General features: G+C 36.1%; 2 protein-coding genes and 1 long non-coding RNA gene across 3 annotated transcripts in view; all 3 read left to right on the top strand.

The window, feature by feature from the left end:
• Positions 1 to 5021: 5021 nt before the first annotated feature.
• On the top strand, positions 5022 to 32758 carry LOC115929685 (COP9 signalosome complex subunit 3-like). Its single transcript, XM_030999499.1, has 13 exons — positions 5022 to 5135; positions 10039 to 10168; positions 10854 to 10975; positions 12172 to 12314; positions 13105 to 13179; positions 13741 to 13845; positions 14543 to 14683; positions 26582 to 26683; positions 27085 to 27156; positions 29288 to 29374; positions 29953 to 30066; positions 32122 to 32202; positions 32529 to 32758. Exons 1-13 carry the CDS (start codon positions 5081 to 5083, stop codon positions 32580 to 32582), a joined length of 1281 nt encoding a protein of 426 aa, XP_030855359.1. The 5' UTR covers positions 5022 to 5080; the 3' UTR covers positions 32583 to 32758.
• Positions 32759 to 33074: 316 nt separating this feature from the next.
• On the top strand, positions 33075 to 49949 carry LOC583570 (COP9 signalosome complex subunit 3). Its single transcript, XM_031000238.1, has 8 exons — positions 33075 to 33089; positions 36537 to 36668; positions 43837 to 43938; positions 44668 to 44739; positions 45757 to 45843; positions 46363 to 46476; positions 47399 to 47479; positions 48413 to 49949. Exons 1-8 carry the CDS (start codon positions 33075 to 33077, stop codon positions 48464 to 48466), a joined length of 657 nt encoding a protein of 218 aa, XP_030856098.1. The 3' UTR covers positions 48467 to 49949.
• A 14071-nt stretch (positions 49950 to 64020) lies between these two features.
• LOC115929687 overlaps positions 64021 to 65733 on the top strand; it is a 2780-nt gene continuing 1067 nt past the window's right edge. Inside the window, exons 1-2 of the long non-coding RNA XR_004066673.1 lie at positions 64021 to 64080; positions 64895 to 65733. The exon at positions 64895 to 65733 is cut by the window's right edge and continues 1067 nt beyond it. This is a non-coding gene — a long non-coding RNA (uncharacterized LOC115929687). The remainder of the gene's footprint in view (positions 64081 to 64894) is intronic.

Raw genomic sequence — 65733 nt, 5'->3', positions numbered from 1 at the left:
GGAAATCTCCGCATAGTCGACTTGTGAAGCACAAGTCTCTACGAGGAAGGTTCTTCAGATTAATTTACACCCAATGTATACCTGTTTCGGGGGTCAGACACAATGCTCCTGCGAAAATTGTTACGGGCTTTATTTCGTCAAAAGTATATGGTTCGGGTCGGGTAGTAATAACTGGGTTTTAGGCTAGCTATAGGTTTGGGGTAGGATCATCGCTATGGTAGGGTTCAACGGTTCAAGTAAAATATGGTTAGTGTAGGAAAATATCAGCGGAACAATAGGTGTCGCCATGGAGCCTTTAGAACAGATATCCCCTCCTCACAAATGTCTGGTGTTCCAGGTGCCCCCCCCCCATAACAATTGAAAATGATTAGGAAAATATCAATTATTATCCAACAGAACTGTTAGTAACAGTTGTTAAGCTTAAAAATGTCCAGTTTTTATACTTCAAAATTGTACTCGATTTTTCGTCTGGTCATGTATTGCCGGTTTCAAGAGTGGCAATAAATATTGCCAAAGGACGTTAAAACTTGATTGACAAACATTGACAATGTCATACTTACTTCCCCAATAATCCGGTTTACATGGTCTCCTTGGCGACAAGACCTTAACTTTGACCTTCTTCCATCCAGCCTTCTCGGCCTCGGGTTGGTCCTCCAACTCTCCTCCCATCAGGGATCGCATCATCTTTATATCACCATCTCCGCTCTCCATAGTTATCAATCCACTAAGCTGGTCTAAATTTCCATCAGAATGTCACTTATCGAAGAATTCTGTCTGGCGTTAGGCTTTTAGTAAGATTTGTCATTAGAAACTACGGGTTCTGTGAATAATCTTACTGCAATGTTGTTATTCAACAATTTTAATACCCGTCGATATTCCTCCCTATATGTGTTCATTCTGCGTAAGAACAGTTCGTTGGGACTATGTAATTCTGTTAAAACCTTACCGCTTTATCGCTATCAAACGATGATTATATTATTAACTATGGTTTGGTTATATTTCTTCGTTGTGTTTTGATTCACTCCTTTCTTACCGCAAAGCCGATCGAAGGAAGATTAATTTCATGCATTAAAGATATACCTGATGTTATCTGCGGTGTTTAGATTAAACAACGACGAAGTGGTTCTGATAATTCAGTTCTGTGAGTCACCAAGGCTGATTGTCATTTCGAAAATCTTATGCAGATATCATAAGCATGATAACGTTTCCTTATCTTTATAATAAGTCCGATCGCTCTTTTAGATGAGGGATTCGTTTAGGATCCGCCTCTCATACAAAATAAAAGTCAGGTATCCACAATATGCCAACGCTTTAAGGGGAGACCTGTCAATTAAAAGTTATGTTGAAACAAATGAATAGCCGAGACACGTTGAGTCTGCTCGAAGGTTCCCTATCACCAAGACAATCGCTATAAATATTGTTTAATGATGATGATGATTGAAAGGTCTTGATGACGATATTGTGGTGTTGAACGTGTACACGAATATGCAAAGGAATCTAGAAAGGGGTTTGAATTATGAAAAATTCCACACCTGCATGGTATCCTGGCAATTCATTTTATAGCAATCATGCGATGGTGCAAATGTAAAGGGTTTGGAATGCCCGATTGGATGAAGGTGAGCTGCTCTCCGTCGTTGTTAAAATTGATGAGACGGTTGATGGCGACTAAAGCAAAAGTACCACGAGGATGTACACACACTATGATGATGAATACGAACAGACAGAAAGAGCGCAATCATGATGATCTAAAACTATCTCGATGATTATGATGTTGGCACTGATGTTGATCGCTGTGTAACTATCATGAAGTTAACTAGACAAATCTCTCAGCAAATCGTCATGATGTACGCTTTTTTTATACGTAGTCAATTAAACTCTAATTCATTTCGTTGCCATAGTGATTTGATAGTCAATATCTATAGCTTGAGATATTATTCTATAGATGTTCCTAAATGAAATGAACAATCAATCCAAGTGGAGTTAGAAGACTAAAGAGGAAATAGCTGCTGCGATTACTGACTCAATAGTCGAGTGAGGCTTTCTGGGGTCTTTGTGAATGATACAACGAGGTTTCCATGGAAACAACCCATCAAAATGAATATTCATCTCGCACCAGTAAGCGAAACAAGAAATGCGCTGTCAACCTTCAGAGATATTAAATGATGAAATAAACCAATTATGAAATTACTTCACTGGAAGATGGATCGAGTATTGTTATCGAGCTATTAAAAGCAGATGTCTATTGTTGTCAATCTCCCACGAGCTGCCTCAGCGATGCTTTCATAATTATGCAATATTTTCCACCGTAAGCACAAAAAGCGACACTGCAATTTCTCCACGTTCAGAGCGAGAAAGAAATTCCTTTAGATGTCCAGAGGCAGTGTCATTTCTATGCCATATCAAACAGATTAACATACTATTGAGTGGCTACCTTGGGGTATTCATGTGGGGGCGTTTAATTATCTTTTCGAGCCATGGAGGGCCTTGACTTTCAAATCAATTACAGGTGTCAATTTCTGTTTTGTACCACTTGATGACAGTTGTATAATTATATTAAACTGCCACTTCCATTAATTAGCAATTTAGCTCTGCCATTGAAATAAAAGCTTACATTAACAAGCCCTTCAATTAATTCATTCGAATGCTTTTAATAATTGAATAATTTATTTAAACTGACTTCAATTCGTTCGGCACCTCCCCCTCTCTCTCTCTCTCTCTCTCTCTCTCTCTCTCTCTCTCTCTGTTTCTTTATGTCCGACATAACCCCTGCATGATCATATAATGCCCCTTTTCTCTTTACTTCATCTCTTCTCGCCCCCTTCTCCCCCCCCTCTCTCTCTCTCTCTCTCTCTCTCTCTCTCTCTCTCTCTCTCGCCAGTCTTTATATTTCTCAGTCACAATCAATTTGATTTCAAAAAGTCAAAATAAATGTTATATCACAAATGTTTTGTGGGATTTCGCTGCTCATGATTTATGAGAGTAATGTTAAAGTATAATAATAATGATATAATGATAGGCCTACATGTATATAGGGCTCACTAATTCGTAGGAATGTATCTATTCTTCTCAGGCGCGTACACAGGGGGGGGGGGGGGGTTTCGGGGGTTAACCCCCCCCTTTGGGGGGGGGTTATTAAATGATGAGATATTAAATGATGAAATAAACCAATTATGAAATTACTTCACTGGAAGATGGATCGAGTATTGTTATCGAGCTATTAAAAGCAGATGTCTATTGTTGTCAATCTCCCACGAGCTGCCTCAGCGATGCTTTCATAATTATGCAATATTTTCCACCGTAAGCACAAAAAGCGACACTGCAATTTCTCCACGTTCAGAGCGAGAAAGAAATTCCTTTAGATGTCCAGAGGCAGTGTCATTTCTATGCCATATCAAACAGATTAACATACTATTGAGTGGCTACCTTGGGGTATTCATGTGGGGGCGTTTAATTATCTTTTCGAGCCATGGAGGGCCTTGACTTTCAAATCAATTACAGGTGTCAATTTCTGTTTTGTACCACTTGATGACAGTTGTATAATTATATTAAACTGCCACTTCCATTAATTAGCAATTTAGCTCTGCCATTGAAATAAAAGCTTACATTAACAAGCCCTTCAATTAATTCATTCGAATGCTTTTAATAATTGAATAATTTATTTAAACTGACTTCAATTCGTTCGGCACCTCCCCCTCTCTCTCTCTCTCTCTCTCTCTCTCTCTCTCTCTCTCTCTGTTTCTTTATGTCCGACATAACCCCTGCATGATCATATAATGCCCCTTTTCTCTTTACTTCATCTCTTCTCGCCCCCTTCTCCCCCCCCCCCCCCTCTCTCTCTCTCTCTCTCTCTCTCTCTCTCTCTCTCTCTCTCTCTCTCGCCAGTCTTTATATTTCTCAGTCACAATCAATTTGATTTCAAAAAGTCAAAATAAATGTTATATCACAAATGTTTTGTGGGATTTCGCTGCTCATGATTTATGAGAGTAATGTTAAAGTATAATAATAATGATATAATGATAGGCCTACATGTATATAGGGCTCACTAATTCGTAGGAATGTATCTATTCTTCTCAGGCGCGTACACAGGGGGGGGGGGGGGGGGGGGGGGGGGGGGGGGGGGGGGTTTCGGGGGTTAACCCCCCCCTTTGGTAATTTTTTGTGTGTAAACCCCCCCTAAATTTCTCTAAACCCCCCCCCCCCCCTTTTGGATTTTTTTTATTTAAAAAAAAAAAAAAAAAAAAAAAAATTCCCATGGTTGACCTAAAAAAGCTAACCTTACCCCCCCCCCCAACGGAGCAAAATGTCAAATTTTCAAATTTCGAGACCCCCCCAAAAAGAAAAAAAAGTGTCCTCCCCCCCCCCCCCCCCCCCCCCCCCCCCCCGCTTATTTAGCGTGGGACCCCCCCCCCCAAAAAAAAGTGACCTTTTACCCCCCCCCCCCGCTTATTCAGCGGCTGGCTGAGTCGTTGCGAAATTTTCGGCCCGATTTATAAATGTTAAACCCCCCCCCCCCTTGAAAAAATCTTGCGTACGCGCCTGATTCTTCTTCTTTTTCTTTATTCTTCTTCTTCTTCTCCTCCTCCTCCTCCTCCTCCACCCCCTTTTTTTCTTCTTCTTCTTCTTCTTCTTCTTCTTCTTCTTCTTCTTCTTCTTCTTGAATACCTTGAATACCTTGAATACCAAAGCTTCTGGAAGAAAGCCGTCTCCAGCTGCCAAGCTTCCAGGTCTAACTTCAAGGGGGGGGGGGGGGGGATGTCCGAGCTTCCGGGTCTTGCACCATAGTCATTTTACATCAGTATCTTGCTTGCTGGGACATATCAGGATTGTCATAACTGGAGTGTCTTCTTCTTCTTCTTCTTCTTCTTCTTGGCTTTCTACTCCTTTCCTTTGCATATTGCTTGTTTTTTCACTGAATTAATAAGTATAAGTATAAGACTAAACTGAACTTCATGGATGAAAGAGGGGAAACCCGGATGAAACCCATCTCACCCAAAATGCAAGCAAAATTGTGATATGTAATTACGAGAGAGGGCGCTATGTCAGAAATAAAAATAGAATTATTTCATTTTCAGTGTCAAACATGGCATCCCAGTTGGAAGGATTTGTGAATTCTGTGGTTTCCCTGTCAACTGACGGTAAGTTATAAGTGTATTACGAAAAATAGGTCTTTTATCGCTAGTGTTAATACATTTGATGTTTTTTCTCAATCTCTGGAAGCTTCGAAGAATATGATATTGGATTAGAATGATTGCATTGTCCCATACACTGAAATCGGTGTTGGATAGGAGCAAATGCTTGGGTTTCACATGAAGTTCCATTCTCTTAGCTTTGCGCCGGTTCCGGCTAATCGCAACCATACCTAGGTAATAATCTAATATGATATTGATATCACCTAACCTTAACTAGCATCCATATAGATTTTGCATGAAGAGGCGGGTAAACAAAACCTAAAATGCCGCCGAAACTAGAGTAAAGGAGCCGGTAATCGGCCAGCTCCCGTTTTCGGCCGATTGGTTGGATGCAAGGTAAAATCACTCTAAAATACATCGCATAATAGCATAACACATATCCCACACATACCATACCATGCCAGTGTCACTGAAGAACCACATTTGCAATGGAAAATATATCCTAAAATATCACATTTTAGCGATGTAATCGCCGGTCCCGCTACCCAAATCTGAAAAATCGAGTATCTTACGCGTGTCTGTAAGAAATATGGGTACCATAAAATGAGCTTTATTTCAAGTATTTTTCAGATTTAGAGCCCGATTTTGTGCTAGTCGCAAGCTCAAAAGTATCTCATCGCATGTATTAAATCGATGCAGCCGCACACCGCGACGCACACACGATATCTCTGTCTAATTCAGATTCCAACTTCCGATCACCGCTGTGCCTGTCTTCGGCCAGGCGAGCACCAGGGAGCTCCGGCGTGGGATACCTGCTCCGCCCGCTTGTGCTGTACATCAGCGCGGAAACGCACGGCGCGCGCGAGCGCTTCCTATTGACTTTGTACATGCGGCCGTAAACTGAAACGCTCGGCCGATAACTGGCTCCAAAACAGTGAAAATTGAAAAGAATATTGTCATGGCAATTCGTGATTTTTTTCTGGGATTCTTTTTTTGTTTAAATAATAATAATATTTGCTTCATGATTTGAACAAGAAATGACAATAAATAGGAAGTAAAGAGTCCTAAAAATAGGATTTTGTCTTAAGTGGCCGAAAACGGGCTCCTTTACTCTACCCCTTCCCGCACCTGTCGAACATTGCACAGTCGGCTTTAGCCAGTGGTTTCGGAGTTTGCTAGCACTCCAGCAAAGCATAGAGAGTCAATGCTAAAGCGTATTGACCTCTAGCACTGCATACATGCTGTGAGGCAGGGACCTAGAAGTCTATACACAAATATACACACCACACAATATCGCATAGACTGTACACGATCACGTCGATGCAGCTGTAAGCAAAGTTTGACACTAGACTTACAATTTGATTTTTTAAATTATTCTTTTTAACATCAGTAAGTTTAAAAAAATATTTTTTACTGCTATTTAGGTGTCATCAATTGTCACTAAAGTACCGATTTTTAGTGAAATCAGTTGAGTTTTGTACAGTGGTGTTTGAAATGTTGAGAAGAATCAAAAGCACAGCTTTTACTACACAGCCAGGATAGTGATGCTTCTATGTGTGTTTGCTAGTGGACTCTTCTTTCTTCTCATAAAAAGTACTTAGACTTCGGTCAGGAAAAAATGTAAACTGTGAGATTTTGCTACCGGAGTGATGGCAATTTGCTAACCTTCCATCATTTTACATTACAAAAAAACACTCCAGCAAAGCATAGAGAGTCATAGACAGAAATAACCGTCTGATTTGGTCATTTCTTTTATAAAACTGACATTTGTTGACATTCCCAAATACAGACGGTAACCCAGGGATCTCGTACCGTGGGGGTGGCTAGAGACACCGATGTACATCTTTTCGTTCAAAACATTTTCTCCCTGATTTTCTTTATTTAGATCTTATTTTCTGATTTCTAAATCAGATGTAAATTAGGTCGGTATATATACCTCCTAATTACAGTTTTCAAAATTTGCTAACCTATTATAGAATGTGAAATTTACGGACTTACTTATTATGAGTTATCCAATTTTATCTCAGAACCGCGAAGCAGTACGTTCATGCATTCAAACTATTACCCGGCGACCGATAAATTTCCGGTTCAACCTACCAAAACATAGCCAATGGCCAATCAGAGCACTCGTTTCGTGGGAGTTCGTTGGTCAAGCCGGGCTGACTCGTACGTAGCTACGGTAGCTATTGGACGTTCGAAAAGAAAAAATGAATATTCATCAACTAAAACCAAGACGGATAATGTTGACGACGAGACTTTCTCGGATTAATCATTAATTTAGGATCTAAATGAGCAAGCTATCGTAAGTCAAATAAGCTATATACAGTCAAACCTGTCTATAGCGACCACCCAAGGGAAACACAAAAAATGGCCTTTGTAGACAGGTGGTCTTTATAGACAAGTTCCTATAGTACATGATTCAATGAGAAACTATTTTTAAGGGAAACAACAAATGTGGCCTTTGTAGACAGGTGGTCTTTGTAGACAGTAAGGCTGTGCACAACAGTGTAATGGGGTACCTGAGTACACTCCCATGCTTACAGGCGAATACTCGAGTATTCGGACGCCATGTTTTTTTTTTTTTTTTTTTTTTTTTGTTGATTTTTTTTGCCACCACCATACATACCACTGGAACAGTAAAACATAGTCTAATACCATATTATAAATATGTTAAATTACACTCAGTACATTAAAAATATAATAACATAATGTATTAAGAAAATAAATAAGAAAAAGTAACAGCAATGATAAAAGGTATGATAAGATTACTGAATATCTAAAAGCTTGTGTAGGTGCTATCTTATATACATATTTATGTATGGTGTGTATGTGATATAACAAATAATCTGCACGTACTGTTAAGAAACACTAACAAAGCCCATGAATGTTTTGCTTACGATATTATTTTACGATACTATCTTAAAAGATAGATAAATATAAAACGAAATAAATATATTTTTAAAAAATCCAAAATTGAGAGATATAACACGTGCCGTAAAGTATTTTGGCGACAATAGTCAAATCACTGACTAATCGCCAATAACTCAAAACACAACAACAACAACTGGAGCAGTATCCCAGTTCTGTCGCCGAAAACGCATGCAATTTTACTTTGAGTTGCAGTTGAAGGTGCCGATTTAATAATAATAATAACAGTGAACAATGCTGTTTTAAAAACCAAAGATGGCAGAATAATCCATTTTCCTCCAAGTCCAAGCAGAAATCCAGACATTTGGTCCCAGTTTCTGAGTGGTGAGTTTGACAGTGCTTGAGTTGGGAAACATTTTTACCGACGGCACCATGCCAGCGGCCGCCGCTCACCCAGGCACGGGTAAGCGTCGGCCTGGACATTAAAAAAAATTTTGCGGCCGAATATTCGGGTACGAGAAATCGTACCCGAGTAGTTGTCAACCGTGCGGGTACTCGAGCATTCGACTACCCTTCACAGCCTTAGTAGACAGGTGGTCACTAAAGCAGGTTTGACTGTATATGTTATTTTTAATTTTTATTATAATTGCAGCAGTTATGAGGATGTAAAGAGTGAAAATCTCATTGCATATCTCATTCATCGCGGTCCGGTCGAACCGAACCATTTGTTCCGTACAGTCCCGTACAGTCCCGATAGGCCATACTTCAGTCTCTATAATCGGTGGTCTAGTGGAGCCAGACGTAGTCTCAGTGGAACAACCGACGATTAGAGAGACTGAAGTTTTCGGTCTAAGAGAGTCAATGCTAATGCTAGTTTTACGACAGTTTACAATGTTAAATTGACTCGGTAACATTGTTGAAGGTTGATGAAAAAACTTTGTAATTTTTGTATAAATGGGACACTTATTATATTCCTTCTACTGTCAAGCCTTAAATTAAGCAGCCAGGAGCAAGGGGCAAGTTATTTTTAAAAGTCGCCCCTTGCCCGTGGGGATTTACCAAAGCAAGGGGCAATTTCTTAAGAACCAGGGGCAATTTTCCAAAAAACAGATGATGACAACTAATTACACAATTTAAATAAGTGCAAAGTAGTTAATTTCATAATGTGAATAGGGTCTACAATCAACTTAATAACTTTTTAATCTTAACAAGATCAACAGGAAAGATTGATTAAGAACATCAACTAAAAATATTGATGAGCAAATGAATAGACACACAAACCTTCTGCCACACTCTCGGCAGTAGGAGCAAATTTGAAGAAATTGTCTTTTTAATTGTTGTATAACCAAAGAAATAAGAAGAAAAATGAACAAGTATTTGTACTAAAAAGTTGCGTAACGTGCGTTCTCGAAACCAAAATTGTACCTCGCACACACACTCTCACCATACCACGAATGGTCCGTCGTGCGAAGCTAGCGGCCTAGGAGTTTGCCAACAAAACCAACGCACCTTCGTAAGTGCGCACGCCAGCGCCACAGCATCTAGCGATCGCATGATCTGAACGTACGTACGTGCGCTAGCCTATAGTAACAAAGGGCGCATTTTCACGGAAACACTTGCGCCTTATTAACGCACTAAATACGAAGCTAGTAGAGAGCTTGTTGTTGCGAGATGCGTATGAGCGCTACGTCATTGACGTTCTGGTTGAATATTCACAGCCGTTTTTCCATGAAAATAAGAAATAGGCTTTTAAAAATATTTCAACACTTAAATATTTGAAATGGTATATTGAGCCAATTCATTGCTTTGTGACGACTTACAATCACCTACAATTTAATTCCATTAGTTTTCCCCAATTTTTATCAGTAATAATGGTCTGTTTTCACTAAAACTTTCAGATTATCTTTAATTGGACATCTAGTATTGAAGTCACTACCTTAGCACCATTTTCTCACATCTGAACAATGTTACAAAGTCCCTTTAAGTCTCTTCTTTCGTCCCAGCCAATGATTTCATCATGTTTTGTGTTTCTTTGTATCAGGTAATTATGCTCAGCTTTGTGAGGAGGTCACCAAGTGTTTGGAGTTATTGAGGAAGAATGCAGCATACCTTGATACAGTGTTAGAGACCCTGGATCCACAGCTTCATTCTATAGGAGTCCTAGCCATCCTGTAAGTGTGATTTCATCAGCTGAAAGAACAAAGACTTTCACCACCGATTTTGGCATGAATTTTTCATCTTCCTATAAATAGATAAATAGGCAGCTTTTTTCTCACAGTGACTTTGTGACATTCAGGGATGCTAATTTTCAGGCCCTGGCGAGTTACATTCAGAGCATAGTTTAGACTTTTTTGTGTACAAAATAGCTCATTCTAGGTTATTTTCAGGCCCTCAGATTAGACTACCATTAGACTATACAAATAATGTTATTAAACAATGCTTTATGGATTTTCCTTTCCTTCATGCAATCAATGTCACTTTTCATCAACATCAATATAAAATCCTCAGGATGTTACATATGTTTTGTTAACAGCCATAAGGGTGTTAGCATTGTGTTAAAGAATACAAGTTGACATCCTTCTGTTTCTCAACAGACAATAAATTGATTACTCACTGATGTAAAGGTGTTTTTGTATTATACATATTGTTTAATGCCTTCCTGGTAAAAGAGTTAGGCATGAGAAGTGATTGTAGAGTCACTTGGTACACTACTTCTGGACTCTTGTCTTTTTTCAAATTCACCTTATTGTATGTCGTTGACTTGGATGTGTATTGATGACCTAATATCTTTGGCTTGCCCAGCAATATTTCCTCAATTATGAATTCATATTTTGTTTCATGTATTCTCTTTTACAGTAATGTTAAATTTCAAGTAGCCTCGTCTCCCTCAGCGACGGAGTTTGAGACGCTCTTTTCTCAGACCCAACTCTTCTTCTCAACATGCAATGGAGAGCAAGTCAGGTTCACTACAGAAAGCTGTAAGTCCATCCACATTGGAAATGCAAATTGTAAATGTAGAGCTATGTGAAGTTGAGGTATTAGTTCACAAGGATGTTTGGAGTAAAGTCGATTTAAAGGCAAGGATGGATCCAGGATTGCAGATTTTTTTTTTTTTTTTTTTTTTTTTTGGGGGGGGGGGGCGGGGGGATTCCAAGACATTGATTCTTTTCCTCAAAAGTGGGGCCTTGGTTGTTTTGGCTATTTCTGGATCTGGATCCTCCTTTTCCAGAGTTGCTGATCAATCTATGTGGCACAATGAGAGAAAATGACAATCAGTGATATGTCTGTACAGTGATTGTATAACCTGGAGACCTTGTCTTTCAGTTATTAAAAATAACTTTAAAACTAAAAATTTTGCAATATTTTAACTTGATTTAAAGGTACTATGTCCCATTTGCAGGCCATAAAAATGAAAAGGTTAAATTCCAATGGCATTTGAAAGATAATACTAATTTAGAACTTCCCTAAAGCAGGTGGGGCTTGGAAATGTCTTCAAGTGGGAAAATAACGACTATTAGTTATCAAATCGATTTAGGAGCTATAGAGCCAATAAGTAATAGTCTTGATTTTCAGAACATTGTACCGAATGGTCATTCGTGTAATGCTGCGCAAAGATTCAATCAGTTTAATTTGGGCCATCATTAGAAGTGGGTTATTGATGTATACAAATGCTCATGTACCCTTTACAGCTCATGTACCCTTTACAGCTCATTTTATGTATGTTATTACCAAAAAAAAAAAAAAGCCAGTTAGTCACTCAATAGTGTCTGACATTGAAGTCTAGCAAGTAAACGGGTTTCCTTGCATAATTTGAATATTAGGACACTGCTAACATTTAAATTTCACAGGACATACATGACATATTCATAATTCCTGCAAAGTTCTACAGAATTTGAGGTTGGCTGCAAAAGGGACGTAGTACCTTTAATTGCTTTAAAAATGCTTACAACAACCAATTTTATTTTAATTTATTTTAAATTTGTTTTGGAGTGAGAAACTATGTACAAATTGCAAGAAATAATTAAGTCTCCACAATTCTGTTATTTTAGTTATTTTAATCATTTAGTGCTATAAAACTCTTTCAAACCTTGCCTAATTTTTATAAATAGCTGAATTTTCACTGCTGCCATGTATTTTCCTTTCACTTGCATATTTTACACCTCCGTTTTTTTAGATGCATCTCTTGCGCACCATCTGACCAAGGGTTTAATCCAGAGGAACCAAGCCATTAGGGGTATCACCATCCTGCGTAGCGCCATCTCACGGATCCAGATACATCCTGGTCAGCTGACGTCGTTACATGCAGACCTGTGTCAGGTATGTCTAGAATGGCAGTTTGCCTTGTCATGTACGGTGCCTGTGTGTTCTGACGTAAGGTTACTTGGCAAAATGAAGTGATGCAAAAAGATAAAAAATGTGTAACGATTCAAAGTGTGTAACAGTTAGTAATGTTGGTGATTTTTTTTCTTGACATATCCAAATGAAATTTTGAGTTATATGAAGCCTCATCAAGGTAGTTCTTGTATTCATTGGTTCTAACTCTGACTGAACAAAATTATTAACTGTTATATTTTGCTTTGTGGAAAAATCTATTCTAGGCGCACTGCTGTACATTTTGCTAAGCTAGTACAAGCTACAAACAAACATCCAAGTAGACAGACTGCCCCTGAAACTGTCGTCCCATAAGACTGACATTTTGGTCTTGGGAAATATCAGTCTTGTGGACCCTCACATGATTTATCAGAAGACTCGCTAGACCAACATTGGATCTTGTGAGCTGTAAATTAACAAGTCTTTTACTCAAAGGAAGCTGAATGCCTTGGGGCAACAGAAGTTTGATTCTCTTATTGCAATCTTACCAAATTCAGTGCAGGGGATTTTTAGTTGATTGATGTCACTTTGGGTGAATATACAAATTTAAAGAGCATGTTGCAGTTGTTCATCCTTTCCTAATGCATGCACAAATTTGTTTTTCCGGATTTCTTCAATCATACATATATTGTATTCCTTTTGTTGCCTGTTATTTACCCTCATGTTCCTGTATTGGTTTATCATTTAGCTGCTAGATTACTGTAATATGTATGTCTCTATCACTTGTTTCCATCAGCTCTGCTTGAAATCCAAATGTATGAAACCGGCATTACCAGTTCTTGATTCAGACATTACAGAAATTAGCAAAGAGGTGAGTACACAGAGACACAGAGCTCTAAAGCTCTCATGGCTCCCAGGATAATAATCTTGGTATGAATCATTTGTTTTAGTTTACATTTTGAACCTCTCATTAGTGCAAGTTTTCAGACAGTCAAATTCTAAATATTTATGATCACAGAACGGTTGTTTAGAGTTTGCTGTAAGATAGTGAGTCTTAATGTCAATGCTTTATGGTGATTAAAAGGCAACCATGTTATTCAAAGATTCATGTATTTGTTGCAAATGATTTGACACGCGAAGGATGCATTGGTCTAAAACCAAGACAGAGAGACAGAGAGGGAGAGAGAGAGAGACAGAGAGACAGAGAGAGAGAGAGAGAGAAATAGACAAGGGAGGGGGGGGGGGCAGAATCAATGAAAGAGATATATCTTCTTGAGGAAAAAGAAGAGGTGTGTCTTGTACCACTTTCTTGATGTTGGTTGGAAAACTTTGAAACTAAAGGGAAAATACCTGGAGAAAGCCATTTCAAACTAATTTACGTCATGATATGTACGTGTCACTTTTGTTGTTCTTACATCTTTCTGTGTACTAGGGCGGTCATTTTGACTCAACACATTTCTTGTGCTACTACTACTATGGAGGGATGATCTACACAGCACTCAAGAAATGGGACAGGGCTGGATACTTCTTTGAAGTGGTAAGCAAGAATTTAGATGAAATTATTTGTAATAAGTGAATAAATAACAAAATTAAAACAATTTAAATCTAAATTTAAAAAAATAAAATGCACCCAACAAAAGTAGACTGTTTAGTGCCATGCCCAATGTAAAGTGAAATCTCTCGGTGTTATTTAAATGTAAATTTGATGCTTCAAAATTAGGATTTGGTTTCTGTATTTAATTGGCATTATGGTATTACTAGTTTTATTACATACTTACTGCATAGCCTTTATTGTGGATTTATTCTTACTGAAATTTACATGTATCCAGGGTACATTTATCATGAGTTGTTAACTTGGTATTAAGTTGATATCTAATTGTGTAAATACATGTAGTATCTTACACAATCATGTGTAATATGGATTTGAATTGAATGTCTTGAACCCTGCAGCTAATGTACATGTATCAAGGACCTTCTTAAATGTCAGCTTTCCTGATTTTTGGGGTTTTATTGTTTATCAATATTTATATAATACAATTGATCATGAGTAGGGTTCTTCATTCTTTTCGTGTTTTACCCCCTCTGTCTGTCTCACCGTTTTTCTCTTTCTTTTCCCTTCTCTCTCTCTCTCTCTCTCTCTCCTCTCTGTATTTCTGTCTCTTTGTCTATGTTTCTCCTTTTTTTTGTACCCATCCCATACATTGGTATTTGTGTTGGACATCTACTCTTTCCAGGCAATCACAACACCCTCCATGGCAGTGAGTCACATCATGTTAGAGGCATACAAGAAGTTCATCCTAGTCTGTCTGATTCAACACGGCAAGGTCCCTAACCTACCCAAGTACACATCACAAGTAGTCAGCAGATTCATCAAGGTTTGTATATGCCCTAGGCTTGTTGACAGCCCAATTTGAGATGCCCTGTGTTCTGATAATGTTCTGACAATGTACATTTACCTATGGAAACTTACAAGACTTGGAACAATGCATGAAATATGTGTACATTTTCAGAGCTTTTGCTTGTGCTTTTCATGTAGTATTACATTTTGGTGGAATATACTGTAGGGGATGTCAGAACAACTTTTGGATTGACTGGGTTGGATAGTTGAGGCTTGTTCAGATGGCAACTGCGTGCACCAAAGGTCCTGCAAGATTTCACTTAGCTTTGTGTAATATAAGATACAAAATGTGAAGCGTAAGTACACTTTCTTTCTGTCATCATTAAGACAAACTATGTTGTTATGCCACATCATATCTGAACGTGTCAATAGATTTAGTACAGATTTGATCGTAATTTAGTGGATAAGGGTGGATGGTATGAAAATAACATGTAGGATGAAATACAGGTTGGATGTTTACTGGTAGAACTACAGTGTAAATGTGATAGTTGTCTTCTTTTTACCATATTTCTATGTAGTATAATCTGCCATGGAAGATCTTTTTATAACATTTTTCTGTAAATGTACATGCACATTTGTTGGATCCCAGCCACAAGTCTTCATAGTAAATTACACTCAACATAAATCTTTACACCCACTAAATTAAACACAACGTACTAAAACAAATGACAAATATTTTTTTTTGGGTTATTTGTTATTCAAATATTATCATTTAAATGGTGATTGTGCAAGAAAAAATACATTGATTATAACCTGGATTTCTATAGCACTTAATACGAAATACCACCACTAAGCATTTTACAGATATTATTTCCCCGGTCATTGGATTCATTTACGCACAATGTGCACCATCTCCACTCTTACCATATGGTCACCATGAGGGTATATGGCAATTACTATCACAAAGGCTTTGGTCATCCTACCAGGTCCCCATTTCTCTCCTGGGTACGGAGTGGCAAATGTAAATCAAGTCCTTGCCAAAGGACATTAGTGTCTTGTCAGGGATTGGACCCGTGACCTTTGCATTTCAAGTCAAGTGCATAACCCTCTCGACTACGACACTTCTTCTCTACTACTATGTTGACTTGTTAATTGAAATTGATACATGTAAATGGTAACAATACAAAATATCTTAATATGGACTGTTCAGTTTTTTTCTGATAGCTATATAACATTCATAGTGTATGTTACAAAGGCAATCTAAACTTCATATAGTCTATATTATAAATATTTACATGCTTTTCAAAGAATTGCATTTAGCACATACGTCATTTACAAATATATGCCTCCTGTGCATGAGGCATGGGATAACAAAGTAAACATACAGAATGGATAATGTTAACAATAGAATATATCATATTATTACCCATACAAGGCATTTTAGCTACTAAATAAAAAATCGTATTTTGCATGCTGCTCCGATTATGAAAACGGTGCGGGCAATATTTGCCATATTGCCCTCTTCCGGGTTTTCCTCATAGACCACTGTACTAAATCAGAGGGCAATATTCTGCCATATTCCACTCTTTCTTGTCAGTGCGCTTTTATTAAAGTGAATACGTGCAGTCGCGCAGTATTGTGTATGCGCAGTAAAAGTCATTGTTACGTCACAATCACATACCTGCCTGAATCACCTGAAATCAAATGGACTGGCAAATAGACGTGAGTAAAAAAAATCATGCTTGATTCTAAAGTTGTATATCATTTGTAAAAAAATGCCTTGTATACGTAATAATAATTATATTGACAGGGCTTCTTTCGGGGTACATCAGAAATATTGACAGCGCTTAAAGACCATATTGCCCTCGTCTCCGACTTGGGGCAATATGATCTTAGCGCTGTCAATAGTTCTGGTATACCCCTCAAGCCCAGTCAATATAATATAAATATGGACTGTACATTTGTTTTTATTTATGCCCCTTTAGCTATATAACATAGCATAGTAATATTACAAAGGCAATCTACACTTCATATGTAGTCAATATCATAAACATTTGCATGCGCTACAAAGAACGGCACTCAGCACACACGTCATTGACTATTAAAGGAGTCACACCAAGAAGCTAAAGTGTATTTAATTGATGCAAAATTCATATCATTGCGAAGGGGAAGCCTTACTGATCAAATACAACAAATTTCCTCTCCAAAATATGTTTGGGGCCCGCAGAAATCAACTTTCAAAAATGTTAGTTTTGAGATTCAGATTTACTGCCTTCAGCAGTCCTTCGTATGACGTCACTATTGTGACGTCACACCCTGGACACGGCTGTCTAGCTGCAGACTAATACACGCGCGACTCCGGTATGTGGCCGGTACTGAGCTGTTTGTTCAGGGTGTGACGTCACTATTCAGAACAAGGTGTTCTAAAACAAAAGTAACAACAAGATGTTGCAGTACAACATGTAGCATTACAAATTAATGTAAAACAATGTTTTTTTTTAAAACCTGTGTATGTCCTCTTACCCTTACTTGTACTGTATTAGGCGGTGAAAACATGAATTCAACAATCTACCTATCTAACACAAGAAATGAGTTTGAGTGCAAGTACTTATAATATTTTTTGACTGACAGGCTCCTTGTTCGTCAATTTTTTGTATTTTGTTTAAGTGATAATATGGTCCCAGTTGACTTCTGTTCATTGAATGATTAGGAATAGAGTTCCTTACTTTTTCTTCTGTACTTCTTCTTCTTTCTTTTTGAATCATCTTACATTGTACAAGCTAATCATGCTTTGAAATGTAAAATGTATGCAAATTATATGATACATTTGACTGACACCAAGTTGTATTTATGCCCCCTCACAGATATATGTTTTCCTGAATGCAATGTAAATTACATGTAGTAATACATAAATATGTTTTGTTATGCCTTAAATATTGTGTTCGTCCATATCTGATACTGATGTATGTCTATATTCATATTTGTTAGACTCTCTTTTGCCTTGTTTCAATTTCAATATCAGCTTTAAAACAAAAAAAACGATTGTCACTAGTAGAGTGCTGATTGAGATGATATACATGTATGACCAGTAGACCAAGAACATTGTTTTTTCTGGTCCAATTTCAGTCTTTTTGGTAGATTTGGCTAGCATAGACTGAGAAACTGAGGAGCTTGGCATTGCAGTGGTCACCAGTTGGTCTTGCTTGGGTGTTGTGGAAACACAAGGGTTTATGGTTCTATTCAGTATGGTACCATGAGAAGAATCCCATTGAAAATCACGACATTCACAACTACCTTTAGGTTGTTCTAGGATAGAAGTACAACAAAATACAGGGTCTGTGGTCCTCTGAACTAGTATAGTCTGCTCTAAATGTCTACTTGTTTCAACAGGTTTGATCTTTGGAGGCATTCTTTCTCCATTTTGATAGCAATTAATTTGACCTGATAGACTCCCAACTAAAGCTATGCAATTCAGTTCTACCCAATTCCAAACCATGTACTCTTCATTCAGTGTACATGATGCCTTACCAGGCAGAAAATCAACATGTAATCCAATTGGGTTGATTGTAGTTGAACCATCATCAGCATAGGCCACGCAAATATATGTACCTGCATCAGTTCTTTTTGCTGGAGTGATACTAAGATGGAGTGAACATTCATTACTTTCATTGTTGATTTGGACAGTGAATCTGTTTGTTTGTTTAGGAGCCAGTGAGAGAGATTCAGAATCAGCTAAAGTATAAAAAGGCATTCTCATTCCACACTGTAATGTAACTCTTGCACTATCACATGGATATGGGAAATTGAGATCTGCATGTTCATCTTCCGTGATATACTGAAATTGTGAATCACATCTTACAACAAAAATAATAATGAAAGCGATAATGAAGCCTTTCAATCCCATGCTGAATGTTTGAACTCCGAGATAGAGATCGTTGAATATGAACTAAATACAGGCTAGTAATGAAGGAAACAATACTACATACAAATTGTAGGCGTGCATGTATATCAGTTGTCCTATTTACTTTTAAAGCGTACGTTATATATGTATGTACACTGTACTTAATCTGCATGTATATGTATCACACTGTATTCATATGTAAATTAGCAGTAGAATCAGCATTTGTATGTTCAGCCGTCTGTAGAACTTGAACTTTTAAAGCTGTTCATTAGATGAAGAAGTGGAGAAGCTGAAAATCAATGAGCCAGGTCTGAAGATAATATATCATCTGGCTCCAATGGTTGCAGGAACTTTCTCGTGTGTGCAGTAATAATGCTATGTGTATTTGTCGCATTCTCCTTTTCAACTTCACTAAAATTTAGATCAGAATTCCCTGACAATGCAGAGCTCATTCATAGCCTTGTAGTTGATCCCCTTGTGTTACTGCTGGTCTATTTCTCTTTTGAAATCAGTTATATTCGATCCTGCTCAAAAATGACAAGCACAAATAGACACTGAAGTTGGGCTGAACTGCTTGCAGAAACGTCATGTGCAAAGATGTGAGATTCACATAAATGTCCAAAAACACTTTTTTTTTTTCTTCATTACTCTGTAAATCTTTAAAAGTAGTCTGCCACTCTATTTTCTGATTGGGTTGATTTGGGTGATCTTGCTTGAGCGTTATCTGCAAAGAACATAATTGTTATGTGCATTAATTTTACTTTTATCATTTAGTAAATACACAAATTCATGTCCAATTATCCCAGTTGCTTGATTTGCATGGTACAAAATGAATTTCAGATCTTTATTATAATCTCTTTCAGTCTATGATTTGAGCTACCGGTAGATTCATATTAAGATTGAAAGTTCACTGTTTTCATTGTGTTTTTTTCTTTTGGTTTAACGAATCAAAACAAGCTTTTGAAAATGCCTAAAAAGGCTTGGAATGGTCAATCAAAATAATAGAAGCATTGCCGCTGGCTCACTATTGGTACAAGCATACTACATTTATCATGTTATGATTATAAGAAGCGTTACCACACACTGCTGCACTGCTGGATATAAAAATTCCCAGATTTTCGTCTTTATTTGAAATTTAGATTACTTTAAAACTTACATACATGTAGATACAAGTATGAATAAGTAATAAACATAATGGTTACCTGTATGCTGATGAAGTAATATGATCAGTCTCGAAGCTCTATCCTTTCAAGCTGATAGCATGAATGTGTGTACAGTGTACGTGTACCCTTTGCCGAGCCCGAAGAGGAGGATGCTGCACACTGATAAGACCATATACGGTAGTGCCCTAATTTCATCATTCTCTCATATCCGATTGGAGGAATCTATTCTCTGACATCATTATACATGTATAACATGATGTGTCAGAATCGGTCGATATTAGAATTTGCATTGTTCCTGGAGTTCAAAGAACTCTTTGAAGCAATAAAGATGCGTGTGTACTAGTGGATGAATAAATACATGGTATAAGGAGAATCAATATTTACATGTACATGTATGAATTATCAAGTGGTTCCAAGGTCCAGCAACAAGTTGGTACTTGGTAAATGCTCTCATACATGTCCAAAGTGTAAAAGTCTAATATTTTTAGACTTAACCCACACCCAATGAATGGCTAGAGCACTTGATATTCAATATTTGTGTACGTGCAGAATATCTGGTATGGTGTTATTTGCCTACCAGTTCCAATTTTCTTTTGTTTTATTTTGTTTCTGTTTTTCTTTCTGCCCATCTACATGTGTATATAAAGAATATCAGAGTGACTAAGTTCATTCCAATATTGCCTCGTTAGGAAAATTGCAACCTTTTATATGGGCAAGATCAAAGCATTAATCTATTCTACCAATAGTATCATTGAAAATTGAATTTGTTGCAAAAAAATAAGTACCCCATTCTTTTTCTTTCATTCTTTATAACTTTAAATTTTACCCCACCATATGCAAATGTGCTGTTCTGCTGGATGTGTTTGGATCTTTATCCAAAAAATCATCATCATCATCATTATTTATTAAAGTCAGCATTTTCCCTATTGGAAGGGGTTACTGACTTTCCTGCCATGATGACACTCCCTCCCTCTACTTCCCCTTGTCTAAAGTAGTCTCATCATTTAGACCAACCTTACTGCTTTCTTTCTTCACCAAATTTTCCATGAAATATGCAGTCTTCCTTTCCCTCTTATGTCATCCACTTCCAGATCCCACACTCTTTTCACAGGTGCATCATATTCCCCTTCTCAACACATTCTTAATCCACTTCTCTTTACCACTTTCACCAGTTTTATCTAGACCTACCCTTTCCATGAGCTCACTTGTCTTCTTTCTATCGGACAGTTTACAATTGTTTTATTTCTGGTTCCAGCAACCCATTCAAGTGATTGGCTTCATGTTTTGTGCGAGTGTGGATTGTTGTACATGTATTTAAAATGAGTCACAAGTCCAACATATGTCGTAATGGTCCTAGTCTATTATTAGGGCTAGAGTCTTGGTTGAACTTGAACCAGTAAATTTGCAGTGTTCATACCATAGGCTAACATTGAGCAAACATCACTTGTACATTCAGATAAAAGTATTAAAAAAGGATAAAAGAATAAAAGTTTGATACAAAAGTATACATTTTTTGGATTCATGTGTAGTAGTACCAGCTAAGAAGCCATTTTCAATGTACATCTCTATGTAAGTAAAAGTACCCTGGTACTCTATTATGTAATGTATATGCCTATTATGTATTGTACATGTATGCCTGGACGAACATGAATCACTGGATTCACTACCAAGCACAATGGGACCGTTTCAACTTGGACTTTTGTTCACACTCTGCCTGTATGCTACTTTGAATAGGAATGTGTACTGCAGTGAGCAATCCTTCATTAAACTGTCAATTAATGAAAACTTCATTAGAAAACAATATCTTAAAACGAGGATTCCATACAACCCGAATAGTACAGCATCTTTTCAACTAGAGCTACTGCATGCGGGTGATGTACATCCCAACCCCGGACCAGATCGGGATCAAGATGGCACTGTACCATCTTTTGCCATTCATCGTGACCCTCCCCTTCAGCGTAGAATTCACTACTCTCCAGGGGAACTGTTACAGTGGAGATCTACAAAGCTTCGACTGTCGTCCGACGTTCGCGATGTCATACATTCTTTCGGAATACAACGAAGAAAGACAAGGAGAGGTAGGCGCGGTAGCTGCAGAAGAAACTGTCTCCGACAATCAAAAGTGTCAAGATCATCATCATCATCATCATCATCATCATCTCCAAACCTTTTACTTTGTTCCATGAACGTTCGCTCAGTGCGCAATAAATCAGCCCTGATCCACGACTTCATCTGCGACAGTAATGCTGATCTTATTACAATGACAGAAACCTGGCTAACGGACAATGACTCTACAGTTCTAAATGAATTTGTTCCTTCTGGCTATAAATTAGTTCATCATCCTCGTAGTATCCGCCGTGGAGGGGGAACTGGACTTGTCTACAGAGATACCATCAATGCTCTTCAAGCCACAGCTGGTGAGCATAACTCTTTCGAGTATGCAGAGTACCAAATTTCATGTAAATCCTATCAGTTATGTGTCATTAATATATACAGACCACCTTACTCTGCATTACATCCTGTATCTGTATCATGTTTTCTATCAGAATTCAATGATTATATTCAAAGTCATTTATTGTCCAATGTTCCTTTATTAATAGTTGGAGATTTCAACATACATGTCGATAGTTGTAGTGGAGACTCACAGTCTTTCCTAAATCTTCTTGAGTCTCTGTGTTGTACACAGTAAGTTGATTTTTGTACCCACATACACGGCCACACTCTTGATCTGTTAATAAGACGGCAATCTGATGATAACATTGTCATTGGAAAACCTCAGGCACATTCATCTTTAATCTCTGATCACATCCCTGTAATGTGTTACCTTAATTCAAGTAAACCTCGCCTTCCTGTTAAAGAGGTTTCATTTCGCAGATTATCTGCAATCAATACTGAGTTACTTAGAAAAGACTTAACTGAAAGTCGTCTTTGTGATGGAACACCCAGTGATGTCACTGAATTAGCGATGTTATATGACACAACTCTCAATGACCTCTTAGACAAGCATGCGCCAAAGGCAACAAAAACTTTTGTTTTGCGACCTAAGGCGCCATGGTTGACCGATAGTATATTAGAAGAAAAGAGAAAAAAGAGGAAAGCTGAAAAAATTTGGATGAAATCAAAAACAGACAAAGACTGGAAAGCATTTAAGTCAATTCGTAACTCTTACTCCTTCTCATTGTATGAGGCACGGAAGAGTCACCATAAAGATTTAGTGTCTGAACATAAAGAAAACACAAAAGCATTGTTCAATATTGTAAAGGGTTTGCTAAACGTGTCAAATAAACAACCCATTGTACCTTGTAACGTTGATTCAAAATCATTTGTCAACAACTTGGACAAGTTTTTCTTGGAAAAAGTTCAGAAAATTCATAACGATATAGATTAAAAACCTGGCAATGTACACGTAGACAAACTGATCAATGATGACGTTCCAGTCGATTCGCAGATAGTGGCGCTGACAAGTTTTAAATCACTGTCCGAACAAGACGTCGGAAAATTGATAATGAAGCTCAGTAAGAAGTCCTGTCCATTGGACCCAATGCCCACAAAACTATTGCTGCAATGTTTTGTTTTATTTTGTTTCTGTTTTTCTTTCTGCCCATCTACATGTGTATATAAAGAATATCAGAGTGACTAAGTTCATTCCAATATTGCCTCGTTAGGAAAATTGCAACCTCTCCGACAATCAAAAGTGTCAAGATCATCATCATCATCATCATCATCATCATCTCCAAACCTTTTACTTTGTTCCATGAACGTTCGCTCAGTGCGCAATAAATCAGCCCTGATCCACGACTTCATCTGCGACAGTAATGCTGATCTTATTACAATGACAGAAACCTGGCTAACGGACAATGACTCTACAGTTCTAAATGAATTTGTTCCTTCTGGCTATAAATTAGTTCATCATCCTCGTAGTATCCGCCGTGGAGGGGGAACTGGACTTGTCTACAGAGATACCATCAATGCTCTTCAAGCCACAGCTGGTGAGCATAACTCTTTCGAGTATGCAGAGTACCAAATTTCATGTAAATCCTATCAGTTATGTGTCATTAATATATACAGACCGCCTTACTCTGCATTACATCCTGTATCTGTATCATGTTTTCTATCAGAATTCAATGATTATATTCAAAGTCATTTATTGTCCAATGTTCCTTTATTAATAGTTGGAGATTTCAACATACATGTCGATAGTTGTAGTGGAGACTCACAGTCTTTCCTAAATCTTCTTGAGTCTCTGTGTTGTACACAGTAAGTTGATTTTTGTACCCACATACACGGCCACACTCTTGATCTGTTAATAAGACGGCAATCTGATGATAACATTGTCATTGGAAAACCTCAGGCACATTCATCTTTAATCTCTGATCACATCCCTGTAATGTGTTACCTTAATTCAAGTAAACCTCGCCTTCCTGTTAAAGAGGTTTCATTTCGCAGATTATCTGCAATCAATACTGAGTTACTTAGAAAAGACTTAACTGAAAGTCGTCTTTGTGATGGAACACCCAGTGATGTCACTGAATTAGCGATGTTATATGACACAACTCTCAATGACCTCTTAGACAAGCATGCGCCAAAGGCAACAAAAACTTTTGTTTTGCGACCTAAGGCGCCATGGTTGACCGATAGTATATTAGAAGAAAAGAGAAAAAAGAGGAAAGCTGAAAAAATTTGGATGAAATCAAAAACAGACAAAGACTGGAAAGCATTTAAGTCAATTCGTAACTCTTACTCCTTCTCATTGTATGAGGCACGGAAGAGTCACCATAAAGATTTAGTGTCTGAACATAAAGAAAACACAAAAGCATTGTTCAATATTGTAAAGGGTTTGCTAAACGTGTCAAATAAACAACCCATTGTACCTTGTAACGTTGATTCAAAATCATTTGTCAACAACTTGGACAAGTTTTTCTTGGAAAAAGTTCAGAAAATTCATAACGATATAGATTAAAAACCTGGCAATGTACACGTAGACAAACTGATCAATGATGACGTTCCAGTCGATTCGCAGATAGTGGCGCTGACAAGTTTTAAATCACTGTCCGAACAAGACGTCGGAAAATTGATAATGAAGCTCAGTAAGAAGTCCTGTCCATTGGACCCAATGCCCACAAAACTATTGCTGCAATGTCTCGATGAATTGATACCTGTTATTACTTCTATGTTGAACTTGTCTCTATCAGCAGGGCAATTCCCTGCATTGTGGAAGGTCGCTCTAGTGAAACCACTATTGAAAAAACCGGGCCTCGAAACAGAATTGAGTAATTTAAGGCCCATTAGTAATCTTCAGTATATTTCTAAGTTGGTAGAAGGTGCTGCTACCCAACAGATTCTTGAGCACATTGAACATCATTCACTGTTGCCGCTCAATCAATCAGCATACCGAAAATTTCACAGTACTGAAACAGCACTTCTTAGGATAAAAAGTGATCTTCTTATGTCAATGGACAACCAGAAAATAAGTCTGCTGCTTCTCCTTGATATGAGCAGTGCTTTCGACACAATAGATCACTCATTTTTACTGAAAACTCTAAGAAGCCATTTTAGGGTTGATGGCAAGGTTATCGAATGGATTGAATCTTACTTGTCAGATAGAAAACAGAAAATTGAAATTGATAACGTTGTCTCTGATGTATTCAATGTGCCTTTTGGCGTTCCTCAAGGGTCGCGATTAGGCCCTCTGTTGTTTACCTTGTATACAAGCAGACTCCTTACAAATATCCATACAGAGTTTCCTAGTATTAGTTGTCACTGCTACGCAGACGACACCCAACTATACCTATCTTTCTGTCCTAACACACCGGCTGAAGATCATTGTATTTCTGAATTAGAATCATGTGTTGTTTATATTAAGATTTGGATGTTGCAAAACAAGTTGATGTTAAATGATAACAAAACAGAACTTTTGGTCATTGGTACTCCACGCCAGGTTTCTAAATTTAGGTCGCGTAGTGTATCAGTTGGTGACTCAACCATAACCCCATCTGATACTGTTAGAAACTTAGGCGTGTCTTTTGATACCCACCTGAATATGGATTCACATATCACTAAAATATGCAAATCAGCCTATTTCATGATTTATAATTTGAGACGCATTCGAAAATACTTTGATCAGGACAGCATGAAAACTATCATGCATGCATGTGTTACTAGTAAACTAGATTACTGTAATAGTTTATTGTATGGATTGCCAGACTCACAAATTTCCAAGTTGCAGCGGGTCCAAAATACATGTGCACGACTAATTTGCAGCCTCCCAAAATTCTCTCGAATAACCCCACTTCTAAAGGAACTACATTGGTTGCCAATTCGCCAGAGAATTACATTTAAAATATTAATGATAGTCTACAAAGCTCTAAATGGTCAAACTCCTAGTTACGTTACTGAATTGTTGCACATCAAGTCTCAAACTCATGGTCGTAACCTTCGTAGTACACAAGACACATTTATGTTGCAAATACCCTCATATAAAACCAAAGTAACCCTCGGGGACCGGTCATTTCTCTGTGCTGCTCCTAGATTATGGAATAAATTACCACTAGAAATAAGGAAAGCCCCATCACTAGATAATTTTAAATCAAAACTGAAAACTCACTTGTTCATATAGTATGTATAGAACAGCATTTACGAGCTCTTGCAGCGCAATAGAATATATCCACATAGTTATTGCGCTTTACAAATGAATATTATTATTATTATTATTATTATACTTACATTGAAATTTAGGTCAAACTGGGAAAGGTCTTTGCCAGAGATTGACAACCTGTACATATGGTTAGAATATACATGTACATGTATGTCATAATTCTCTTAACTTCTTCACAAACTTGTGTATCTTCTTTTGTTGAATGAATTTCTATAGCCACTGAGCCAGCTGTACCAAGAGATTGCCAACTCTTACTCCACCAACAATCCATCTGATGTGAGCAGTGTTCTAGAAAAACATTCTGACCAGCTCAATAGAGTAAGTAACATCTCTTTTTCTCTTACAATATATGAGAGTAATTTTTGTATTGTCTTTTATTTATGTAATACATCGGCATGTAGATCTTGAATATCTTGAATTCAAACCTACCATGTAGGCCTACATGATGATAATAACATTCTAGAAAAAAACAGTTTTATTTTACATTGTTGTATATGACTACCGGTATGTGTTTACATGCATCTTTGTTCTATGACAGCGGATACTGATTGTCTTAAAGAGCCCATTACAAAATTATGATGACTCTCTTTAAAGAATAATGAAAAACCAATGTTTTGAGATTGTAGATGTTTGCATTGTATTAAATATCTTGAAATGTTCTTACAGATTTTTTTTTTGAGCAGTAATTTATCTTTATTTTTGTTTTTTCCCCATTTCAGGACCAGAACATGGGCCTTGGTAAGCAGGTGGTGTCGTCACTTTATCGGAAGAATATCCAGCGACTTACAAAAGTAAGCATAGATTTGTAGATGTGTGAGTTGTAGAATGAATAGGATTGGTAGGTTTTTAAGGGAGGATAGATTACAGACAACTACTGACATCCAGTCTTTGAAATAATAATATTAATATCTCAAGCCATATACATTTTTGCTGTACAGAAATTTGCTATGTAGAAACGCCGGCAGGCATTGTGAAGTAAAAAAATAATGTGAGGTCCTTAGATTCATGTATCTTATCACAAGATCTGGGAGGAAAATAGCACTCTGCCCATAGGAAAGAAATGAGCCTGCCGCATACTCCTGCGGCAGACTTGCCGCAGATCTGCAGCAGACCTGCCGCAGACAGTCATCTTTTTCACATGCAAATTAGTTTTGCCGCAGACTTGCCGCAGACTTGCCGCATACTCTTTCAGTATGATGAAGAGTCTGCGGCAGGTCTGCCGCAGACTTGCTGCAGACTTGCCGCATACTCTTTCAGTATGATGAAGAGTCTGCGGCAAGTCTGCCGCAGACTTGCTGCAGACCTGCCGCATACTCTTTCAGTATGATGAAGAGTCTGCAGCAGGTCTGCCGCAGACTTGCCGCATACTCTTTCAGTATGATGAAGAGTCTGCAGCAGGTCTGCCGCAGACTTGCCGCATACTCTTTCTGTATGATGAAGAGTCTGCGGCAGGTCTGCCGCAGACTTGCTGCAGACTTGCCGCATACTCTTTCAGTATGATGAAGAGTCTGCGGCAGGTCTGCCGCAGACTCTTCGTCATGAATATTCATATGTCATATAGACCTGCTGCAGACCTGCCACATACTCTTTCATATCCAGTACATGGCAATAAAGTATGCATGTAGAAGAACTAGTGATAAACTGATTGATACTTCATAATCGATATTGGCAATATCGATATTACCAATTAGGTGATACCAATACATATCGATATTACCAATTAGGTATATTCTATTCTCAATTGTATTAACTTCATCACTTTGATCATTTGAAGTGTATTCAAGAGTAACATTTAAAGTGACACAGGCTCGTACACATATACAGGTGTATATACTAAATATGTATATTGTTTCTTGGTTAGTAATCATAGTTTCTTGGTTAGTAATCAATATATCTATTGCTTAAACGTGAATGTAATTGTAACATGATCAGACAAAATAATCTATTGGTTAATAATGACAAAAGGAAAATAGAAATCACAAAAATGATGTGCATTGTCTTAATTTGCTTAACAAATCATGATAAATGTATTTTTCTGTCACACGTGTAAAGTAATAATGAATATGCATGAGATGATTGGTTTCAATTGGCCCTATTAGACTTTAATGGGATTTCCTGTGGCAGACCTGCCGCAGACTGTTCCTGTGGCGTACTGGTATGCGGCAAATCTGGAGCAAAGTTTCGCCCTGCCGCAGATCTGCCGCAGACTGTTCCTGTGGCATACTAGTATGCGGCAAGTCTGCAGCAAAATTTCATCCTGCCGCAGATCTGCCACAGACTGTTCCTGTGGCATACTAGTATGCGGCAAGTCTGGAGCAAAGTTTCATCCTGCCGCAGATCTGCCGCAGACTGTTCCTGTGGCATACTAGTATGCGGCAAGTCTGCAGCAAAATTTCATCCTGCCGCAGATCTGCCGCAGACTGTTCCTGTGGCATACTGGTATGCGGCAAGTCTGCAGCAAAATTTCTTTCTGCCGCATACTTCGGCATACTCTTTGCCGCAGACTAAAAGTCTGCGGCAGGTCTGCGGCATACTTTTCACTTTCCTATGGGTGGTCTCCCTTTAGCCCAATTTTTTTTCAGGGTCATAGATGATTGCCCAGCCCAGATTCTTTAACTATAATTTTTTAATAATGACAAGTTGCCTTCCTTAATTTTAACTTTATACTTCCTTGAACACTGTCCATGATGACCACTAAAAGAAAAGAATCATATTTGCAGCAATTGTCTCACAAAATCTTACGCATGTACATGTATACATGATAGATTTTTTGAACTTTGGAGCCATTAAAAAGAAAATTAAGGCGCGAAATGCAGTCGAGTTCAATTGCTACACAAGAGGGCGACATACTAGTGAAGTAGATGTGAGAATTGAGTTGTACAGTAGGGGATGTTCATTGTCAGTATTGATGTTTCTCTTCAGACCTTTCTAACGTTATCTCTGAGTGACATCGCCAGGAGAGTTCATCTACATGCACCGCAAGAGGCTGAGCAGTATGTCAGAAATATGGTAAGAAAGCTAAGTTTTATTTGGGAAAAATTGAAAAACCGTACAGAGTGATGAAATGAAAATGGGGCCTATAAGGATGCATTTGCCCAACTAGAAAATTGGATCAGTAAAACACTCATTATAAAAATATTTGATTTGCAGAACTACTGGTATACAATTATATTCAATACCAATCAATAAAAGTCTTAAAGTTTCTCATTTATTTGTTCTTCTCATTTTTATTTTGATGACGGAAAACATTTTGAGAGGTTTTGTAGAGTGGTTACGGAGCAACTTGCAATATGCATTGCTCTATAATTGGAACTGGGTTTAGGGATCCAATTGAAGATAGATAAAGATGTACATGTACCTGACTGAAGGCTTACAAAAGATTATCATCTGATGAAATGGCTATGAGATAATAAATGTTAAAATTCGAATTTTTTTAGTCTAAATTGATAATGGAGATGAAATTTTTATTTTGCTTGAAGTGCAAATTACACTGGAAGTGTAATTTTTTTGGTTAAAATCAATGGTGCCTCAAAGAGATTTGTATGTACTTTGAATTGTAATAAACAAATATGATTAATATATTTCAGATTGAAGATGGTGAGATCCATGCAACTATCAGCAAACAGAATGGAATGGTCCATTTCCATGACAACCCAGAGAAATATGACAACCCTGCAGTACTCAGACACGTCGAACAACAGGTTAGCCAATTTTCTCTACGAATGCCAAAGCATCATTTATAGCCATAGCTTTAACCCTATTTTTCACGATTATTTTTTAACGCAAAAAAATCTTGCACCGAAATTTTGTGACTTTTTTCTTTCGAGTCTTGCGCATCTTTTGAAAGAAATTTTTCGAAAATCGGACCTCCCATTACAAAGTCACATGTCCTTTTGTCTTAGCATGTCAGCCCAAAAATCGCTCATTTTTGTGATTTGTGTACAAAACATATGGAAATCTCATTTTTCAAATTAAGAGATAAAACATTGGTTATTTGGTCTTGTTTATAGTTTAGATGTTTATTTTGGGGTCAAAATAGTTGAATTATAGTTGAAAATGAAATAAAAACAACAAAAACAATAAAATAGATAAGTTAAAAAAACAACGAAATACATAAGAAATTATCAAAACAATAGATAACATAAGGAATAACCCTGGTTTTTCAATTTTTTGTGTTGTATTATTATTCCAAATGGTCTAACAAATATATGTAGTGAGAAAGAATGTTTAAATATGAATAATGTCTGATTTATGGGCAAAAATGTGAATTTTATGACCTTATTTGCATAAATTACCATAAATATGCAAATGAGTGAATTTTTCAAAAAATTGAAATTACCATAGTGTTCTATACTTCACTTGACATGTATGCAAATTTTCGCGGCGATCGGGACAATTTCATAACTTCAGGCTCGATTTCAACTGTGACAACGATCACTGAATATTGTAAGATCGTATATGCTTCCAATATGGTCATTTGAACCAAATTCATGACCCCATACCAAAACTTTGTATTACCTTTAAAGTATAGCATTTTATTCATATAATTATTCTTTTTAATTTAGCACAAATCCTGTAATTTGTCACATTGGATTTTGGGGTCTGTAAGTTGGTATTTTGATGAATTCTTATCCTCACAGCTGTAAACAAGTTAGGAAATGTTATCAGTTGGGAGTTCATGTACAGGCCTTTAGATGTCATCTGCCTCACTTGATATATCTTTTATCAATTTGTATGCCCTCCGTTACGAAGTAGCTGGAGGCACTATGTTTTCGGGTTTTCCGTCCGTTCGTATGTACGTCCCGTTCTCGTGATCGCGTTATCTCAAGAACCGTTTGATTGATTTCTACCAAACTTAAATCATGTATGTATCTTGCAGAGCCAATGAGCTTGTGATCGCATTACTATTAGAAGTAGAACCAATGGACGGTTACCGTCAAACTCAAAACATGTATGTATCTTGCAAAGCCAATGAACTGATTCGATTTTAGGGTCGTGAGGTCAAAGATAAAAGGGTCATACATGTATATGAAAAATAGCTTGTAATCACGATATTCTTAGAACCTGTTAATGGATTACAATTAAACTTGGATTTGAAAAATTGTTTCTGCTTTGGTTTGTGATATCGCTCTATGGCGGAAGCATCATTTTCGACTGCGCGCAGTCAAAGTTCCATCTAGTTTATCACTTTCTGTGCATATCTGCACGGTCACTGATTTGCCACATGTGCTATTTTGTGACTTTGAAAAATAAACATTTCTGGTCTTGATTACCTCCATGACAACCTTTTTTTTTTACACTGGTATAGGCTGATCTTGCACTGGAAATGGTTAAATGATGTTGAATACAAATGAATACAAATCCCATTTAGTCTTCATAAAGAGTGGCACTTATTGATTCAAATACAAAGTGCAATAATGAACTTCATGCAAATTAACAGAGCATAATTGGGAGAAATGTTAATTTCTGTATCTAGGCAGCTACGAAGGTCGTACATTTTTGAAAGATCATTACACAAAAACAGCATATTTCCTTACAAATACTGTCACGACATAAACTCATATGATTTCTTTTTTTCCATCTGCAGTTATCAACATTTCCCCCCAGTACCGGTACTTTTTTTTGGGGGGGGGGGGAGGGAGGGGGCTGAGTCCTAGTAATCAGGGAGTTTGAGTCAAAATAGTTTTTCAAGTCCATGATAATATGTTTTATATTCTGTCATGTTTTTATTTTGAATTACTAATTTTTCATCACAGATGCAGCATTGTATCAGTCTAGATGAGAAGCTTAAGAGCATGGATCAAGAAATAGCTGTTAATCCACAGTATGTTCAAAAGGTGAGACATGTCCGGGGATACTTTTCGAAGAGGGGGTGGTTGGGATTGAAGATGATGGATGAAAATTCAAACGATAGAACTCCTAGGGGCGATTTGTCGGGCCATTCTTGTTTTTTTTAGTCCAATTGTATATCTTGTAGTTTTTCACATACAGGCATATCCACAAATCAGGAAAATCAACAAATCTTTCATAAACACTACATTTTAGAGGTTGACCTGAAGGCTTAGCCTCCCCACTGATTCCTCAAAATTACCAGGCTATAATTATCTCATTCATTTTCATTTCCATCAATGTCTGATGTGTTTGTCTCTTCTGCCCTCTACAGAGCATGGGAGTACGAGAAGACGATGAAGTGGGCGGAGTCTTTGGAGGGAAATAGGACACACTGTATAGCTGAATGTACATAATCATGGTGGATTTGTGAACTGCGGGAAACAGGAAAACAGAAGAATGACATAACCTATTTATATATACCAACCCTTTTTTCAAAATTCAACCCTACATGATATTGTTATTTAAACATATTTGTGGCTTACACCCAGTAAATAAGATCGATTGATTGATCTGTATTGAAAAACAAGTCAGAAAAAATCTTGGAACCAGCGGGACTTGATATTGTTATCTTTCTTTTTCTCGAAAAGTAACAAGTCATTTAACATTTTCCTGTACAGAAAACAAAGTTTCATTCATGCATTACACGTAAAGTGTGTATTCCTGAAGAAATAACCGCATATACACATGTAATTTAGTTGCTCACTGCAGTTACACAGAGCTTGTTTAGGATCTTAGAGACTTGCCAATGGTTTGGCATGTTTATAAACACAGCTTCTTGAGTATCATGACAAAACTTGAGCTTAAATGCCATATAAAGATGTATTTCTCCAAGGTGTGTAACAGAAATAGGTATCATAACGTGTAACCTGAATCCGTGGCAATCTTGTAGACTGTTATTCTTTAATTCTTCCCCCAAATCCTTCCTTCCATTTCTTCTTTTTTTTCTCCCCCTCTCCTCTCCATACATTTTGGAAGCAGTGGTAATACAGACCTGTGTAAATGTTCTCCATTTCACTGTATTCTTTCAAAACAGATTAATAACAGCATATGATATTGAGGTACAATTCAATGAACATGCTTTTAGGACAGAAATTATGTAAATTGCTTGTCCAACCAGTATTTTAATGATTTTAATTTTTTTGTGATTTAAAATTTCCAAGTGATCGTCACATATGATATCTCATTTTGATATCAGAAAATAAAACTTCACAAAGTGTATCTGAATTACTGATTTTTTTTTTTATAATAAATTTGCCAAATATTGTATCAAATATAACCAAAACAAAACATGTAAAAGGAACATTCAAACCTAAGCTACTACCTGAATACACAGGACATTACAAGGTGGAAAATGATTGAGATGAAAACCACAAGTCAGAAAGCATCCCCAATTTCTTAATTCAGTCGTTGCGAATCAAATTGTGCACATCTTATTGTCATTTTAATGTTCATGATTTGCCATTCAATTCCAGAATTTATAGGAACACATATGTACATATATTTGTAGAGCTCTTTTGAGTGTTACTAAAAAGGTGCATTGTGAATGATATGGTTAATGATATTGTATGTTTGGAACCAGAAGAAAATTAACTTATATACTTTTAAGAGTTTACACTCTTCTGGGTCTAAGCAGACAATGTACAGGGCATATATTTTTCCATCAATTTATTTTGAATTTGAGCTCCAGAGTTAAGTTTCATGAAATTTGATACGGATAACTAGCGACAAGAGTTGATGAGTTGGTAAGCTATTGAAATCAATGCATTTGCTGTATTTGTTGGAAAGTTCTGAAACGTGAGGGTAAAGAAGAGACTTTTCTGATTCAATTCAAGAAGCAAAGTGGGCAATGACAATAAAAAGGTGGGCAAATATTGTTAAAAGTTGAAAAATCCAGGTCTTTTCAAGAGAGGGAGAAACTTATTACATGGTACTTATTAAAGTCTCTAATCTATAGATGCCTGTTTGTAGGGAAATGTGAAATTTATCTTCCTGTATCCTCTTGTATTATGTCCTTTGATATGTTAACCTTTAGTTTACAAGTATTTGAATGAGTCGCATCTTGTTTTCTGATTATTAAAGCTACTTTATTCAACTGCAATTATAACGTACAGATGATGAATATGAAGGAGGGAAAGGATTGAAGGATAATAAATATATGTCACTTTTGTGTGAACACATTTGTGTAAAAAAAGAACTGGGTTATTGTTATATTTGATGTTGGATATGGATAAATGAGAGGATTGTGTAATTTAAAATCTGTCATCATTCTGTTGAAGTGGATCATGATATGCTTTTATTGAGAGAGTATATTAATGAGAAAGAGAGATTTAGGGAAAGAGTATAGTGACTGAGAGAGAGAGAGAGAGAGAGAGAGAAGAATGGGGGTTTATATCTAGTTCATGTGTCTGTCTTTGTCATACTTTGAGTTTAGCTAAGAATATTTCTATTCTGAATTCGACCTTAAGTTTGTTATTGCCATAGTTATGATAGAAGTCGCCTACCAGCACCGTTAAATGAAAAGAATAACAAGTTGTGACCTAACGATATGGCGGATCCAGGCGATATATGGCTGAAGAGGAGGGAGGTTGCAAACTGGAATTTAGTGTGATAAGCTCCTCTCTTAAAAATGAGTTATGAAATTTTTCAGTAGGTATAGAGGGCACATGCCCCTCCTTGCTTCTTTCAGGATCCACTGCTGAACATCCTTCGATCAAACCCATTTTGACTTTCAACCAATCAGAATCAAGTGTTTGCCCTTGCGCGAAAAAGGCCACTGGCTTCGAAACAGAGACCAATAGCAACTGTCCAAGGTCAATGAAGGACGTGGCCTCTATCTCTTTCGGTTTAGGTTGCCTTTTTTCTCAAACCGCGAGAGTCTTTAAATCAGGCCCTAGGTACACTCCATCACCGTTTTGCTAAGGGAAGATATGTGAAACATTTTACTGCAAGTGACAGGTCCACCAGAAAGTTTTTTAAAGGGGTTGCCTCCACCAGCAAATTTGAAGAAATCTGGATCTGGACCGGGATCCTCCTTTTCCAGAGTTGCTAGTCAATCTAGGTGGCATGACGAGAGATAACCACAACCGGGATGCCGCAAGAGAAATCTAGTTAGATCATCAACAAAAATTGGAATAACGTTGATTTTGTGATAACTAATTTCAGAAACTGTTTGAATTTGTGATTTCTTGCTGGCTGGCGACATTTTAACAGCGAGGAATCCGAATATAATCGTATCAAATCTTTTATTTCAAAATTACATTTTTACTACACTTGTAATATTTATAAATGTGGTTTTAACAAAATCTGTGCAACGAGATGCCCGAATAGCCTCATATTCAAGTATCGAGGTCATAGCCGAATATATGATTTATTATTGATTCACATTCAGCGGCGAGGTACCAACATACAATACTTTATAGCTTTTCTGGTGTGTTAACTGCAAATATATTCTTATCATTTTAAAAAATTAACATGTATTCAAGCTTCTACAAAACTTTAACAGGCAAACTTTTTATAAACCCATGTGGACTTTCTCAAGCCAAGTGATTATTGATACAGTTTCTTACTGTCTGCTGACTTGAGATCACTGGAGCGAAGATAGGTGACATCAAGTCCAAGTTCAAGTTCATTTATTCAAAACCACACAAAACATGATATTATCTTTTACATGAAAAAAAGACTGGTAATAGTACATTAATTAGCATATATTGATTACATCATTAAATGAATGGTTTTAGGACCCCTGTAGAAGCTAAGCTTGTGAGCGAGGTCCTATAATCAACAAAATACATACATTAAACGATATGGCAAGGTGAATATAAAGAATGTAATTTTTATACAAAGGATGGAGATAAAAAAGAAACTACAGAATATAGAACACAAACAAAATATATATTCACATATATTCCAATACACACACACCCACACACACACACGTTCACCCCTGCACGCACACGCATACTCAATCTCTCTCTGTCTCTCTCCTCCCTGTGTATTTCTTTCTCTTTGCCTGTATGTGTTATTTTTTCTTCTTATCTTTCCTCCTTTGCCGTTTTATTATCCTCCTCCTCTTTCTTATGCTCCTTCTTTTCAGAATTTTTCAGAATTGTGAGTTCATATAATTTATATCCTTAAATTAATACTCCAGTGCAAAATTGTTCACAGGATCCTGGCTATCATCTTTTAGTTCTAGCATCATCTCCTCTTGAAAGTATCTATTTTATCTTTGGATTGAACTAAATTCTTTTACCTGCTCACAATCACTCCTCCCATATTGAAGAATATCTTTCTACATTTATTTTATGTTTTCTTAGAGGCATACAAGAATTTCATCCTACTCTGTCTAATTCAACATGGCAAGGTCCCTAACCTTCACAAGTACACATCTCAAGTAGTCAGCAGATTCATCAAGGTTGGTATTTGGTTAAGGGGTTTTAGCTTGGTGAATTACATTTGAGAAAGGATCAGAATTTTCCTAAAATAATTGTTGGCAATATTACCCCTTTGCCCCCTTCCCTCTTTTTTCTCCTTTGTAATTGTGCATTTGCTGGGGTTTATTTTATATAATTCTTTGTACCGGTACATTATATTTTATGCTGTATACTGACATGCAGTCTAAGGGAGCTGCACCCATTACAAGCATAATATTCTGTTGGCTTCCTTTTCATTATCTGTGTTGCTGTAGTGATACAGTAGCAGTAGAAAAATGTCATTCAGGGTGTCGTTCACTATTCTCCTGTAAGCTATTTGGTGTTAAAATATCCAAAGTATATGGACATTAAGAAGATAGCTTTTTACTCAACCTTGTATGAAATAGTGTTGGCAATTCATTTATTCTACAAAACAAAACGAGCAATGAAGAAGTATTGTTGGAAATTCATTTATTCTACAATACCAAACAAACATTGAAGAAAGTATTGTTGGCAATTCATTTATTCTACAAAACCAAACAAACATTGAAGAAAGTATTGTTGGCAATTCATTTATTCTACAAAACCAAACAAACATTGAAGAAAGTATTGTTGGCAATTCATTTATTCTACAAAACCAAACAAACACTGAAGAAAGTATTGCTGGCAATTCATTTATTCTACAAAACGAAACAAACATTGAAGAAAGTATTGCTGGCAATTCATTTATTCTACAAAACAAAACAAGCTTTGAAGAAAGTATTTTCGGCGATTTCTTTATTCTACAAAACAAAACGAGCAATGAAGAAAGTATTGTTGGCAATTCATTTATTCTACAAAACCAAACAAACATTGAAGAAAGTATTGCTGGCATCTTCTTTATTCTACAAAACAAAACAAGCATTGAAGAAAGTATCATAATCTCAGTCGTGAAGAATTCAGTACGTTTACATGTACTTGCTCAGCTATATACAATGACACACTGCTGCTAGAAGCGACCATACAGGATGTGGTTAAACCAGGGACTTGATAGAGAAGGACTGGAATCAAGCCGCTCTCCTTTGACCCCATGCTCCACGCCGCCGAAAAGTTATGCGCTAATCTGCAACTGCTGACCAGGTGGTGAGATAAAAGAGCGCATGAATTTCAGGATTTAGAATTCCTACATCAGAAAATGGTATCACAGCAACTGTTCGCTGTCCCTTTCAATGATTTCTCATCCATTGTTGAATGTGTAAAGAGTAGAACAAGCGAACACAAACTTGTGTAATTTCATCCTTTTTTCAACTTCAAAAATACAAAAAACACGCAAAAACACGCATTAGCAAACTTAATGTTATTGAAGATTGTAAATCATGGATCAAATAACGGGACATTAAAACATGCACAAATTAGCGCATCATTCTAAACTATTGAGTTTTTGTCAGGATGCAATTTTTCTTTTACCAACTCTGGCACACAAATTATAGGAAGGACGGAGTTCTAAATTTGGAAATGTGTTTGATGCACTATTCCCAATACAATCCCCCCAAAAAGTTTTTGATTTACACTGAAATTTTGCCGGTAATTTAATATTTTGTAATAAATGTAAAACTGGTGCCTGGCTTCCGAAAGTCCCCGCAGTGGAAGCGCGGTGTGGAGCATGGAACTTCAAAGCCAAGTGGAATGTTACACATCCCATTGTTACGCTTTAGAACTCATGAATGCGTTGAATAAATTACAAGAGTTTCGCCGGCTTGATTCCAGTCCTTCTCTATCAAGTCCCTGGTTAAACTTCCAGATTCTTATTTTTTTTAAATAGTTTTTTGGTATGATGATGCATTCAAAAGGCCATAATAGAAAGAAAAATGGGGATGGATCAGAGGGGAAATATGATGGCATCTCTCTAATTCTCCCAAGAACATGTACAGCTAACAGTTTGGAAAAGAAAATTAATCTTTTTAGTTGTGAAATGAATAGCCCTTTGATAAAACTTATGGTAATATTTTCTCAAACACTTTAAATTCTATGACATGAAGACTAATTATATTAAGACAAAATTAAAACAAAGAAATGGTAACACCAATGCATGTCTGACACCTAAATAAGCTACAGATGCCATGTTATCTTTTTTTAGGCCTTATGTCTCCGCCACACGTGGTGAGTACCGGAGGCATTATGTTTTTAGGTTGTCCATCCGTCCGTCCGTAATTATTCTTATGAACGAGATACCTTAAGAATAATTGAGTTAACATTGTTAAACTTATTTAGAGTAAGTATGACATGTAAAGATTTTAAAGGTTTTAGTTTTGAAGGTCATTGGTCACCTACATAGATTCATGTAATGTTGAGTACAGGTCGATATACAATATCTGCACCTCCAAATTCAACATTTCTATCATATTAAAGAACATCATAAAAATACATAAAATGTCTGGGGGGTAGTCGTACTAGAGGGTGGTTGCCCTAGGGGGTAGTTGTCCTACAGAATAGTTGTCCTAGGAGGTTGACTGGGGGTGGATGTCCAGGGGGTAGGTGTCCTAGAACCATATGAATGCAATGCTGAATTACAAATTCAATCTGGGCATGTTGCCTTTGTGAGATATTACATCACTTTGAAATTTCTGACTTTTTCGGTTCATAGTTTGTTTTAATTGAACGCCGGAGCATGCAATATTTGCAGAATAATTAATTTATATTGGACATACGTTCATATGTTACATATAGACTTTGATCCTGACCTGATCTAAATTTACATGTATATCTTGGAGATTTCTTTCTTGAGTTTCTTGCTCTGAGCTCTGCAATCACAAGACTAACTAAACCAGCTACTAGCAGAATAGAACCAAGACACAGAACCACATATTTCCATGGCACTGAACCATTGAGTGAATTGATCTTGTTAGTTGTTGCTATTGTGGATACTGGTTTTAAGGAAGTGAACGCAGTATCACTGGTCTCTATTAGATGCTGCGCTGATGTGGTTGGACTACATGGATCTATGACTGAGCTAAGATTGTTGTCATTGGCTAGGTCCCATTGAAAATCATTACAATCACACCTATCTATACTGTGGTCCCAGGGAGAAGTACAGCAGAACACCGGGTGTTTTTTTATTTACATGTATGCTTTGCTTCAAATGTTTATGGGTTTCTGTAGGGGATGTAATTGGAGGCATCTTTTCTCCATTTTGATAGCAATCAATTTGACCTGATAAACTCCCAACTGAAGCCATGCAATTCAGTGCTACCCAATTCCCAACTGTGCTCTCTTCATTCAGTGTACATGATGCCTTACCAGGCGGAAATTCAACATCCAGTCCAATTCTTTTAAAATAGCTGCGATATATATCATCTTCACTATACACAAAGAAAATGTATGTTCCTGCATCAATTCTCATTACAGGGCTGATAGTAACATTTAGTGAACAATGATCATGTTCACTTTCATTCCTGAAAATGAATCTGTGTACTTGTACAGGTGGTAAAACGATAGATTCTGTATCTGCCAATGTGTAAAAAGGGGCTCTGTTTCCATACTGTAGTGACAATCGTGTACTGTTACATGGATATGGAAAATGAAGATGTACACTAGCACCTTCTAAAACAGTCTTCAATTCATCTTCAGCTTTACACACGTTACACATGGCAGAGGCAATAAATATAAAAAGGACTGGAAAATTCATTTTGACTGATTGCTTCTCAAGACTAGAATATCATCAAAGTTTGTACAGATTTGGGAAATCAAGATGCATCAAAGGAAGATCAATCAATCATAATTCCTAAAAAGGGCATTCTGTATTTAGTATCAAGTTGTTAACAACTGTCCGAAACGTTATATTCAGCAAGATGGTGGAAATGGGTCAGGTCCAATTAAAAGTATTGCCACTGTTTATTGACATTCAAACATATGTACGCTCCAATGCAACTTCCTTTCAGAATATATCTTCGTTGAGAAAGTTCCCCTTTTTTCTGCTTGACTGTATCTTCAAAGTTATACCATGAAATATACTATGTTCAATTTCAATTTCAATTTCAATTTATTTGCTCATAAACCGGAATATATACACGAAATGATAAACCTTCCATGTGTATGTAGTGTGCCTTCACTGCTACATGTAGATGGCACTGGCTCTGGCTACAGTGTATAATTATGCTTATTCACATTTATCAAAGTAAAGTCCAGTCAGTTTAGGGTAAAATCCCATTTACTTGATGGTTGAATGGGATGTATTTCTCTGAATTCACAGTAAAAGTCCACCCGTATTTTGATTCTATGGTTCCGGTTGATTCTTTAGCTGCAAACCTATAAGAATTCAGTTAAGAAGCATGTATTAGATATCTATACCATGATATAACATTTAAATCTATTTTGTTTCAATATAATACTGTGATTTTATATGTAGTAGAAGAAAAATGAGTAAATCTTTTTACACAATAATCTGTCCAAAAGCTTTACATTTATGTTAAAGCATCATTAAACTTTGCTTTGTCTTAGTACATGTATCTACCCAAGCAAACAATACAACACATGTACATGTGTATCAGTTTTATATGTAACAAATGGTTTTTATAACATAAGAATAAATTTGAAAACGTACCTGTATACTTCAAAGTTGTCACACTAGCATTCAAACAATTCATTATGTGATCCAAATTCTAGTACAGCTCCATTTTGCAGACTAAAAATAGGTTTTTTAAGTATATATTCCGGTTTTGTTACCTTGAGAGGGAACCAAAACATGGAAAATACCGTCGTGGCAGTTTGTTACATGTCCATGTGTGATTGGTTGATAGGACATGAGAATAATGATTGACACCTCGACATGTTTCTGCAGGAGGGTTGAACCATCTTCATAGCGGGGTAAATATAGCTGAAGAGTATGCTGCTTATACACGAAGGATGTACAATCAATTCATAACTAATTGTGCGAATTCCCCGGTCCCCCTCTAGTGAATTGATTCTCCTTTGTCTTGAACCTGAAATAAATTACCTTAATCAAGATAATAAGTAAATATAATAAGTAAAAATTCATGTACATGTTCATGGCTTATGATCAAGGCTTTGTTAACATTTTGTATGACCAAAAAAATGTAGCATCAGGTGTCGATATGATAGAGCAGGTGATAAATAGTACTGTCTTCCAGAGAGAATAACTACTGGTACATGTATTAAACCTGAAGAAAGATAACATAAAGCATAAAGTTCAGAGATAACGTTATTTGTTTAGATAATATAGTCCCGGTGGGGTCACTCAATTTGACTGCCGGACCGCATGACCGTTACCAAAATCGCGGAAAAAGGGGTCAATTTCAAGTAATGTCCGCGGACAAAATATTCCTCGAAATAAAGAAAATAGGGGTGCACAGGTGTCCTCGAAATTGATAAATAGGGGTAAGGAAAAGGGAAAAGAGAAAACCGGGAAGAAAAATTCTCGGAGCCGAGTCTTGTCCTTGAAATATGGTGAAATAGGGGTAAGTTTGCGAAAGTGTCCTTACAATCTTATAAATAGGGGTATTCCAAAGTACGATTTTGTCCTTGTTTTGACGTAAAAAAGGGGGTTAAATCTCACAAAATGTCCTTGAAATTGACCGCAAAAGGGGGTTATCTGCATTTGTGGTAACGGTCATACGTGTCACTCTCTGCAGGGGAGTGACCCCACCGGGAATATAGTATTACAATGGGAGTTAAAATATAATACCGAGAAAAAAAGGAGTTTGATGAAAACCAGACAACCAATTAAACATCTATGATAATGAAAAAAATATCTTCAGGAAATGATTGGCAAATCCCTTTTGGGGAATAAAAAGTGGATGGGATAAATATATATATATATATATATATATATATATATATATATATATATATATATATATAGCAATTTGTGTAGTGTCTTTCTAAGTTTTTCATACTTCTACAAAAATTTATAACTTCCTTATTAGTTATCCGTTTTTATTAAAATTTAGTTTGCTGTGTATCTCTTGTTTTTCTGCATCTATTAAAAACAAAATATTGTTGGAGTGGACTTAGCATTTAAACATGGACCTACTACACGTGCATGCATGAAGGCATTCACCACACTTTTCTACTATAAATTCACTTTTCAAGAAGTGGTTTGAGGTCGACTGTAATAGCTGTAATTCTGCCGAGCCTTGGTTTCTTCATACACATGATTGATTAACATTTGTAACATTTACAGTAACGTCCCATTTGCAATGGTTATGTAATCATGGAAGGCGCAGTACACCTGACTATTGGGCCAATTCAAAAGTGAAATGTTGCAAATCGCATTGTTTAAATAAAAAATATTGAAATTCAGTGTCAGAAGTAGAGTTAAAAAGTCACCATTTTCATGTTTTTTTTTAAAGCAGGGTACATGATTAAAGAAATAGTTGAGCGCTGATAAAGAAGGAAGTTAATAAATCTTGATTTATGAAGAATTTATGAAATACAAAATACCGTTGTTGGAGATGTTTTTAATGTAAATAATTATTAAATTAGTGAAAGGTATGTACATATCTTTGTAATACATTTCAGAATATTGGTAAGATTTTTTTCAGCTTTAAAGGGATCCGGTAACTTTGTCTCAGATTCTGAAACAAAATTCTGGATTTAGCTCATGATGCAATGACAATTATAAACCTTTAGGTCAGTCAGGAACCCCATGAATTTTACAAGCCGATCGCTTGTCTGATTATCAAGATATTTATGATTGGAATTACAAATTTTGGAAAACCGTAATTCGCCTGACGGTTTTCATAACACTACAGTCTATTGGGGAAAACGAGTATTGTAAAACCGGTCACTTGAAGATTTTACTTCTTTGAGGCACTTCTTGATCATTTTGAAGCGCAATTTTTTTAGGGCTTCAATATTACACCATATCACAGACACTGACAACACGTAGGGCCGTGTATCTCAGATTTAACATTGTTAAACGATCCCTTTAAGATGAAATGTTATCATTTGTAAACCAGTTGAGGAAAGCCTTTTGGGGGTCAAATGGGAATGGTCAGCGATCAGTTAAACTTCATTGTGCACATCTTCTGAACTATATCCTGTTGTCTGACATGTACATGTATATTTTACCCTTTTTTACATGTGATTAGGACATCCTAGTATATGAATGTCATACTTTTCTTACATTTCTCACAAACATGGGCATGTTCTTTTGTTTCATGAATCTTTCAGCCACTGAGTCAGCTGTACCAAGAGATTGCCAACTCTTACTCAACCAACAACCCATCTGATGTGAGCATTGTTCTAGAAAAACATTCTGATCAGCTCAATAGAGTAAGTAACATTCTTGAAAGGCTCAATAAGATATAATGTGGCAAAAAAGAGAGGACCTTTTGATAACAAAAGTACCAACAATTTCATCAGAGGTAGAAATTTATGATTTCAAGCTGTTTTCAAGGCGTAGCAGGTCATATGGCTTTATAGCTTATGATACAAAATGTAGTATCATTAAGCAAGTTAGGATGATACAAATTTCATTTCCCTAGAGGAGCACATTCAAATATTTATGGCTCATACAAATCTGAAGGGCCGTCCAGAAGCATATAGAGTCACAGTAATAAAAGTATAATCTTTTTGAGTAAACAATGCGTAATCCGTTTCAATTGATCCTAGAAACCTATGATTTTTCATCTGTGTCAATAACAAAGTACCAAGACTGTTATGTTGACTGATATGCCTTATATCATCTGTTTGGAGCTAGAAGGGTGTTAACTTATGCCTTTAAATAGTAACAACAACCTTCTGTCTTCCAAACAGTAGTACATGTACATTACTTTATACCTTTTTATATTGCAATATAACAAAGTTATAAAGTAATGTAATGTACGTCTTTATCCATACTGACAGAACAAAACAAAATGATAAATTTAACCAAACCTGTATTTACCTCCTTCTGCTGGGCCCACAGCCATTTCTGTGTCTTATTTACTTGGTGTGTTTCTTATCAGTATTTATAATTTATACAATGTTTATAAATATTGTTCTCTTCTTTCCCCCTTGAAGGACCAGAACATGGGCCTAGGCAAACAAGTGGTGTCATCACTTTATCGAAAGAATATACAGCGACTTACAAAAGTAAGCGATGACTTTGTTTTTTTTTTTTTTTTTTTTTCAGTTGTGAATTTCAAATTAATGAGTGGATTCCTGATATGTTTTTGTTTTTTTAATCTGTTTTCCTTCTCATTCATCTGCCAGCATCTTGAAATGGAAAGTGAAATTATTTGAAAGCTTTTGAATAGCCTATGTTTATACAGTAAAAACAATTATGTTCCTCTTTATCATTTTGTATACCGGTATGAAAATCTGAGTGAAGGCAAAAAAGCTTCCTTTTTATTTTTTTATTGAGGAGGTTTATATGTGCTAACTCCTATGCTAAATGACAAGGCAGAGAAAAATGAAGAAAAAAATAAATAAAAGAGAAAAACCAGAGAAAGAAAGGCAAAGGCAAAGGCATCATTAAAGGAGGTGGTACGAGCCCCCACCTCCACTTCCACACACAAACAAACACGCATTCTCTCTCTCTTTCTTTCTCTCTCTCTCTCTCTCTCTCTCTCTCTCTCTTTGTCTCCCCTCATTGGATGGCCTTGTACATGTACATCCAGATGGTCAGAATCCAATCCCTCCCTCCCTCCCCCACCTTCTCTGTTACAATACCGTAAGCAGCTTTACAGCGCAGTCAGGCACTGTGAATCATGTGAAGTGTACCAATAGGTCTGTGGTGAAAAACGCACTCCTTTTAATCTGAATTCTTTCAGTGTACTCCCAAAATTCAATGACAATAATTTTGGAATCATGATAACTTGCCTTCTTAATTTTGAGATTATAGTAAACTTCACTTAAAACACCCTCAACCATGACCAATGAAAGAGAAGAATCATAATTTGAGCAATTGTGTACACAAAATCTTCCACATACATGTACAAATATGATATATAGATGTTTATGAACTTTGTAGCCATAAGAAGGTTTTAAGGCATGCAATGCAGTCGAGTTGAATTGCCACACAAGAGGGCGACATACTAGTGCAGTAGATTTGAAGATTGAGTTGTACAGTAGGGGATGTTCATTGTCAGTATTGATCTTTCTCTTCATACCTTCCTAACGTTATCTCTGTGTGACATTGCAAGGAGAGTTCACCTACATGCACCGCAAGAGGCTGAGCAGTATGTCAGAAATATGGTAAGAAAACAGAGTGATGAAATGAAAATGGGGCCTACGAGGGTAAATTTGCCCCTCGAGAACATTTTATTTGCAGGACTATACAACTGTATTCAATACCAATCAATAAAAGTCTTTAAGTTTCTCATTTATTTTCTCTTCTCATTTTGATTTTGATGACTAAATATTTTTGAGAGGTTTTGTAGAGTGGTCAAGGAGCAACTTGCAATATACATAGTTCTAGAATCAGAATTTGGTTTAGGGATCGAATTGAAGATAGATAAAGATGTATATGTACCTGACTGAAGACTTACAATAGATGATCATTTGATGAAAATGGATTTGAAACAATCAGAGCTAGAATTTGAATGTCAGTTTAAACTGATAATTGGGATGGAATTGGATGTTAGATTGAAGTGTAAATTTACAGTGGTAGTGTAGTTTTGGGGGTTGAAATTAATGGTGCTACAAGGAGATATGTACATATGTATGCACTTTGAATTGAAGTAAACACATTTTGTTTGATACTGTATATTTCAGATTGAAGATGGTGAGATCCATGCAACTATCAGCAAACAGAATGGAATGGTCCATTTCCATGACAACCCAGAAAAATATGACAACCCTGCAGTACTCAGACACGTCGAACAACAGGTTAGTACATTTTCCTCCACCTATCTGAAAGCAACATTTATAGCCGTAGCTCTAAAGCGGAGCAATTACTTCATAGGACTTTTCTTTTGAATTTAGAACAAATCCTGTAATTTGTCACATTGAATTTGTGGGTGTATTGATGAGTATACAAAAAGGTTAGGAAGTGTTGTTTTCAGTTGAATGTTCATGTGAAGGCATTTTAGATTTCATCTTCCCCACCACACATATCCTTCGTCAGATTTTTATCACTTTGTTTGCTTTCTGCGCATCACTGATTTTCCACACATGCAATTTTGCACTTGTGTAAAACAATATGCATCAATGATTGAAGGATTGCTTTGTGCAATACAATTTATGGCTTTGCGAAATACCATTTAGGGTGTTAATTACCTCCATGGCAACCTTTTTTAGCATGGGTATAGACAGGTCTTGTACTGGAAACAATTAAATAATGTTGAAGCCAGTGGTATATCTCATGATGAACACAAGGTGCATAGGCAGTTAATTTGTGCATTTTCATATTTCTTTTACAAGGATATAGCTATTAATAAATACTGATAATAATTAGTGTTCATGAAGAGTGTTGATTCAAGTACATTTTGTATTTCATGTAAAAATAAACTTCATTTGTGAAGAATCAGAAAGCACAATTGCGAGATATGTACATTTCTGTGTCTAGACAGCTTTAAAAATCATAGATTTTTCAAAAGATCAGTAAACGAAAAACAGTATACTTTCCTTTTGAATAGTGTCACAACATAAAGTCATATCATTTCCCCTTTTTCATCTGTAATTGTTAGGGGGAGGCTGAGATCTGAGTAATGAGGGAGTTTGTGTTAATTAAGGGGTTTTCCAAGTCCATGATAATATGTTTTATATTCTGTCATGTTTTTATGTTGAATTAACAAATTTTGAATCACAGATGCAGCATTGTATCAGTCTGGATGAGAAGCTCAAGAGCATGGATCAAGAGATAGCTGTTAATCCACAATATGTTCAAAAGGTGAGATATCAAACAACTATTTATTTTAATGAAAAATCCAAGGACTTCTTGTGTTGCATAAGTTACCAATTATCTTGGAAATCTAAATGCATGATAAACATCAATAGTATCATTATCCTTGATGTTTTTCCTCTGATCCAAGCGATAGTAGGGCTGTCAATGATGCCAGAAAGAGAGACACTAAAACATGTGCTGCAGTCAGTAAAATAAAAAGAAAACACATTGGACTTTCCCCAATACACTCAGTTTCACTACCAACAACAACAAAATAGAAGATTACTCGCAGGGAAATACAACAGAATCTTTCAAAAATGAATGAAAGGATAAACTACAGAGAGAGATGATATTGCTGCTGATCATGCGCATAGCACTCGTGATCCCAGTTGGGATACCCAAGTAGACCAAAAGGCCATGAGACTGACAGCTCGCAAGATGTTGGTCTGGTGAGCGATTGGTCTCATAGGTTGTCAGCCTTGTAAATTTCTTGATAACTTTCAGGATTAGGCAGATGAGCAGTTCTGTCTGATGGGATGTATAATAGTGGGATGTAGCCAATCCTTGAAAGGGTACAAGTAGTCATTAAGTGGGGGGGGGGGGGGGGGGTTGGGATACTTTTCGGAGGGGGCAGGGGTTGGTAATGATAGATGAAAAGTTGAATGATAGAACTCCTGGGGGTTAGTTGTTGGGTCATCCTTGTCCTTTACTCCACTTGTATACCTAGTCATTTGTAATGTACAGGCATTTCCACAAATCGGGGAAGCCACTAAATGTTTCATAAACAAGTTACATTTTAGAGGTTGACAATAAGGCTTAGACTTCAAAAAGATGAGAGTGTGAATAGTTTTAATTCCTTAAAATTACAATGCTATGATTATCTCATTCATTTTCATTTCCATTAATGTCTGATGTCTCTGTCTCTTCTGCCCTCTACAGAGCATGGGAGTACGAGAAGACGATGAAGTGGGCGGAGTCTTTGGAGGGAAATAGGACACACTGTATAGCTGAATGTACATAATCATGGTGGATTTATGAACTGCAGGAAACAGGAAAACAAAAGAATGACATAAACTATTTATATATTCCAATCCCCTTTTTCAAAATTGAACCCTGCATGGTACTGTTTTTCTTCCGTTTTTTCAAAAGTACCAAGTCATTTAACATTTACTGTACAGAGAAGACAAAGTTGCATTCATGAATTTCATGTAAAGTGTGTATTCCTGAAGAAAAAACCCACATACACGTGTAATGTAGTTGCTCACTGCAGTTACACAGAGCTATTTTAGGGTCTTAGAGACTTGCCAATGGTTTGGCATGTTTATAAACACAGCTTCTTGAGTATCATGACAAAACTTGGGCTTGAATATCTTATGAAGATGTATTTCTTCAAGGTGCGTAACAGAAATAGGTATCATAATGTGTAACTTGAATCCTTTGCAATCTTGTTGATTGTAATTCTTTTATTCTTCCCCCATAATCCTTCCTTTTATTTCTTCCCTCTTCTCTTCATACATTTTGAAAGCAGTGATATACAGACCTGTATATGTAAATGCTGTTCATTTTACTGTAAATCTTTATAAACAAATTAATAACCGCATATGATATTAAAGGTACAATTCAATGAACATGTTTTTTAGGACAGAAATTATGTACATGTATGTGCAAATTCAAAAGTCTATGTAAATTGCTTGTTTAACCTTTATGTTACTGCATTTTTGTTAAAGATTTATATTTTCCAATTGATCATCACACATTATATCTCATTTGGATTCAGAAAAAAAAACTCACATAGTGTGTCTGAATTACTGATTTTTTTTAAATAATAAATTTGCCACATATTGTATTGAATATAACAAGACAAAGCACGTAAAAAACGAACATTCAAGCCTAGGCTACTGCCTGAATACACACAGCACAGTACAAGGTGGAAAGTGATTTAGATCAAATCCACAAGTCAGAAAGCATCACCAATTTCTTAATTCAGTGATTAAGAATCAAACAGTGCACATCCTACTGTCATTTTAATGTTCATGATTTGCCATTCAATTCCAGAACTTATTAGAACACATATGTACATGTATTTTTAAAGCTCTTGAGTACTACTGACAAAGTGCATTATGAATTATATGGTTAATGAATTTGTATTTTTGGACCACAAAACTAAAAGGGCATTGACTTATATATTTTTAAGTGACTTAACATTGTTCTGGATCTCAACAGGCAATGTGCAGGACGTATATTTTTCCATCAATTTATTTTGAATTTGAGCTCCAGAGTTAAAGTTTCATGAAATTTGATACAGATAACTAGCGACAAGAGTTGATGAGTTGGTAAGCTATTGAAATCAATGCATTTAATGTATTTGTTAGAAAGTTCTGAAACGTGAGGAGAAAGAAGAGACTTTTCTGATTCAATTCAAGAAGCAAAGTGGGCAATGACAATAAAGAGGTGGAAAAATATTGTTAAAGTTGAAAAATCCAGGTCCTTTCAAGAGAGGAAGACACTTATTATGATACTTATTACAGTCTCTAATCTATAGATGCCTGTTTGTAGGGAAATGTGAACGTTATCTTCCTGTAGCCTCTTTCAGTATGTCCTTTGATATGTTAACCTTCAGTTTACAAGTATTTGAATGAGTCGCATCTTGATTCCTGATTATTAAAGCTACTTTTTTCAACTGCAATTATAATGTACAGATGATGTGTATGAAGAAGGGAAAGGATTTAAGGATAATAAATGTTTGTCACTTTTGTGAGAACACATTTGTGTAAAAAGAAGTGGGTTATTGTTTTATTTGATATTCGATATTGATGAATTAGAGGATTGTGTTATTTAAATCTTTCATCATGCTGTTGAAGTGGATCATGATAGGATTTTATTGAGAGAGAGATAGAGAATTAATGAGAAAGAAAAATTAAGGGGAATAAAAATAGTGACTGAGGGAGAGAGAGAGAATGGGGGTTTAATTTCTGGTTCATGTGTCTGTTGTCATACTTTGAGCTTAGCTTACCCCCGTATGTCCTAATATGTGAGTACCCCCCCCCCCCGGAGGTAAATCTGTGCAACGAGAAGCCCGAATAACCTTATATACAAGTATAAAGGTTATTATTAGTGATTCACATTTAGCGACGAGGTACCCGCATACAATATTTTATAGCTTTTCTAGTGTGTTGATTGCAAATATATTTTTACCATTTTAAAGATAACATATATTCAAGCTTCTACAAAAACTTTAACAGGCAAACTTTTTATCCACTCCTGTGGACTTTGTCAAGCCAAGTGAGTATTCATACAGTATCTTACTGTCTGATGCCTTGAGATCACTGTAGCAAAGATAGGTGACAATGAAAAGCTAGTCCTATTCAGTGAAGGACTAATCCTTATTATCCAGATGGATTCGTTAAATTTTCTGGATCAGAAATGTGTTTCAAAGTCAATAATATCATATATATCGTATGGGTATCATTCCATACATTTTGTTTCCAATATTAAGGTCGTGTTCTATCTGTTACCGCTATTAAAGATAGATTTCTCAGTCTGAGGGCTATTTTGAGTTCTTTCTATCGATCTTTCCGTGTTCAATCTCCCTGTAAATAGTGTGATTGTTGCATTCTCAAACTCTTGACAGGTTTTCTTACTTAATAAGGTTATTACCCCCCCCAGCACACACACACACACACACACACACGCGCACACACACACACACACACACACCCACACCCACACACACAGACGCACGCACACTCACCCTCTCTGTGCCCTCCTCCTTGTGTATTTCTGTCTCTTTGCCTTTATGTGTTAATTTTCTTATTCTCCTTCTTCCTCTTTTACCTTCTTATTCTCCTACTTTTTCTTATCCTTCTTCTTTTCAGAAATTTTCAGAATTGTGAATTCATATAATTTCTACCCTTAAATTAGAACTGCAGTGCAAAATTGTTCCCAGGTTCGTAGTTATCATCTTTCAGTTCTTGCATAAAGCTCCTCTTGAATGTATCCATTTATCTCTCTAAATTCTTTTACCCAAGCGCGCTTGTGTAAAAGAATTTAATTTTAGAGGGGGGGGGGGGGGGTAGTGAGCCCGCTTAACGTGCGAATCACTTACAGAGCGTGCGAAGCGCGGGTGGGTGCAGGGAGGGGGAATTTCATTAAAAGCTTTGACGTTTCATTAAATTGTTAGGGAAAGAAGGCAATTTGTTGTACCGTTCTCGACTCTTATTTTGTGTCTGAATTCAGTTCCCCCCCCCCCTCCCGCGCGAGGCGCGGAAGCTTTGACGTTTCATTAAATTATTCGAGAAAGAAGACGATTCGATTCACCGTACACGACTCCATAATCCCTTTCTGAATTTTATACAATGTGTCTATGTCTGCTCCTTTTTCTTCCTACGTCCTCTTACTTATTTCTCGTCTCTCTCTCTCTTTTTGGGGGCCGCGTTTTTTTTTTTTTTTTTTTTTTTTGGGGGGGGGGGGGGACCGCCCCACCGCCCCTCCCCCAAGCTACACGCCTGCTTTCACCTGCTAAAAAACACTCCTTCCTTATTGAGGGATATCTTTGTATTTTTTTTCTTCATATTTTGTAAATATTATCAGTCCAATAAATTTATCTTTTTGTTCGATATTGACTTATTCCAGGCAATCACAACATCATCCTTGCATGGCAGTGAGTCACATCATGTTAGAGTCAGGCGCAGATCCAGGGGCCCGAGCGGACCTTGCCCCTCCTCCCCCCCCCCCCTGCCTCCCCCCCCCCCCCCAAAAAAAAAAGAAAAAAGAAGACGGGCCAAAATACAAAACAAGCATTGAAGAAATTATTGTTGGCAATTTCTGTATTCTTCAAAACAAAACAAGCATTGAAGAACGTACTGTTGACATATTTTTTTATTCTATAAATCAAAACCAGCATTGAAGTGAGTATTGTTGGCAATTTCCTTATTCTACAAATAAAAACAAGCATTGAAGAAGTATCACAATCCAGTCATGTGCCATTCAATATTGTTACATGTACTTGCTCAGCTACGTACAATGACCCAGTTCACTGCTGGTAGTACCAATTGTACAGCATGTGGTTAACCTTTCAGATCCTTATTTTTCAATTTTGTTGGTAAGATGATGCATTCAAAAGTCCATAATAGAAAACAAAACATTGGCGATAGATAAGAGTGAAAATATGATGGCATCTCTCTATTTCTCCCAAGTACATGTACAGCAAACTGTTTGGAAAAGGCCAACATATTTTGTTTTAGTTGTGAAATGAATATACCTTAAAAGTTATGTAAATATTTTTCAAAGTATTTGAATTCTATAAAATAAAGATTATAAATCAAATAATTGTTTTATTACAAAAGCAAATACATGGTAACACCAATGCGAGTCTGGAAATAAAAAGGCTACAAATATTATTTTACAGCAAGAGCCCAAAATAAATTTGAATTCTAAAACATAGTAAAAGCTTTAAAAAAAAATTACATTTCATTTTCAAAAACTTAAGGAAAGAAACATCTGGAGGAATATTTTTGTTTGGTTCTGGTTTCTGGTTCTCTGAGCAATGTGAGTCTTCTGAGCAATGTGAAGCCTTCATTAATAGATTGTCTCAACAAGGTGACAATAGATTATAAAATCACATTTCCCTGTGCTTCACAACACAACATTAGCAACAATATGAGTACAAAACAAAATTATGTATTACCTGTGACAAACACAGTCGTAGGTTTTAATCAAAATCACTCCTTTTCAAGCAAGTCTTCTGCTCATGCTCATAATTAACCTACATGAATTTGTTTGAGGTTCGTAACAAGATACAAGTAACATGATCCTGGCTAAACAGTTTCCTATCACGCGGTGAAGTATGAACCAATTTACCAAATATATCAAACAAACAATGCATTTAGCAAAGTGCATCTATAGAAAATAGAATGCTGCAGACAATGTGTAAATAGTGTAAATAAACTACTTTTGTCATTGCTTAATGGACTAGTTAGTCTAACAATGTAAAGAATTAAGTAGGCCAATTGGTAATTGCTATAAATTATGCTACATAACAAAAACAAGCAAACAATACATTGATGATAGAGAAGGGTTGGTAAGTGCATTACATGCTTTCGACAAAACAGACCAAAATATTTGTTTTGTTCATATAAACTGATTATACACAAATCAATTTTGAAGATGGTTGGTCCCTTACGAAGATACAAATAATGTTCTGTTCAGGTCATGTAGTTTCATTTAGAAAGAAACTGTCACTTGTGGTTGATTACATACTAGTAAATAGTAAATATGCTTATTATATCAAAATATTAGTTTTATATTTACCTATATTGCATTTAATTGTTCCATATAACACCTTCAAAGTCAGAGTTTCCCTGAACTTAGGGCGGAGACATAAAAGAGACGCAGTCGCATTTGTCTTCTTTAAATTGATGTTGAACGCTGGAAGGAGCTTTTGTGTACACTTGCATTGGATGTAGGTTTATGAAATTCATATAGATTTCGATCCTGACTTGGTCTGAAATTTAGTGCTAGTTTGAGTAAAAATTTCTTTTTTGATTTTTTTGATCTGAGCATTAATACAATCACAAGAATGGCTAAACCAGTTATGAGAATAGAACTAAGGCAAAAAACAACCACGTATTTCCGTGGCGATGAACCATCGCGCACCTTGATCTTGATAGTTGTTGCTGTTGTGGATATTGCCTTTGAGGGAGTGAAAACAGTCTCATTGGTCTCCATTAGCCTTGCTATTGCGATATCTCAAGAATCACAAGAGATAGGCTTTTTTCTTCATTGTGATATGTCAAGAATAATTCTATCAATTTCCTATACTGAACTTAGGGCGGAGGCATATAGAAGACGCAGTCGCACTTGTCTTGTTCAAAGTGTTGTTGAACGCTGGGGGGACCATTTGTTTACACCTGCATTGTGTGAAAGTTTAAGACATTCATATAGATTTCGATTCTGAGTTGGTGTTGAATTCAGTGCATATCTGAGGAATTTGTCTTCTGATTTTCTTGATTTACGTAATAATACAATCACAAGAATGGCTAAACCAGTTATGAGAATAAAACCAAGGCAAAAAACAACCACGTATTTCCGTGGCAATGAACCATCGCGCACCTTGATCTTGATAGTTGTTGCTGTTGTGGATATTGCCTTTGAGGGAGTGAAAACAGTCTCATTGGTCTGTGTTTGATCCAGCACTGATGTGTTTGGACCACATGGATCTATGACTGAGCTCAGGTCTTTGTCATTTGCTAAGTTCCATTGAAAATCATTACAATCACACAAATCTGTAGTGTGTTCCCTGCTAGAAGTACAACAAAACACCGGGGTTTTATATTTACATGTATGCTTTGCTTCAAATGTGTTTGAGTTTCAGTAGGTTCTGTAATTGGGTGCATTTTGATCCCTCCCTGAAAGCAATCGATTTGACCTGATAACGTCCCAACTGGAGCCATGCAATTCAGTGCTACCCAATTCCCAACCGTGTTCTCTTTACCCATTGTACAAGATGCCTTACCAGGTAGAAAATCAACATTCAATCTGATTCTTTTAAATGAACTTTCATATATACCATCCTCACGATAGGCAAAGAATATGTATATTCCTGCATCAGTTCTCATTACAGGGCTGATACTGACATGCAGTGAACAATGATCTTGTTCACTTGTATTCCTGAAAGTGAATCTGTGTACTTGTACAGGTGGTAAAACGATAGATTCTGTATCTGCCAATGTGTAAAAAGGCACTCTAATTCCGTACTGTAGTGTAACTCTTGTACTGTTACATGGATATGGAAAATCAAGATGTACACTACTACCTTCAATAACAGCTTTGAATTCATCTTCAGATTTACACACATTACACATGACAAATACAATGAATATAAAAATGACTGGAAAACTCATTTTGACTTATTGCTTCTCAAGACTACAATAATATCAAATTTTGTACAGATTTTGAAAGGAAGATCAATCAATATAAATTCCTTATTAGGAAATTATGTACTTGCTGGCAAAGATGTGAACAACTATCCAGAACTTTATGTTCAGCAAGACGGTGGAAATCAGTCAGGTCCAATAAAAAGTATTGCCACTGTTTATTGACATTCAAACATATGTACGCTCCAATGCAACCTCCTTTCAGAATATATCTTCGTTGAGAAAGTTCCCCTTTTTTCAGCTTGACTGTATGTTCAAAGTTATACCATGAAATCTACTACGTTGTCTATGATACACTTTTCCATGTACATGTAGGGTGCTTTCACTGCTAGGAGGCACTGGCTTTGGCTGTATGCTCATGCACGTTTATCACAATGAAGTCCGGTTGACATGCCAACAATGTTTCTTAATGTGCAGTGTTCTTAGTTTCGGTGTGAAATCACAGTTACTTGATGGAAAGATGAGGTGGATTTCTCTTAATTCACAGTTAAGTCCATCCGTACTTTGATTCTATGCTTCTGCTGGATTCTTGAGCTGCAAACCTATATAAGAATTTAGTAAAGAAGCATGTATAAGGAATTTCATACCATGATATAACACTTTAAGTCTATTTTGATTCATTATAAAGACTGATATTGTAATTACCGGTATGTAGAGGAAAACGGAGTAAATCTGTTAACACCATCATCTGTGCAGAAGATTTACACTTTTAGTTAGTTCACAATCATGAATACCACTGATTGTTATAACATAATAATAAATGTCAATTATTGGTTCGCAATGCATTCCCTGGCTATTCAATAAGATATTTTGGTATACATTTCCCTCCTTTCGTTGGAGAGTGACTCCTCATGCCTTTACTCAATTTACATGGCGTTACTATTTGACACTCAGTACATGCGTATCCACTATTAAATATAGGATTAAATTATTTTTCTTTTGGAAACAGAAAAAGAGATAATTTTATGTAAAATCTAATTTCAATAATAAGTCTTTGTGAATCAACATATGGAATATTTTATAAAGAACATACTGTTAATTAAGGTGCATTCATGCAGTATCATGGGCATCGATATAGCCTGTGTAAAGGCATGAGGGCAACAGTATCTATCAGACAACATGTGAAAAATTCATATCCAAAGGAACTGATATACTGTAGTGGGCTAACAATATTCCTCGGTTCTTAACTCATGTAATCATTTGCCAGTTTTCTTCATAGCAAGTTTGGTAACTGTTTAGAATTAAACAGGGCAATGTATAACACTATAATTATTCTGTGCAGGATTTTAAAAAAAAATTAAAAAAAAGATATATGGAGGTACATTTATGATAATTCTTTTAACTTAAATCTGTATTTATATTAAGTAAATGGGCGTGATAACTGATAGGAATAAGTATTACAAAAACATACCTGTATACTTCAAACGTTGCCAAACTGCCATCCAAATAATTCATTTTATGTCCTCCAAACTTGTTGAAGAGATCGCTTCGTAGACTACATGTATTACGGTGCAACATGTGAAGCGGTTGATGCCAGGAATGTGTATTGCAGAGGGAGTCAGCACACGTAGGAGTGTCATGTTGTATAAAAGTTGATTGCTTGATAAGACATTAGAATATTGATATACCAGTACACAAACAATATATTGAGTTTATTGGCAGTACGTGCTTGTACCTTGTACCCTATTTTCCACCGCCACTGAGCCAGCTGTATCAAGAGATTGCCAACTCTCACTCTACAAACAACCCATCCGATGTGAGCAGTGTCCTAGAAAAACATTCAGACCAGCTCAATAGAGTAACATTCCTCCTCCTATCGCAGAAAAACATGGGCTGTATGTATGTGTTGTGGTCTGAACAGATGCATGAACAGATCTTCCTGTAATTTTATTCATTTATTTTTAGGAGAAGCATTCTCACCATCTTAACTAAATACATGAAAGTATGGATCTTTCCCAAAGCCCAGACAACCCTTATAAAGCCTACATATACATGCACAATAATATTATAGGTTGATTGGACTTATATGTTGTTACTGGTCATTCCAAGCGTTACAAAATGACACTTCCAGATAAATTTATATTCTTAATCAGGAATATTCTACACATATTAAGAAAATTCTACAAATCAATGATATGATGTACATATATCAACTTTTGGGTTTCCAACCATTCATCAGATTCATAAAATGTTAAATTTCATATACTTGTTACGGAATGATATAGAAGGTCAACTTTTGGTCATTTCATAACAAATCTATTTAAAATACAATATTTTATATAATCATTTGATAAATGGTTGATAGGAAACTTAACTGTTGTGAAATGACCTCATATAACCTCATATAAGTTTATGTAGTATATCATTAGTTTGTAAATCTTTATTAAAATATCTATAATGTTTTATTTTTAAAATTGATAATCATTCTGTAACACAGAAAATTGACCTACATTTTACCCTTTTTTTTAAGACCCTAATTTGTTTTGTTTACTATCAGGTATATTAGCATTTCGTATCTTGAGGCAAGAAAGATGACAAAAAATATGATTAAGCTTTGTATAGAACAAATATGTGTCATAAGTGATGAGGAGACTCAGTAAACAGTGCCAAATTCTTGCTCAAACATTTTTTTATCTTAAGGCAAGAAAGATGACAAAAAATATGATTAACCTTTGTATAGAACAAATGTTCATAACTGATACGGAGACACAGTAAACAGTATTCAGATAAGCAGACCTTTAATACATGTATTTTAATATTATGTTTGCAGAGTGCAGAATGAATGAGATGAAAGGCAAAGTACAGACTGTTCACTTGTATGTATAATATCATTGTTTGGTGCCAGAAGGGCATCAACTCATATGCTTTTACATAGAGACAACGCCCTTCTACAAATCAATGATATGATGTACATAATCAACTTTTGGGTTTCCAACCATTCATCAGATTCATAAAATGTTGAATTTCATATACTTGTTACGGAATGATATAGAAGGTCAACTTTTGGTCATTTCATAACAAATCTATTTAAAATACAATATTTTATATAATCATTTGATAAATGGTTGATAGGAAACTTAACTGTTGTGAAATGACCTCATATAACCTCATATAAGTTTATGTAGTATATCATTAGTTTGTAAATCTTTATTAAAATATCTATAATGTTTTATTTTTAAAATTGATAATCATTCTGTAACACAGAAAATTGACCTACATTTTACCTTTTTTTTTAAAGACCCTAATTTGTTTTGTTTACTATCAGGTATATTAGCATTTCGTATCTTGAGGCAAGAAAGTTGACAAAAAATATCATTAACCTTTGTATAGAACAAAGATGTGTCATAAGTGATGAGGAGACTCAGTAAACAGTGCCAAATTCTTGCTCAAACATTTTTTATCTTAAGGCAAGAAAGATGAAAAAAAATATGATTAACCTTTGTATAGAACAAATGTTCATAACTGATACGGAGACACAGTAAACAGTATTCAGATAAGCAGACCTTTAATACATGTATTTTAATATTATGTTTGCAGAGTGCAGAATGAATGAGATGAAAGGCAAAGTACAGTCTGTTCACTTGTATGTATAATATCATTGGTTGGTGCCAGAAGGGCATCAACTCATATGCTTTTACATAGAGACAACGCCCTTCTGGCTCTGAACAGACGATATTATAACATGATAGTCAAAGCACAAAGACGGTGGTGTATTTCTTTTCAGTGATTATCATTTATACAATGTTTATAAACCTTGTTATCTTCTTTCCCCTGAAAGGACCAGAACATGGATCTAGGCAGGGATATGTGAGTTTAAATATCCCTGGTCTAGGCAAACAAGTGGTGTCATCACTTTATCGAAAGAATATCCAGCGACTTACAAAAGTAAGCAATATGATTTTTTGTTTTTTTGTTTCGCCAGATGCGGATTTCAAATTGATTGGTAGATTCCTGCAATGTTTATTTAATTTTTATCAGTTTTTTTTTTCATTTTTCTGCCAGCATCTTGAAAGGAAACTTGAGTTCATTTGATAGCTTTTGAATGGCCTGGGTGCATTGGGGAGGTTTACATACTGTGCCAACTTCCATGCTAAAGGTCATGGGGCTCATTATGCATGCATAAATAGCTTCTCAACGCATTCTCATTAGAACTGATGGATGGATTACTATCAAACGTAGGACATGTATGTATCTTGCAAAGCCAATGAACTGAATAGATGTTAGGGTCATGAGGTCAAAGATCAAGGGGTAATACATGTATATGAAAAATAGCTTGTAATCACAATATTCTGGGAACATGTTAATGCATTGAAAAATTGCTCTTTGGCGGAGGCATCATTTTCCGACTGGGTGCAGTCGAAGTACCATCTAGTTATGATTATTTTAATTTTGTTTACAATTATTATTATTGTTATTATTATTATTATTATTATTATTATTATTTATTTGACAAAATTAAGATCTAACAATCCATGTGAGTTTACATATTAGGTAAAAAGCAAGATACAACAAACAATGAATTGCAAGTATATTGAATTCGAGAAAAATATAAAAATAAAAAATTATGCTGCATGATGTACGTCTACATAATCATGCAGGAGGCACGATAGCTCAGTGGTAGAGCAGTGGGCCAGTAACTGGGAGGTCCTGGGTTTGAAACTGAATCGATAAGCTAGTGCTCTTTGGTAAGGCAATAATCCTCATGCACAAGCATCTCAGAGAGAACTTACAGCCGTCGGTCTTCTGGTTGCTTCATTACAAGCATACTCATTTCTAAGCAGTCAGGTAAAAACAAACAACAAAAAACAACAAACAAACAAATATTTCTTTCAAAGAAAGAAAAAAAGAAAGGAGAATACATGTATACATCCTGAACATGAAATAACATTATCCTTACGAGGACGCTGTCCAGCTGGAAACAATTTGCATGTATGTGTAATGTGGATGTTTTTTCTTTAAAATGTGGTTTTTCAATGATTTTTGCAATAATCTGCTTCACAGTGCAGTTAGGCACTAAGAATTATGTGCAGTTTATCATTATGTCTGTTGTGAAAAAAGGCACTGCTTTAACCTAAATTCTTAGATGTTCTACATTACTTTATACTTCTCAGATTCAATAACAATAATTTTTGGAATCATGAAAACTTGCCTTCTTTAATTTTGAGTTTAATCTTCCTTAAAAAAATGGTGACAAATGAAAGAAAAGAATCATATTTTTAGCAATTTTTATTAGAAAAATCTAACACATGTACATGTATGCATGAAATATATTTGTGAACTTTGGAGCCATAACGAATTCTAAGGCGCGCAATGCAGTTGAGTTCAATTGCCACACAAGAGGGCGACATACTAGTGAAGTAGAGGTGAAGATTGAGTTATACAGTAGGGGATATTCATTGTCAGTATTTGTCTTTCTCTTTAGACCTTCCTCACGTTATCTCTGTGTGACATCGCAAGGAGAGTTCATCTACATGCACCGGGTATAGCCACAATCAGGGTGCAACTATTCTACGTACAGTGTTACGCATCTCTCCTGAAAACACAAAGTCATCTAATCAAATGTCTTGTGGCCTGAAATGTTGGACCATATGAGTTCGTCATCAGGCAGCAACTTTCGTTTGACTTTCTTTTGTGTTGGCGGTGTGGGAAAGGTAATAGAGGGCCAAAAATGCCCCTTTTTGGCTGTTACTCATTTGCACTTCAACAATGTCTCTTTTTTCATAAGGTGCTACTGTGGAATTACACAAGATATGCCATATCCTTTCATGCCATCTTATAGTCCTTTTTATCTCCACTCAGTATTTTTTTACGGCTTGAGAATTGACCCAAGAATTGCGATACAGTGGTTATTTCTGTGAAGAGAGACGAGCGTAACGCTTTTTAAAAAAACAGCTATGTGCATAATTTTGCATCTATAATTCATATATTTTAGCACTATATTAATAGGTAATTGGTTATATTTTCTGAGTAACATGTTGTCCTATCATCAGAAACAAAAAATTAAACAAAGATACAAACGTTACAAAAATATATGCCCACATTCCGATCATAAATTGTGTCCGGAATTTCCTGTAGTGTCCGTAACGGTGTAATTCCTGCTATGTGAAAATGTTTTCAAAGTTCTTATATACTTTGATTTGTGCAACTACCCCCGGGGACTAGCTGTGGTATAATAATATTCAGCTAAGCATAACAGTTTTTTTGTTGCAATTTAATGAATGGCATTTGTAGTGTCCGTAACGTATGTAGTGTCCGTAACACAAGTGTGTGATGGTGTTAATGGTGTAAAAATACAGCTTGATAACTAAATACTACTAATTTGTAATTCAAATTTGATTTAATACAGTTGCTCTTCTCAATGAATAAAAAAAATTCTCTTTCCTTGGGAGGTTTTCTCCTGGATATGATATTTCGCAAACAAATAAGCTATTTTCCATTAATTTAATTTTAAAGATAAAAAAAAATGACTTACAAGTAATTTAATATCTATATTTTATTTCAACAATATCAGTTAGATGTAATTAAGTATGAAATTAAATGCATCATTGTGTTTTAGTTTCAATATTGAGGGTAGAAAAGAGTAGGAGCCAGTGTTACGGACACTACAGATATGTGTTACGGACACTACAGGAGGAGTAATATCAAGGCCTGGAAGCCAAACTATACCTCCTTTTCTGGATAACAGTGTTCTAAAATAAATTTTAACAATGTAAAAGCTGTCTATGACATCAAATATGTATGATGCATGAGAAAATACAATATTTTAATCATTTAATTGCCTACTTACAAAATGTATAAGTCACTACATTGTAGTTTATGTCCACACACACATAAACACTTTGGCACACACCAGTACATGTATGACTAGTATCTGCTGAGGACTATGGAAACATACCTTCTTTTGAGGACACCCCCTTTGAGGAGATTTACATATAAATTATGAAATATATCATCGTCTTCGTTTTTGCTCATAATTTCTCTTGATAAAGTAAGCTAACTATTTGATAGAGAGAGAGAAAAAAAATAGACTGAGGTCGCTTTTGACTTCTTTACAGACATTATTATATATATCTGAGGATTTTATGAATACTGGTTTAATTGCCACCACCAATAACGATCACCGAACATCTGAGGATTATCGAATAAACGTATCAGAATTGGTTATTGCGTACACCATAATTTTGCATATAGATTAATTATCACTGTTTTTCGGCGTACACTGTCTAAGGTTTTACAAGTATACCACTTAGTTGGTTGGATTACTCTTCATAAAGTACACACTGTGGTCTTTTTATGACCCCAATTTTTCCAACGCTATTTTAACGAGCTCCTAAAAATGGGTTCTAAACATACTGAATATATCCTGCAGCACGGACGATACAAGGACACAGTGGGAACTTTCTTTTCCAAACATATTGTTTTTTTCGGCCTCACTGAACAAATCTTGTAAGGTCCTATGAGTTCCTTCTCAAAATAATGAAGTACATCGTATTTTTGCATTTTCAAGGGTTTCCATGCTTATGTCTAATAAGAGGCTCACCTTAATTATGCTATACATGATGTACAGTATTATCCTCTTTTTTCTGTTCTTCCTTATTTTATTGTATTGTTCTTCCTTTTCCTTATTTCTGATTCTTATCCTTTTCTTTATTCTTCTTTTTCTTTGGTTAAGTAGTTATCTTTTTTATTCTCTTCTTCCTTCTTTCAATCTTTCCTCATGCTTTCCTTCTTTATATCATTTTTTTTAATGTCTTCTTTCATCTTCCTTAATTGTCTAAATAGTTATGCTTCTTTCATGTTCTTATGACTAAATTAAGCTTCTTTCAAATTTTTAAAGTGAGCAAAGAAGATGGAGAAGAAGAAAACAAAAACACTACAATTGGGCCACCCCTGGAACTACAGAGAACAACTTGTGTTTTCTGTTTGTCAGATTGTTCTGCTTCTATTGAAAGGGTGGACTTCCTAAGTCCTATCCAAGAGACTTGGTAATGAGGATTTGAAAAGATACCCTCTGTTGGCCTCAAGATATTATGCAGCAACAACAATGATGGCAGAAAAAAGCAAATGGATTACTTATATATTGCATCAAAGAATAGCATGTATATGTATAAAATGTAGTGTACGTAACAATGGGGAACATCCTATAGGATTTTGTACATAAGTTATTTTGGACAGCTTATGATATGAAACGAGCCTTCCTAGCAACTTGATTTGTTTTTATATGTATACAGATGGGACTAAAGTTTGTAATTTGTCTCATTTATTAATGTTTGGTTGGCTGTTTAAAAAGTTTCAGGTTTTGAAAAAAAAATGTCATTTTTCAGATTTGACCTTGTGTTACCTCTGAAGTGTATACTGAGTCTAATTTATGGACTGAAGTGAGTGAGAATTGTTTTATTTTTCACAAATGGCCCAAAGATTCCCCAAAGAAGTGCAAAATATTTGAATGTTAAGGTAAATAATGCTAAAGAATTCCATTTCTGTAGCATTGTGTAGTGTCCGTAACACCTACCACCCCCTGTGGTGTTGATGCTCATAAAATGATAACCAAGATAGTTTCCTCAAGGATATTGCAGGGTATTAACCCCAGGGTATGGATGAACAATTTGTCTAGATGAGAAGCTCAAGAGCATGGACCAAGAGATAGCTGTTAACCCGCAATATGTTCAAAAGGTAAAATAGGAAAAAACTTTTTGTTTTTTCCGCTGATCCAAGCTATAGAAAGGCTGTCAATGATGCAAAAAATAGAGATACATGTGCTGCGAAAATGAAAGACAAAATACCATGAACCATACAATTTGGCATCTTCATTATTCCACACTCAGTTCCACTACCAAAAACAAAACAAAAATCATGTGATACTTGCAGGGAAATATGACGGAATCTCCTTAAAATGAATGAAAGGATAAACTATTGAGGGAGATGATTTTGCACTCATGATCTCAGTCGGGATATCCCAGTAGATTAAAAGGCCATGAGACTGACAGCTCACAAGATGTTGGTCTGGCTGGTGGTTGGTCTCATAGACTGTTAGTCTTGTAAAACCTTTGATAACTTTCTGAATTAGGCAGATGAGCTGGTCTGATGGGCTGTATCTTAGTGGGATATAGCCGATCCTTGAAAGGGTATGAGTAGTCATTAGGTGGGGGGGGGGGGTTATTATACGGGTATACTTTTTTGGAGGGGATGGAGATTGGGGATATTGGATGAAACATTGAACGATAGAGCTCCTGGGGGCTAATTTGTCAGGTCATTTTACTCTACTTGTATATCTTGTAATTTGTCACATACAGGCATTTCCATAAATCAGGGGAAACAACTAACTGTTTCATAAACACTACATTCTATAGGTTGACCATAAGACTTAGCCTCCACACTGATGAGAGTGTGATTAGTTTTCATTTCTCAAAATTACTATGCTATAATTATCTCAATCATTACAATTTCCTTTATTGTCTGATGTCTTTCTTTCTTCCGCCCTCTACAGAGCATGGGAGTTCGAGAAGACGATGAAGTGGGCGGAGTCTTTGGAGGGAAATAGGACACACTGTATAGCTAAATGTACATAATCATGATGGATTTGTAAATTGCAGGAAACAGAAGAAGAAAAAAAACACTGCAATTATTTATATATACCAACCCCCTTTTTCAAAACTATCAACATTCAACATTTAACATTTTACTGTACAGAGAGTCAAAGTTGCATTCATGAATTTCATGTATAGTGTGTATTCCTGAAATGAAAAACCCCACATACACATGTAATGTAGTTGCTCACTGCAGTTACACAGAGCTATTTTTGCATCTCAGAGAGTTGACAATGGTTTGGCATGTTTATAAACACAGCTTCTTGAGTATCATGACAACACTTGAGCTTCAATATCATATGAAGATGTATTTCTTCAAGGTGTGTAACAGAAAAAGGTATCAAAATGTGTAGCCTGAATCCTTTGCAATCTTGTCAACTGTTATCATTCAATTCTTCCCCCAAATCCTTCCTAACTCCCCCCCCCCCCCTCCTCTCCATACATTTTGAAAGCAGTGGTACGTAATATGGGTACATATGCCTGACTTTTTTCCATACAGATCTGTACATGTGAATGTATTTCAATTCACTGTCAATTTTAAAACAACACAATTACAGCATATAATATTAAGGTACAGTTCGATGAACATGTTTTTAGAGAGAAATTATGTAGATGTAGATCTATGTGCCAATTGAAAAGGTCTATGTTAATTGCTCGTCCTACCATTTTGTTACTGAGTTGATTTGATTTTTTTTTTTTTTTTTTTTTGGGGGGGGGGGGGATAAGGATTTATTTTTAT

This window comes from Strongylocentrotus purpuratus, unplaced genomic scaffold (genome assembly GCF_000002235.5).
Source record: "Strongylocentrotus purpuratus isolate Spur 01 unplaced genomic scaffold, Spur_5.0 spur5_contig_861, whole genome shotgun sequence".
NCBI classification, from domain to species: Eukaryota; Metazoa; Echinodermata; class Echinoidea; order Camarodonta; family Strongylocentrotidae; genus Strongylocentrotus; species Strongylocentrotus purpuratus.
Note: the sequence above shows the minus strand (reverse complement) of the source record. Positions and strands in the feature narration are given on the sequence as shown.

Bases quoted from the DNA above. Each gene is read 5' to 3' on its own strand.
- LOC115929685 (XM_030999499.1), top strand. From the start codon at position 5,081: ATGGCATCCCAGTTGGAAGGATTTGTGAATTCTGTGGTTTCCCTGTCA. The intron at 13,180-13,740 runs GTGAGTACACAG...TCTGTGTACTAG, and splicing joins TTACAGAAATTAGCAAAGAG to GGCGGTCATTTTGACTCAAC. The intron at 32,203-32,528 runs GTGAGACATGTC...TGCCCTCTACAG, and splicing joins ATCCACAGTATGTTCAAAAG to AGCATGGGAGTACGAGAAGA.
- LOC583570 (XM_031000238.1), top strand. The intron at 43,939-44,667 runs GTAAGTAACATT...TCCCCCTTGAAG, and splicing joins ATTCTGATCAGCTCAATAGA to GACCAGAACATGGGCCTAGG. The intron at 44,740-45,756 runs GTAAGCGATGAC...CTTTCTCTTCAT, and splicing joins ATATACAGCGACTTACAAAA to ACCTTCCTAACGTTATCTCT.